This window comes from Lactuca sativa, chromosome 6, assembly GCF_002870075.4.
Source record: "Lactuca sativa cultivar Salinas chromosome 6, Lsat_Salinas_v11, whole genome shotgun sequence".
Classification (NCBI taxonomy): Eukaryota; Viridiplantae; Streptophyta; class Magnoliopsida; order Asterales; family Asteraceae; genus Lactuca; species Lactuca sativa.
Genome location: NC_056628.2, coordinates 9909723 through 9981306, shown reverse-complemented (window position 1 = coordinate 9981306; position 71584 = coordinate 9909723). Strand labels below are relative to the sequence as shown.

Here is a 71584-nt window from a genome sequence, read left to right as displayed (position 1 = left end):
ATTATATCACGTACAATTTGTATTAATTTTATTATAATGTTATTAATTTAATTTAATTAGAGTGAGAAATTTAAAATTTGAAATTTGAAATGGAGAATTAACAAATTGACAAGTGGTATGCATTAATTAAGAAGCCTAATATGGTGACACATGACAAAAAATGAATAAAATATGTAATAATTAGGATGCCTAATAGAATGACATATGTCAAAAGGAGATTAAAACTATTCTTTTATTAGAATAGGGATTACAGTTTATAGTAGACATATCACATAAGAAGTTTTAGATTTTTTTTTATGGCTAATGACTTAGGAGGGTAAGAAGGTTTTAACTTTGTTCACATTAGGTCCTTAAATTTTATTTATTTATTCATTTTTTGTGTACATATTACACCAACATGGTTGTTATAACCGTTTAAAAAAGGTAATAAAGTTTTAATTTTGTGGTCCTTAACGTCTTTTTTTGTACATATTACACAAATATGGTTTTATAACCGTTTAAAGAAAGGTAATAAGGTTTAACTGTGTCCACATTAGGTCCTTATGTTTAATATGTTTATTATTTCATCTAACTCTTTTATAATTTATATTAGTATCTAGTTAGATGACTTCATCATTTCATCTTTTCATTTTAGTCGCCCATTCACCACAACCACGATTTCAATCTAAGCCAGTGGCGGATCCAAGTCAAAGTAAAAGAGTATCCCCGAAAAGTAATGGGATATCGCCAATAAGTAATGGCTCCGCCAATTGGGTATCCCCGATAGACAATTACTTATCATGGATACCTCATTACTTGTTGGGGATACTCTTTTACTTTGATTCTAGCTCTGCCACTGACTTATAAGTTATCCGAAATTTATATAATGACATAAAATGACATTAAAAAAATATGTTTTCTTAATTAATTAAGAGGTATAGTTGAAAATTAAAAAAAAAACTTTTAAAAAACTAGTCTAAGTAGCTTTTTAAAATGCTAGTTTATAAGCTACTTTTTGGCTTGCCAAACATGATAACTTAAAAAATATCGAAAAATAAACTAGCTTATCAGCTAGCTGTGGTGCCAAACATAGCCTTAATCATTAAGACTTTCATTATTATTAATTTTTTTTTTCGTAAAAATGAAAAAAAGTTGTTATGTAACCTTTCGATTGAAATCGTGGTTGTGGTGAATGAGCGACTAAAATGAAAAGATGAAATGATGAAGTCATCTAACTAGATACTGATATAAATTGTAAAAGAGTTAGATGAAATGATAAAAATATTAAAAATAGGGACCTAATGTGGACACAATTAAACCTTATTACATTTTTTTAAATGGTTATAACAACCATGTTGGTGTAATATGTACAAAAAAAGACCTTAGGAACCTAATATGGACAAAATTAAGACCTTATTATCATTTTTAAACTGTTTATAACAACCATATTGGTGTAATATATATAAAAAAAACTTTAAGGACCTTATGTTGACAAAGTTAAAACCTTATTACCCTCCTAGGTCATTAACCTTTTTTTATTGGTGATGGTATTCTGATTTGGTAACATGACCACAATTAACTTATGTATAGCTCTTTGAACATTAATTTTTCAATTAGTATTACCAAAATAAAATAGAATTATCTTGTTAGTCCGTTTTTGTAGGGTGTGCCTTTTTAAAAATTACAGATTGAAACTTAAAGAATAACAAGTTTTAAAAGATTGAATGGTGGATTAAGAACTTCAACAACTAACAAGACGATCAACTTTTACAGAATTGAACTAGATGAAGAGTAAAAAAAACGATGGAGAAAACCTTAATATGTTGTTTCTCTCACACATACTTATCTAGGACAAGAACAAAAAATATAGTGGGTATGAGTGCGCACATAAATACGGTAATACATATCCACACCAATATGAGACTCATATTCAACAACACAATTTACTTCACCGTCGAGTTTACAATGTTGCAAAATAATTCGTTAGCATGGCATTTAGATTATCCTTGTAATGTTTATTATATGATGAGTATAACTGTATAATTATGTATCATAACACGTGTCATAATGACATTTTAGGTACATGGACTTAAGTATGTATAGTATGTTGCATATGTCATATGTCTATAACTCGAGGGACTACTTTTGTGTGTGGTTCTAGAACTTTCCCATAAGGTGTAATTGGTAAATAAAACATACACGTAAAGAGGGTGTGCCTTTCATTGGAGAGGTTAACGTTCACTCCTTTCACATTTTAAATCCTTTCTAAAACACCATAATATTGTATGTGATTCATCTATCATTATAACACCCGTTTTCCATAATGGATCAGTGTAGGGCATTAAGGAGTCAAATGCATGATTTTCGGAAAAATCGCGATGCGCCCATAAGGAGGTCACGACGTGACAAGTCAAGCTTGGGAACGTGTATCTAGAGGCTAGTCACGATGTGACATGTGTATGGTCACGAGGTGACAAGCGATGCAACCCAAGCCCATGATCTTTTAGGGTTTTCTTCGTATTTAAACCCCTAATCACGGATTTAGGGTTTCATGTCCAGCCTCCATCACCCTCTAGAGCTTTGATCAAACCCTAGTAGCCTCGTCTTTATTTGTGAGCTTATTCTTGGAGTTTTGGTGTCCATGGAATGAATAAGAATACCCTTGTGGTGTAGAAAACCTCTTGGCAAGCTTCGAGTTTGAGTTTGAGACATTTCTAGACCATTGTAAGTATTCAAGATCCAAACTTTATGATGTTAGCTTCCAAATCTATACTATTTGTTCCTTTTTCATCATATTGTGAAAGTTTGGATGGGAGGATTCCATAAAGTTGGCAACTTTATGGGTCCTTATGGTCCCTTGAAGGTTGTGTTTCACGGATCTGAGGTTTAGCTGAGTTTTGATGCCATTCATGTGAATGTGGTTCCTTTTCTTCATCATTTTGGCCTTTTATGAGATCAAGACATGTATTGGACATGTATGTATATAAAGCATTGATTTTTAGGATGTTTTGGAGTAACAAGGCCCTCTAGAAGTTGGAATGGATGGATTTAAGAATTAAGGGTTGAATGCATTAAGCGTCCCAGTTGTAGTCACGACGTGACCATATGGTGGTCATGACGTGACAATGAGCTTTATCTCGATTATTTTGGGCTGGCTTAGTCACGACGTGAGGGCATGGTCCTCACGACGTGGCGATGGTTTCAGTCATGGCTGAGTTGTCGAATCCTGATTTTTAGATCGGGGCTGAACTTGTTAGCCACAATGTGGCCATGGGCTGGTTACGAAGTGACAATCAGGTTTTGGTATTGTGGCTATAGACTTTAACTTTGACTCCTGACTTTCGGCATGGATTGACTTTTGGTTAAACTAAGGGTTTTGGAGTGTAGACTGAGAGGGTACTCTTTATTGCTGTTAGGTGTCTTGTAGGATCAGTATTTGATAGGTGAGAGCTGTAGTGTTTAACTGCTCCTTGCAAGGTGAGCCCTCTCACTATACTTGCATGTGTGGTAGTATATTCATGCTGACCAACTGGGTCTTATTTGTGATTTCCGTTGTATGTGAATTGAGTTACTAATAACTCCTGGACTGTTGTGAGTCCATGGGACTACTGTTAGTCCCCAGGGTTACAAATAACTCGTAAGGTGTGCTGTTAATCCACATGGTGTGTTGTTAGCCCACTGAGACTGCTGATCCCTAAGGTTGAGGATAACCTATAGTTGCTTATTATGATGTTTTGTATGTGATATTTTGGGGGAACTCACTAAAATTTGTGGTAACATTTGTGGATTAACTATTTTGCAGGTATTTATCGGATTGTGAAGGCGGGGCTGTACATACATCAATAGTTTTATGATTCAAAATTCCGCATTGTCTTCATTATAACTCTAAATTCTAAATAATGGTTTATGAGAAAATAGTTTGCCCTAAATGTAATTTTGTAAGAATGAATGTGTTTATTATTTTAAAAATGAAAATTTAACCCTGGTTTTTGGGATGTTACAATCATAATCGATCAGTCACTCCATTACGGAAGTGAAAGATTTGTAATATGAAATCGTCATCTTTACATCAATGGGATATCATATTCTCCGGTTAAGTGTTCTTTAATCGGTTTAGGGTTATTCATGTTTATGCATAAATTGATCTTGGATTATGCCTATTAAACCAATGCATGACTCCACACCTATACTCAATTGCATCCTTATTATACTTGTATACGTGTTCAAGACTCTTTAATCTTTACCACCTTTAGTCCTTTTGAGAAGGCTTATTGACCAAATTACCTCAAACTATCAACCATACATTTCTTTCAATACAACTAGATTAAGTTATAATATCAAGTATGGGATGTTAAGATTGTAATTTAGGAAGTAATTATGATTAGGTTGAAGATCTTGAGATTATGTTGTGTTTGTTACTATTATTTGAGAATATAGGCTTACTTAGGTTGTGACATCCCCATTTCCACTTCCATAAAAAGACCGATTTAATTATGCCTATTTAATTCATAGTACTCTTTTGAAAATATTATTTATGCGGAATTTGTTCCAAAACGTGCTAATGATATTATCGAATTATTTTCGAAAAATGTGTTTTATTAAAACCTTAGGATGTCATCGTTAATACATAAACATAGGCATAATGAAATATTATAGGCCTTATAATAATTAAATTAGTTGCCAAATACTCCTAGAATCTCTCAGCAGAATGTATATTTTATATCGCTACCTTTAATACAATAAACTGAGTGGGTCAGGTTGGGAAACATGGTGAGTACATAGGGTTTTCAACCATGAATAATATAGTTAATATGTTTAATTATTAAACAATCAACCCAATTTTTCATCCCCATTATCTTCTTTATTCTTAAAGGTCTATCCTAAGGATCATCTATGCTGGTAGTACTAGTTCATGGATTCCTCCGTGATACTTGTCAGTAGGTTTTCTTCTATATTAATTCTTAAGGATCATTTTATTTATTGACAATATTATTTTAGGGAATCCACCCACAATACATGTCAATAGGTTTTATAGTACATTTGTTGAACACATAGTTCAAAAGTATTTATAGGTTGTGAGTTTGCTAGCGTTCCACTAGACTGCCTAGAATAGTTTGTGGTTGTCATTTATACTCTGCTAGATTACTATATCGTCTAGTACCAAAGTACTAGTAAGTCAAGGCCTATTATAGTTTTCATCTTTCATCTCCTATCTCCTTCTCTATTATTTTAACCTGTTAGCCTATGTGTAGTTAGCCCACTTGTTTATGGGCCCTTTAGCCTTTAGCCCATTAGGGTTTGGTGTTTTAGCTAGTATTTATTCTCCTATTTCTTGTTCTTAGCTTTCATACTTTTCATATAGATCACTTGTAACTCTTCTCTCTCAATAATCATATGGCTCAATTATCATGGTATCAGAGCGGAGGTTTGATATGTTAGAAGGTTTTCTAGTAGTCATCTGTGGCGCGGATCGACATTCATTACCAGGCAAGCTATTCTAAAGATCATTATAATTTTCACTTGGCCGACCTAGTTTCTCCACAACAACTCTTGTGTTTTGCCTTCGATCTTGAAAACCACGAGTCAATAGTTTCTCTTTTTCAATTCCAAGAACTTTAGCTTGCACACATCATTCATAGCAATATTGGATGCCACTTTAGCATACTTATCATTCATAGCAATATCGGATGCCACTTTAGCATACACATAATTAATTAATAAACATTATTAAGAGTACATTAGAGGATGTGTGAGTTATTTTTTAGTAATAAAAAGAAGGCTTATTGGCATAAAATACCTACGAAGTTTTACACTTGTTTTTTAGTTGGTCACATAAGTTTTTTTTCACCCTTTAAGATCATTTAACTTTGATGATATAGTTTTTGTTAGAGGATTTGGTTAAATTCCAAATGTTTTTAATGTTATCCAGCTGATGTGGAGGTTTTTCCTTCTTATTCCTTCCACCTCATCAAATCCACGTGGATTTATCAACTAAATTGGAAGCTAGGTAATATGTAGAGTTTTTCTACCACATCCCCTCTTCTTTCTCTCTTCCGTTTATACACATCTCTCAAATTGTTATCTTTTTTTCAGCAATAATTCGATCTTAACTTCTTCGATTTTGAAAGTTTCCTTGTCTAATCTAGATTTGTTGTTCTGAACCTCTGGAATCAACGCTTGAGGAGATTTCGGTGAATTGGGAGGCAAAATCTTCCGCCTATTCTTGGAATAAACCTCATTAGGATACGAAAACTTGAAACTCAGTTTAGAATCACCACCAAAGAGGTTGACATTAGAAGACGCATCACAATCGTTGTCATTTCATCACCTGGATTAGTGAGCACCAAATCGAAGAACGACTCATCGTCGTTAAAATTGGAATCAAAGTCTCCGATGTTGGTTGGATCTCCGCCTCCTGTGTACCTCCAAAACTTAAGCATGCTATAAACATCCATCGTTGGAAAAGCCAAAGTATTGATTTTGTGAGAACTTTATGTGGAAAAAGTGGAGCTTGGAAGGGTTTTGTAAAATCTTCTGTTTTTTCAATGAAATGGGATTGAGTTGTGATGAAAATTAGACAATTAAACCCTTTTGGAAATCAAATGTAACAATTTCTTTCTCCATGTTCTTATTTTTTTAAATTGTAAATTGTATATGTGTGTTCTAATGTAAAATTCATGCATTTAACATTTTAATTTTGACTATTTGATGGTCAAATTAGCTCTAGGTTTCGATATGTGGGATACCCTATATGGTTAATCAATATTTGTGTAGATTCATCATCTCAAAATCCCTTGATAATTTGATTTATCTTGGTGAAGCAATCCAACCACTCAATAATTTAGGTCTTTCCATTGAAGATGAAGATGATTTTAATGGCAATGTATATAAACCAAACGCCAGGAGACAAATTTTTGCTCGACTGTAGACAGTATTTGTGTTTGAACACAATCTATCTTCAATTCTACGATTCAATATTTCGCGATATGATTCAAGGCAAAATAGGTTCAACTTACATCACATAAAATCTTTACTAATACGCGACCCCCCCCCCCCCCCCCAAGATTCTTTGAGATCCATCAGATGCACCAAAGAGAGATCCCATGGTCGTTGTTAGCTTGAAGAAAGTCTTTTTTTTTTCAAGAAAGGTCCACATCAACATTATTAGTCTAAATGAAGTCCACGTCAGCTTTATTAGTCTAAGCGGAGTCCACATCATTTTTAAAGATAAAAGCGAAACTTCGTAAGGTTTTCTTGCCAACAATCCCAAAAAGAAACATTTTATTAGTTGAAGTGATCCATGTTTTTTTGGTACAATCACTTAGTTCGGTCTACGTGTCATGTATCATAAGACATAAATCTCTCTCTCTCTCTCTCACTCTATATATATATATATATATATATATATATATATATATATATATATATATATATATATATATATTGTTTGGCTGTCAAACCAACAAATAATGGGATAAAATAATATTAATAAAGCTCAAATCACTGCTATTTCTTATACTAAAGATAGTATAGAGTAAGAATGGTCGGTCCACAGGAATACAAGACTTCTTATCTTGCCATATTTTCACACATAATACAAATAATATTAAAATGGGGGATTTTGTTTGAACTAGATTTAAACTTCATAAATAAACAAGATTGTTAATAGAATTTAGTAAAAGAAATACATTTCCGATTCTGATTCTTATACATGTATTATGTTGAAAGATGCAAAATGAATATGATTATGTTCTATCTAGGTTGGTAATTTAGATACTAATAAACTCTAATATCCAAGTTGACAAAAAAATATTTTATTCAAAACATGTTCTTCAAATAAAACTTCATTTAATTGATTTGATTCAAATAAGCTCTTTCATCAAATCATTAAATGACTTTAAGTTCTTGCAACAATTACCAACAATATTCAATATACCTCATAAGCTTGGGATTATGAACATTTAATCTTTGATTACACTCATTTTGAATTAATTACAATCAATTAAGTGCATGTTACTAACATCAAATCATAAAACATATACGAATTTTACAATTTGATTAACTAGATTGACAAAACCCTAATTCATTGATCAAGTGAAAAAGAGAATAAACCAAGCACATGATTAAGATCAAATCAAAGATTACTAGATGTTAAACACAAATCAAGTTCAAGTTACAACCTAACAACACATACTTAAGAATTCAGATTCGGAAATGATAATGAAATCAACCACACATGTCTAGGTTAATCTACAAATCAAACAAGTTTAAACTTCAAATTGACTTACAAAAAGGAAATTAAAGTGTTTCCAAGTGTTAATCTACTTCCAAAAGCTCTGAAAATCGCCTTCTCTCTGCCCAAAATCCGACTTAACTCCCAACAAAACTGATTGTCTCAATTATATGAGAGTAAAACTACTTTAAAAACTGTCGAGACGTTTACACGGCCCGTGTAAATTAAAGAGTGCCATTTACATGATCGTGTAAACAAGAAAAGTAGAATGCTCTTGTATATGCGTTTACACGGCCTGTGTAAACTATAAGCTATCATTTACACGACCGTGTAAACTCCTATGAAGCCAAATTCTTTATTTCTCCATTCTCTCTCTTCAATACTCCAAAACTTCTGAAACTTTGTCTCCAACTCTTTTTAACTTCCTCCATCAAAATCCAACCTTCAAAAGTCCCTGAAATATCATAGAAGTGTGTGAATGGAACTGCATCATGAAAAATCCCGAAAAATATGCAAAATGCATGAGTTTAAACCTAAATGCAATACACTTTTATGAACTAAAACTACAAAATGAATGCATGAAATGCACCTAACATATATATATATATATATATATATATATATATATATATATATATATATATATATGTGTGTGTGTGTGTGTGTGTGTGAGAGAGAGAGAGAGAAAAGATTTAGAAAATTAACATGTTTTCCACCAACAAGAAACGCTAAGTATAATATATTTAAAAGTGAGAAGATGATAGAATTGGAGGGAAAGGAAGTATGAGGGACAACTATGTGCTTAAATACACAAATTGGTCTTTAAGATCCCTTTTTAGGGTATAATCAAAGGTTTGTATTTGATTTGTGAAAAAATCACACCGTAGCCAAAGAATATGAATTGGTATTTTTGCTATTTCTGGGAACCTTGGGAATATGTGAATATGTGTAACGTTGATCTATACCTATTTTATATAGTTTCATATATAAAGAGAAATATAAATTATTCGCCCTTTTCTTTTTAGCTATAACAATAAGATATTGAGATGATTCGAAGAATCCAATTTAACAATTAACATGGTTTAATCTTGGAGTCTCAAGTCACTTTTATGTTCTTAAATATATGTTTTCATGATGGGCATGGATCAAGCTTTGTAGGTAGACTGATTTAGATATTTTCACGACATAGAAAAGAAGTTACTTTCTCCATCATGTGATTTTGTTATAATATTTTTGTTTTAGAATATTGTTTTTACATGTCTTTGAACATTGAATTTTCAATTTGCATTATACATACTTAGTCTTTTCTTGATGTAATCATAGACATAAAAATGTTATTAATTAGCTGGGTTGGTTTTAAAACCTGAATGTTGTTGTCTCATAATTCATTTGTCATATCTTATAGTTTTTATTCTCTAGTTATTGTTAATGTTTTCTATAGGGAAAATGACTCTTGAGGGTAATTAACTGTTGCGTTTGTTCTCATTTGGTCCATTTTTTGTATTCAATATACCATCGAACTTGTTGTTTGTGTTCATCATAACCCTTTTGACCGGCTTTTCACCAGTGATAGTCGGTCAAAGGGTTATGGTGAACACGAACAACAAGTTCGATGGTATATTGAGTACAAAAAAAAGGAAAGGGACCAAATGAGAACAAATGCAACAGTTGGTTATCCTCCTGACTCATTTTCCCTTTACTCATTTACAACAAATCCTACATCATCTCCTGCTGATATTAATGACTTTATGAGATTCATTCTTGCTTCTCTTCAAAACATAACCCACGAAAAAACATTATTCATATATGTACAACTTTGTAATGCACTTGAATATTTATTAAGGAAATCTTGACTAAGCAGGTGCATTTCGTGACTATATTTACGTTTCCAATCAAATCATTTATCGTATCATGGATTTTAGACAAGTCTACAAACGAGTGGAATCATAAATGCTGTGATTTTTGAGTTTACTTAGCTTTAAGATCGAATTCATAGGATAAGATACATCATCAATATGTACAATATCATGCATCTATTTCAGACACATCATCATAATATATTAATATACCTTAAGGTAAATGTTTATGCTGATAAATATATCTCTCATACACATTCATATCCTTTTGCAAGGAGATGTTGACAGCTAACCACAGTAAGCATAACATAGACCATGTTTTAACGAAATTATCCCTCCGAAACGCTCTTCATATACCTTATGACCAAAGAAGACCGCAGTCTTTGATAATTTTGCAACTTTAATTTCATTTAACTTTTCGGGGAAAATGACTCAGGAGGGTAACCAACTGTTGAGTTTGTTCTCATTTGGTCCCTTTTTTTGTACTAAATATACCATCGAACTTGTTGTTTTTGTTCACCATAACCTTTTGACCGGCTATCACAGGTCAAAAGCCGGTCAAAAGGGTTATGGTGAACACAAACAACAAATTCGATGGTATATTGAGTACAAAAAAGGAAAAAGACCAAATGAAAACAAATGCAACAGTTAGTTACCCTCAATAGTCATTTTCTCTTTTCTATAATATATTTGTTGTTCAAAAAACAATGACCAATTAAAAGGTGTACTTATATATTTTGAGACCAATAAAAATAGAGTTTGCCTTTATTATGAACAATATTACTAAAACCATTATATATAATTTGTATGTAGAACCGATGTTTCTAATTAAACGTTGCAATTAATTAAACTAAATGTAAGATAAAATACAATAAAATATGTTTGTTATGTCATAACTAACTTATAATATGTTTGTTATGTCATAACTAACTTATAAGCTAATTTATTTTTTTGAGTTTTTTAAGTTGTAACGTTAGATAAGACAAAAAGTAACTTATAAGTTAGCTTTTCAAGTAGCTTATAGAACTTTTTTAAAATTCTTCCATATGTATCTTTTATTAGTTATAATAAACATATTTTTTTTCTATATATCTTTATGTTCTTTTATATATTCCAGTCAGCTTATCAATTAATTTTATTAAACGTTATTTTTTTACCAGTTAGATTTTTAGCTAGTTTGCCAATCATAACCTAAATTGAATCAAATTTCAAATTTAATTATTTTTTGGTTGTGGATATGCCTATTACTTCATCAAATAATATATTTGATCAATTAAAAACATTGGTAAAATAGTTTTGGATTATCATATCAGTCAAAGAAATTGAAGTCATCAAATGATAATAAACATAAAGAATATTTTATTAAGTTCACAATTATCTTTTCTCATGACACTGTCCGGATTTAAATAATCACTGGTAAGGTGATCTAAACCTACTGATTCGCTCTGATTAGAAGGTAAAAACATCAAAATGGTTTTTGTTTGTTTTTAGGAAAATCTGAGGCCATAATAACTTCTTGGTGACTAGAAAACTAAAACTTTTTCTTGCATTTACTCTATGTTACGCTATATTAGTCATTTCACATATTTAAGCGAACAATTTACACATGGATCATTGCTGTATATAGGCCCCCAATTGATGCTCTATGAGAAAGTGGACACGTGCAGATGCAGCCACATAGAAAGTTCACTTGCCGCTTACTCCAACTAGTTAGCTTGACCATTACAAAAAAAATGTGTGTGCAGCCTTAACACTCACTAAGGTCTATGTTCATCATCCACTTCATTTTCCACCCATACCTAATCTTCATTAACTCATAGACATTATATAATTTATTAATGACAAAATTGCAAAAATGGTCCCTGTGGTATGCAAAATTTTGGGGTTTTAGTCAAAACAATAACTTTTTTGGTTTCGTAGTCCTTTTGGAGTGGTTTGTTTGTGAAAATGGTCCCTCCAAAAATTAAAATGACTATATTACCCTTGGGGTATTTATTTTTCATTTTTCTTTCATTATTCTTAAAATTTAATATTTATTTTAACAATTAAAAAAATAAAAAAGGGTCCACCTCTCTCTCTCTCTCTCTCTCTCTCTCTCTCTCATTTTTTGGGTTTGTTTGTTCGTTTCCTCATATTTTGAATCATAAGAAACGTAATCCTAAAATCTCCATGAGAGCTCCACGCAACTGTTTCCTCCTTTACCAGCCTCACCTTCATCTGTTAATCCCAGTCAAACACCCCTGCTTCGACAAGTCGCCTTAGCAACGACCTCCTCTCTTCTTCGATCTTCACCTTTCTTCCTTCCCATCAAGAAAGCATCCATCGAGAAGTCGTCCAATTTTACCCTCCACTGTTGCTGAAAAAGAAACAAGCGTGTGAGTTATTGGTTCGTTCTGAAAAAGAACAGGGGTATTGAGGACGCCCTACTGATTTGGATAATCGACATTGGAGCCCTAACTTCGATTATCTAACACAATGATTTTGTTGCGGCTTGGTTGTTTCACCGACACACCAAGCATGGCGCTTGATTATTGATCCAACATTGTCGGATTCTCATTCTGTTCTTGGATACCGAGCCAAAATCAATTTCACAAGGATGTTTATTGATTGTTTTTCCTTCTCCATCGGCAACAACTTCAGGCTTCAGGTTTCTTTCCGCCTTGTATGATTTTGAAGAGTGTAAGACTATTTACTTAGTAATATGTGTGTCTGGGTGATCTAAGTTAGAATTCTGATGTTTGTGTTTGGTTTCAAATGGTTAATTTCTTGAAATCTAGGGTTCATATCCCAAATAATTTTTGCGGTATAATTTTGACCATCGTTAATTGTTGTTTTTTTTTTCCATATTTATATTTTGGAGAATTAACCTTGCTTGTTCTTTATCTATTTCTTCTTATTTTCATTGGTTGTATCTGAGTGAAATTTTGTAACTGAAGCAGATGTGTGTTTGTACGATTGTTCTTCAAGGGTGCATCAATTTCAAACCTTGATAACAGTGGTTTCAATGTCGATTCCTGTTATTCAAGTACAAAAAAAGCTTGATTTCTTTATAGATGAATCAGTTGAGAACGGAAGGTCGAGAGAGAGAGAGAGAGAGAGAGAGAGAGAGAGAGAGAGAGAGAGAGAGAGAGAGAGAGAGAGAGAGAGAGAGAGGTGGGTCCTCTATTATTTTTTTAATTGTTAAAATAAATAAATAAATATTAAATTAAAAAAAATGAAAAATAAATACCCCAAGGGTATTATAGTCATTTCAATTTTCGGAGGGACCATTTTCACATACAAACCACTCCAAAATAACTACGAAACCAAAAAAGTTACTGTTTGGACTAAAACCCCAAAATTTTACATACCACAGAGACCATTTTTGCAATTTTGTCTTTATTAATTCGTCAAATAAAACTACTTAGTCTTAATACATCAAAATTCATTTTTAACATATGAAAGACTTGGATTTAATGTTTCTTTGACGTTTCTGTAAAAGAATTCAAGCCAATTTCTCAATGAAAAATTTCTATCGATTGAGTTTACCTAAAAGGATGTTAGATGAAATGTATTACAAGATCATATAAGTTATTGTTTGATAAAACTAATCTTTCAAACATCTTAATAGTTCATATAAAATATGGTTCCTAAATTGTTCAAAGACTATTTAAACACTTAGAGGGTGTACCAAATATGTTGAATGCTAATTGATTCAAAGGTAATATCTAATTGCATTCGAAGAATGTTTTTTACTCATTGGAGTACCTATGACACATATAAAATATATTTTTATATAAAAAAAGATATTGACCACGTTAACACAACAAAAAAAAGACGTTTCTCACATCCTAAGCATTTTTTTTAAAATATCAGAATCTGATTATGATCTTCAAAAATATGAATTTTGGAAGATGTACTAATGTTTTCAAATGCATTACAAAGGCTAATATTCTAGAGTAGCGGATTTTTGAATATGAATTAATTTTCCAAAGTGCTCTTCTCTATTTAAGGTGATGTCATCTATAGTTTCGAAAATTACCCTTTGAAAAGTAAAATACCTTATATCTTCGTAAATATGTGACGAAATTCATTCTTCGAAACCATTTTGCAAAAATAGAAGTATGTTATTATTTGCTAGTACCCTAAAAAATCTTCAACTAGTTTGAAAATCACTAGCATTGTATTTTCGAAAACTAGAACAAGTTCGAAAATCTTGAACTATTTTGAAAACTATGAGCTTTTTCAAAAAACAAAAAAAAAAAAATAAACAAAAAAAAAATTCTACCTTGTACTAATTTTTTGTTTTTCTGGCAGAAAATAAAAAATTAAAAGTATATTGTATGAGCTTTAGAGATTATAAAAACAAAATAAATGAATTTATATTTTTTTAATCGATCTATTCTACTTTTAAACTAATACCTAATATCCAATTATGTCTGCCACAAGACTTGAATACTCACAGTGAGATAAATTATAGTCCTTGATGTTGTTAACATTCTTCGCCCATTAGAATTGTATTTTGGCAACAAATCATCTCATCTAAAGGCTTGAGTATAGCAACCCAATAAAAAAGAAAGAAAAAAAAAAAGTAACCCAATAAAATTACAAAATTACCCATGTATTGTTACCGAACCGGGTTTTCTTGAAGCATGTGATTCCAAAAGAGCTTTTAAATCTCCCTCTCGGAAGAAGGATACCGCCCCCGTTCGTGTATATAAACCCTCCTCCTAATTCTCCTGAAAACACACACACACACACAACAGATACTCGCTCGCTTTCTCTCCATCTAAATCCCCAACAAAATCATGAGAGAAATCCTCCATATTCAGGGCGGACAATGCGGCAACCAGATCGGAGCCAAGTTCTGGGAAGTAGTCTGCGCTGAGCATGGCATCGACTCCACCGGACGTTACAGCGGTGATCAGGATCTTCAGCTCGAGCGGGTTAATGTCTACTACAACGAAGCCAGTTGTGGGAGGTTTGTTCCACGCGCAATCCTCATGGACCTTGAACCAGGTACCATGGACAGCGTCCGATCTGGTCCCTACGGTCAGATCTTCCGCCCTGATAACTTTGTGTTTGGACAGTCTGGTGCCGGCAATAACTGGGCGAAAGGACATTATACAGAAGGGGCAGAACTTATTGATTCTGTTCTCGATGTTGTTCGAAAAGAAGCCGAAAACTGCGATTGCCTCCAAGGTTACTTCTCTTTCTCTCTATCTCTCTCGTATTTGCAATTCATTTCAATTACTGGATGTTCTCCGATGAGATCCATGTAGTTACGGATGCATCATGCATGTTTAGTTTTTGAATTTACTTCTAGCACGATTTGATGATGGAACGGCCTTAGCATTTTGATTTTAGTGTTGCAACGATTTTACTCTCTGGAAAACTAGGGTCCAATAATAAGATCTACTGCTCTCGATACGTCTTTATAAATCAGCTATAACATTGCAATTATCGTCATTTGATTTGTGCTTTCCTTACGTCAATTATAGATTGGAATATTTTCAGTTATCTTCTATCGATTCATGCATTTTTTTCATTTTCAAATCATTAGAATTTTAGATCCCTCAAAGGGAACATGATTAGTACAATCTCAAGGTAGTACATGTATGACTAGAAATGCCACTCACTTCTTCCCATGATTCGATTACAGTTTCCCACCTCCACCCCCAAAATTAGGGAATAAACTGACGTTGATAGCATTTGATGTTTCCTGTTGTTAACAGGGTTTCAGGTATGCCATTCATTGGGAGGAGGAACAGGCTCCGGGATGGGGACTTTGCTGATATCCAAGATCAGGGAAGAATATCCCGATCGGATGATGCTCACTTTCTCAGTTTTCCCTTCCCCCAAAGTCTCCGACACAGTGGTGGAGCCCTACAATGCAACTTTATCAGTTCATCAACTGGTTGAAAACGCAGATGAATGCATGGTTCTTGACAACGAAGCTCTGTATGACATCTGTTTCCGCACACTTAAGCTCACTACACCCAGCTGTAAGTCCAATATACTCCCCAAGATTCAACATTTATTAAAAAAGAAAATCTAACCAATGTTTAATAAGTGTACGAGTTTCTTGACATTTCAAAACAACCATATTTATTATATGGTTGATTCTTGATCAGATTTGTAGTTGTAGTTAGTCAAAGCATTTCGTGTTGTAGTCGTCAAGACATGTGATTCCCACATAAGCAAAGATTCTTTCTATCTCTCTTTTTTTTTTTATCCAAACAGTTGTCAAGATTCAGCCTTTCACGTGATGGGTTGCTTCATTTTACTAAACCCTCTTTACACGAAACCCAAAAAAAAAAAAAAAAATACTTTCCCATCTAAAAGTGTTTTAAAGTAAATTACCTTTTTGGTACCTGAGTTTATCTGATTTTTGCAATTCTGGTCCTATAAAAATTTTCCTTAAATAAAAAATATATATAATAAACTGATTATGGTTTTTGTGGGTCCCTGCCACCAACAGTTGGAGATTTAAACCACCTAATCTCAGCCACCATGAGCGGTGTCACCTGCTGCCTCCGGTTCCCGGGTCAACTCAACTCCGACCTCCGTAAACTGGCGGTCAACCTAATCCCGTTCCCGCGCCTCCACTTTTTCATGGTCGGTTTCGCCCCTCTGACCTCCCGCGGGTCCCAGCAATACCGCGCCCTAACCGTCCCGGAACTCACACAACAAATGTGGGACGCGAAGAACATGATGTGCGCCGCGGACCCTCGCCACGGACGATACCTGACTGCCTCGGCAATGTTCCGAGGCAAAATGAGCACCAAAGAAGTGGATGAACAGATGATCAATGTCCAAAACAAAAACTCGTCTTATTTTGTTGAATGGATTCCTAATAACGTCAAGTCAACCGTTTGTGATATTCCTCCAACGGGTCTTAAAATGGCTTCCACTTTTATTGGGAACTCGACTTCTATTCAGGAGATGTTTAGGCGTGTGAGTGAGCAGTTTACTGCTATGTTTAGGAGGAAGGCTTTTTTGCATTGGTATACGGGTGAAGGAATGGATGAGATGGAGTTCACCGAAGCTGAGAGTAATATGAATGATTTGGTTTCTGAGTATCAGCAGTATCAGGATGCGACTGCTGATGAGGAAGGTGAGTATGAGGAGGAAGGTGTTGACTACGAGGAAGAAGGTTAGAATGAAATGTTGTGGGATTGGATTTGAATATTTAGTGTTTGTTTTGTTGAATGTTGAGTGTGTTGGGTAGGTGGTTTTTGTGATGGAGTTTTTACTTTATTTAAGGTCTTTGGTTGGTGTGCCTCATGATGAGTTAGTAACTTAAATGTACTGTTTCTAAAATACTGAAATATATAAAGTACAACGTATCAATGTAGGTTGTTGAAGAGTATATTAAATGAATCAAAATATTAGAAATTTGGCTATTGAGTTGTTAAGTATAATTTTATATTGATAAAGTTTGATTTAAAATACTTTCCCTTTCCCAAGCATATAAGATGGCCTAGCAGAGATTTCTTAGAACAAATAACAAAAACTTTATAAGTGCAAAGAGGAAAATAGGTATGAGAGAGAGGTAAGCAATTCGTTAAACATCCGTATCATTGTATAAACTTATAATGTACAAATATAAATTCATTTCACGAGCATCAAACGTGAGAATAAAATTAGAGTAGTTGTACTTGTAAAAAATTATGCAAGTTTGTAAACAATGTCGAATCAGGCCAATACTTGCCATGAAAAAGTTAACACGTGGTCCCCAACTTTCTCTTCTAAGAAAATCGAACAGATTGAGCTTCATGCTTTTTTTTTCTTTCTATTCCATCATGTTCCATTCACGAGTTTATGTCATACAAAACATTCATATCACTGATTAATAATGGAATATCATGGGTTACGTAGTCATTTGCTTATATTCTCAATAATGTTCATTATGTGTTGTTAAAAAGGACCATTTCATGATTATTTTAGTGAATAGTTTTAAAAACAATAGTTTCTTTCAAATTAAAATGAAATGGGTGATGATAGAAGCTTGAGACAGAATTTCAGGTTGTAGATACAAATATTGTTTCATCATCCACACTAAACATAACATACATATATTAGACTCAAGTGGTCCGAGTTAGAGCGTTTGATACTACTACTTAATACCTCTTACTCGATCCATTCATATCTTTATCCAAAAAATTAAGTCGAGTGGGTAAGATAGACGATATTTTCCCCTTTGTGCTTTAATCGCTTCCACACTTCTCTTCTTCCTTTGGGGCAAGTGGTGTTTTATTCTTGCAAATTTCTTGTCAGATCACAGTCATGTTGATGTTTTGTCTGCAATGTTTCACCAATTACAGCTCATGAACTGCAATATAAATTTTAAAAAGATACTATATCAATATTATCATCATTTTTTTTATAGAAATAGGATCCATAAAAAAATAAATATCAATAGCACTTCATGGTTGAGTGGCTTAAGCACAGGTGTTGGGTATTGGGCAATGGAGGAGTTGAGCCAGTCGCCAGAGGACCTTTAACTATCAACTTTAAGGGAATTTTCGAAAAATATACATTCAGAGTAACAATTTAAGAAGGATTATCAACATGATTTTGTTTATTATAAGGAGGATAAATGATCTATTATTGTTTCCAAAAGGAATATATACTCTTCAATTAAAAAAAAAAAAAAAAAAAAAAAAAAACTTTTTTGATTATAAACATAAGGCCACTTACTTGAAAACCCCCAAAGGTCATACAATTATTTCAACTCTTAAAATCCCAATTTGTTAGAATGAGAGAGAGACCATAAAAGAGGCTTAAAAACACTCTCTTGAAAATTTTAAACCTACGATAACACAAAGAATGAAGTAATTCTAAATAATTGCTTAATTTTATTTTTCAACAACAAGCATGACGGAGCAACTTTATGAACCTTCGTAAATATTTCTTTTGCAACATCAATTTGACTTTTTGACCTAAAACAAATTGCTTTAATTTAGTTGATGAATAATATATATATATATATATATATATATATATATATATATATATATATATATATATATATATATATATATATATATATATATATATATATATATATATAACACATTAAAAGAACATTTATAGATATTGAATTACCAATGAAAGATTATGGTTAAAACATTTGCATAAAATCAAACCTAATATCGTCACAACTATCATTTTTGTGCATTAATATAAATTTTTCTTAGGTGGAACCAAGAACAATCAGCTGTGGGAATAGATGAGTCCACCTCCTATTCTATTCTAAATTCTATGTTCCGTAGATGAATAATTTTAATCGAAATTCGGGAAAAGTAAAACAGAAAACACCTACATGATGTTTCACATAGGTGACGGTAGGGTGTCCTGGTGGGGCTGCGACGATGTGTGTCTGCAACAGTGAAGATATGCCAATGCAATGATGGGGTCGTGAGGCTACGATGATCTGATTGGAAACTCAGAACTCTAGAAGGTGGTGGCATAGTAAAATTTCTAGGGTTTTCGGAGAGAGTAAATTAATGGTGTATCAGAGAAGCAGAGGGCGTAGTTGGAGACGAAAACAAAGAGAATAAAGCATTGGTTGTTGATTTTAAATTTCAATCTTGATTTATTAGGTTGAAGACAATTGAGATAAATTGATTCCTGAATTTTTGGGATTTACAGAAAATATCATTTAATCAAATTGATATATAGCCTATTTTAGAGGATAGTCTGATGGGATATATTAACCAAAAGATCACACGTGGCAAAGTATATGCTTAGAAAACGACATGTGACATGTGTAAAGAGTCTTTTATTAGAAGAGAAGATCTAACATGATCTGCTCAAAATAAAGGAAGAACATAAGTGACGTTAGAAAAAAGGGCGAGAAAGTAGTGTGTGATAATCAATGAACATGCATTTCTTAGGGATCATGTGTGTATCATATTTGTATTGACATTGTTAACAAAAAAAATTAGTTAGGAATAATTTGTTAGAACACTTAACGTTTCAGACACAGAACAGTGTATGGTATCAGAGAATATATAGTTGTTTGAGATCTTGAGAAGGTTCGAATATCGAAATATGAGTATATATTCTGATTAATCCCAAATCTGGATAAGATCGACAAATATAAAATGAAAATTAAACAGTAGAAAAAATGCCCCAACTTGGTTCCATGCTGCCAATGTAGTTTAGATTGTCGAGACAATTTTGTTTGTAAATCAGTTTCAGTTGCAAGGCAGGTTGAGTTGCCTTCGAGCATACCCAAAATTTTCATATTTTGTTAACTTTCCTTCACTCTGATCATGTTTTTCCATTGCCTTTTAGATCGAAAATTCTATATATGTTTTAAGGTGACAAGGACTCTTCCTTTAGCCCTCGTTTTTCATCATGTTCACGATCAAAGTTGTCTTATATAAGTATACTCTGCACCACCTACCTTGTATAGATCATAGTTTAAATTGGCACACATGTTAATTCCAATCATATTAAAATAAAGACACTAAAATTACCAACAATAAATTCAGCTAAAACAAAACTAATATTGTTAGAATTTGAAAAAAAAATATGAGTAAGTAATAATAGTTGTTCAAGATTTAGGATTCAACCAAAAACACTAATTAAGAAGTTAACTTTATGTCCTTATCAAATCAATCAAATCATAGTCGATATTTATTTAAAGAACATTGCGACATATTAGGGAAAGGAACATGTCAACAAATTTTTTTTTTGTGTCAACTGTTTGAAGGTATCATCTCTAGTTTTAAACCATTCAAGCGGTGTTATATAATATGTACTATAATGATAGCAATTTTAGTATGATTTTTTATCTTTAATTCGATAATTAACGTTGAAAAAAACAAACGTAGATGTCTAAAAAAAAATCATCTTGTGATTGATACAATTCGAAAATTTTAATATGTAATGATGCACAAATATATATCGATAGGAGAGGGGTAAGTGGCACAACCAACGTAAGAAAACTTATTGTTTTTTTTGTTTAAAACATATGTATATACTACCTAATATATATATATATATATATATATATATATATATATATATATATATATATATATATATATATATATATATATATATATATATATATATACACTAAAGCACAAAAGTGTTATGATCGGCATATTTTCTATTATTCTAAGTTTTGCCATAAAAGTTTTAACACTTTGTTATTTTCGGTTGACTAAACTGCACAAATGGTCCATGTGGTTGCTTAAAATTGTCACTTTGGTCCAAAAAAGTTTAGACTAGCACCAGAGGTTCAAAACTTTCACTTTGTTGCGTTTTGGTCCAATCTATTATGTCTTTTTTCAAAATAACGGATTTACCCCTGCTAATATGATTTTCTTTTTTTCTTATTTGCTTTTCTGATTTTCAGATTAAAAAAATAATACTAAAAATTAAAAATAAATATACAGCTAATAACCCACCAAACACCACCCCACCCCACCCCACCTCTCTCTCTCTCTCACTCTCTCTCTCTTACTTCTCTGGAAATCATCTCCATATCGGCGCCCTTTCTCCGATCTTCGATCTCCGCTCCAGACCTCCGATCAATAGTACCGACTACTGCTCCTTCTTTGATTTGGTAAGTCCCATTTTCTTTATCGAGTTACCCCTTCTGATCGATACAGGAATTTAGATATCTGGAATTGATGAATCACATGTGTTTCTTCTTCTGTTTTGAATATAAAGATCAATTCGTTTTTGATTTTTGGTTTGGTGTTAAACCTATTTTCTTTTTCTGGTTCAGTAAGATGATGATTTTTTAATGAAATATATGAAATACATTTTGAGGGGTTTGACTAACTTCTTTTGAAGAGCAATATGTGGCTCTAATCAGAAATCCAAAGACCATGGAAAATCTCTTATATGTTTTTGTTCTCTTGTGATTCGATTTTGTTTTATGGGGCTGATTAATCGATGACCTCTTATTCCATGTATTGTTCTCTACAGTTCAACAAAAAGAAAGAAGAGACCTGTCGTGGCTTCTTGTGTGGGGGCAAGAGAGATTTATGACTAACCAAAACTTGAATTCCAGACATTTAAAGAAACTACTTCTTCTTCAACTCTTGTTGGTAGAAAGAACTATGGGATTTTCCGTTTCAAAAAGAGAAACTTGAAGAAGGAAATTATCTTCAAAGAATTGTTGTGGGCGGTGGCCTTCATCACGATCATCTCTGATTCCTTCATCTCCAATGAAGATCTGGTGAAAAATAGGGGTATGGTGTCTAGTTAGTGGTGACGGGCAATGGAGATTAGGGTGTAATGGTATGAAGCCAGATTTTATTTATTTTTTTCTTTATAAAAAAATTATTAAAGTAAAATGGCAAAAACAATTTTTTTTATTCTTCTTTTAAACATAAAAGTATTTAAATAAATAAAAAACTAAAAAAGAAAAAGTAAGGGCAAAATCGTCATTATGAAAAAGTTCAAAGCAAATTGGACCAAACTCGCAACAAAATGAAAACTTTGGACCTGTGATGCTAGTGCAAACTTTTTTGGACCAAAGTGTCAATTTTGAGCAAACCACAGGGACCATTTGTGCAGTTTAGTCTCTTTGGTTCCTCCTTAACTTTTCAAAGTTTTGCCATAAAATTTTGACAAAACAGCAAAAATGGTCCCTGTGGTATGCATTTTTTGGGGGTTTTAGTCCAAACCACGACTTTTTTGGATTGATGGTCCTTTTGAGCTAGTTCTGTTGCGTTTTTGGTCCTTCGGTAAACTGAAATGACTTTAATACCCTTGGGTATTTATTTTCTATTTTTAAATTCATTTTCTTTAAAATTTAATTATTATTTATTCATTTTAATTATTAAAAAAATTAGAGTGCCTCTCTCTCTATCTCTCTCTTAACCTCTGGCCAAAGAAGAAGAAAAACCAGTGACCTTCACCAACGATGGCAACCCTCCTCCCATTCCCTTTAATTTCATCAACTCCGGCTACCAAACACCTCCTGTCCGGCACAACTACTGCTGCTCTGCTTCCCTGCGTTTGTGATTACCGGAGAAGAGAAAAAGGGCGCACAAGGGTTGTCGAAAAAGGGAAATAATCTTCTACCGGCTAAGCCCTCCTCACAACTGATTAAACACCACCACAATCACCCCGTATGACAGTTGCACCATCGAAGGTTGGAATACCGAGAGAAGGAGCTCACCGGAAGAACCGACTACTCTTCCTTCTTCCACCGATTGCAGTCACCCTCTCACTATTTGTTGTCGTTTTGTTCTGCTTCCCCTTAATTGGACCCTCGATGACGAACAAATAGACCAAGGAGGAGCTTGTCGGTGCTCCTTATCCTTTTTCTCCTGTATTTGCTTACTATTTACTGCCGTTTCACTTTCTGAAAACCTAATTTTGACAACTACGATGCACAGGGCTTGATATAAACATATCTGAGACTTGCTGAATCCATCGATCGTGAGTCTCACAAAGTTGATTTCTTCACCTAGGGCTTGATATGAACATATCTGAGAAGGGTTTCAGATGACGACAAAGATGGATATGTTTAATCAGATTCTTCGAAGACTTGATTTCATCATTGAAGAATGGCAAAAAAAAAAAAAAGACATTGAGAATCAAAGTGGGTTTTGGGGGTGAAGACACCATTGAAGCATTATCTGTCAGTGAGGTGAATTGTGGGGGATGGTGAGATGAAGGTGATGATTAAGAGAGAGAGAGAGAGAGAGAGAGAGAGAGAGAGAGAGAGGGAGGGAGAGAGAGATCCTTTTTATTTTTTAATTATTAAAATAAATAAATTAGTATTAGATTTAAAATAAATGAAAGAAAAATGGAAAATAAATATTTCAAGGGTATTAAAGTCATTTCACTATTCAGAGGGACCAAAAACGCAACAGAATTAGCTAAAAATGACCACCAATCCAAAAAAAATCGTTGTTTGGACTAAAACCCCCAAAAAATGCATACCACAGGGACCATTTTTGCAATTTTTACTAGTTTTATAAAAGAAAACATATAAACCGTATTATCTTCGTGGCACATTCTGAATTTGTCACGAGGACGCTTAATCATTTTATAGCTCATTAAACATTCGTTTTCGAGTTTGAAACAGGCAAGTTTTATTAATTTGTAGTGTAGACTATAGAATGACTCATCTCCTCAAAAAGAAATAAAATTGTATTATTAAAATTCAATAAACGTTTTGTTTAAATGTCGGATTTAGTAATAAAGCCAACAGCCCAATAATGTAGGTTTACTTGTTAGACTTGGTCTCTTTTCTGGGCTTATTCATTGCGTTTGCTCCCCAATCTGATTTCTAAGGCTTTTGCTTATTGGGTTGAATTCCTCTTTTAACACGTCAAAATATTATACAAGTACTACAAACTTTGAATTTTCTAACCTTTTTATTAAGTCTTTTTTATATAGTTCATCAATAACAATAAAATTACTTCTTCTAACGAGATACATCTAATTATATTTTTACTATTTAATTTTATTATTGAACACAATCGTCTAGTCTAGTTAATATATAAAGGGAAAAGTCACCACAAAGTATAAAAATATAGACACGACGATGAGTTTTATCTAGTTTTTTGAATAAGTTAAAAAAAATAGTTTATAAACTAGTTTTTTAAAAACCTATTTAGAAAAGTTTTTCATGGTCTTAATTATTTATAAAAAAAAAAATTCTTCGTCCTAAATATTTTTTATGTCATTTTATATATTTAGCTAGTTTATTAGCCGACTTTTAACAAATATTATTTTTTATCAATTAATTTACAATTTAGCACCTAGCTTTTGCAACTAATTTTCAACTAATACAATAAATATAGCTTAAGTTTGAAAATATATTAATTTATAAACAGCAAATTCAAGTTTCGTTGAGGAACTCATTGCTAGCCTAATAAGATTTTGAACTTTATTTTGTATTGGGTTTTATTTTGTATTGAGATTTTGGACTTTATTTTGCATTGGGTTTTGTAAGAAGAAGAATCATTAGAAGGTAAATTGTCCGTTGCTATAAACAAGGGAAACCAACAACAATACCAAAGCAAGATCACCTGCACAGTCTTAGCCTCCACAACATAACAGGTCTTTTGGACAGTCTCATTCACGTCCTTAATTTCCGTCTTTTAAGCCACCACAGTACGCTGCTGCTTATGGTTTATGTTTATATCTCAAGTACTTCCAGTTCCAAAGAGAATAGCTCGGCGTGATTGCATCTCATCCACCGGTGTTTCATATTTGATGACTTTTGTACTCTGATAACTATTTGATATTTTTCTATAGTTTGATGAGCTTTTGGAATAAATGAACGGTTGTTTTGTTTGACTTTAAAAAATTTACTTAGTAATTTTGGGACGTTACACGTTTACAGTTTTTGGTTTCCACTAGTGTGTTAGGTTCTTTGAAAAATAATTATATTTCTGATTGTTGTGGGTGTAGACTGGGATTTTTTTTTTTGCCTTACCGTTTGATAAACATGTCACTCGTTATGTTGCTCCATTTGATACTGTGCATTCTGATGTGTGGGGTCCATCTCCGATTACCTCTAAATCGGGTGCCAACTATTATGATTCATTCATTAAAGATTACACTCGTTATACGTGGGTTTATTTTATGAAGCGCATGTCTGGCTTTTTTACCATATATAGCGACTTCAAAGCTCTTGTCAAGACTCAACACTCTGCTATTATGAAATGTCTTCGGTGTGATTTGGGAGGGTGTTTTACCTCTAATGATTTTAAACAGTTATTGGCATCTAATGGCACTGTGCATCAGTCATCTTGTATAGACACCTCTCAACGTAATGGTGTTGCAGAAAGAAAATATTGACATCTCCTAGAAACTGCAAGATCCTTGCTACTTTCAGCTCAAGTTCCCAATATGTTTTGGGGAGAAGTTGTTCATGTTGGGTTTTTATTCAAAAATAGTTTCAAAAACATAAACCATGCAACAGAAGACTTAAGATTTGAACAAAAATAAAACTAGTTTTATTCCCACCAATGATCATTTTTGCACGAGTTAGAAAGATTAAAACAACCATAGAAGAGAAAGCATAACAACCTTTGAAGACTTTGATCCTCATGGGAGGTTGGAAGTTGATGAAGATGACATGAAACTCTAAAACAAGAGCTCTCTAAAAGTATCCACCAAAGCAAGAGTAGAACCATCAAGATATGTTAGTATACATTTGTGTTTGTTGTTCATAAGCCATTGAAATATATACCAAATATATGCTCAAATGTGAAGCAACAAAGGGACTTAATCTGACATCAAAATGCAAGATAATGGAGGAGAAAAGAGGAACTTTAACTTCAAAATTTAGCAGCCCCATAGAGAGCACGATGCTCTTGAATTTTTCCCCTATCATGTCTTAATCCCTTAGCCTTTTATTAAGAGAAAATCTAGTAAAGGACCTTACATAAAGCAAGTTTAAGCATGGGTTATGAGGACAAGCATGCATGTAGAATAAAATAATCAAAAGGTCGTGCATGCCTTATCTCTTCCTAAAATTTCGGACCTATGTACAAAGAATGGAACAAATGGATTCTCTATAGACTTATGACTAGATGATACATGTTTATATATATATATATATATATATATATATATATATATATATATATATATAGGATATAAATCCGGTAAGAAATTTTTTTTAGTAGGAAGGTAAGAAGTTTTTTTTCTACATATTTTTTTGACGAACAAAAAAAAATGAATCACTAGATGATTCATTTGTAAGATGATTCATAAGAAAAAATTCTCAAAAAAACATCTATATGATTCTATTTTAAGTAAATTAAGAAAAAATTCACTTTTATGACAATTTTAGTGAATAACAACAAAATCATTATATAAATGAATCATCGAGATGTTTTTTTGAGAATTTTTTCTTGTGAATCATCTTACAAATGAATCATCTAATGATTCATTTTGTTTGTTCGCGAAAAAAATATGTAGAAAAAAACTTCTTACCTTCCTACCAAAAATTTTCTTCTTATTTGATCTTGACTCTCTCTCTCTCTCTCTCTCTCTCTATATATATATATATATATATATATATATATATATATATATATATATATATATATATATATAACAACTTTATATAAAAACCTATCATTTATATAAAGTGTTTCCAAGATATATATGACATATAACTAGTCACATATACATATAAAAATCTCTTTTATATATAACTACATTTTACATAAATAAACTCTAACTAGTTTATTAAGATATAAATATAACTTATAAATAATCATTTTTTGTGATATATTTCATAAGTTATTATTTCTACAATAAATATTATTTCCATAAATAATAAATTCCCAATTAGTATAATATTATTTCCATGAAATAATAATTTTCCAATTAAATACAAGTGTTGATATATTTATAAATAATTAAATTATACGAATAAATAATCAATTGATGGTAACTTGTTATAAGTTGTGACCCTATAGGATCATATATTATTAGCAATATTATTCTATAATGACTTATGGGCATACAAGATCTTTCAGTTCATACCGCCACTTATGTGATTAACTACATTCCTACTGCGCACACTTCAGAGAAGTCTCCTTATGAAATGTTGTTTGGGCAACTTCCAGATTATTCATCATTATGAGTGTTTGGGTGTACCTGTTTTGTCTTGAAGCCTCATGTAGAGAGAAATACATTTTCTTCAACATTAGCCCTTTTTGTATTTCTGGGATACGATATTGGTCAGAGAGGTTATTGGTGTTATGATCCATCAAATCAGAAATTATATTTCTCTCGTAATGTCACATTTTTGGAGCACATTCCGTTCTATAGTATTCCTGTTTAGTCACATGATGCAACATGGGAGGAGCCCCCACCATCGAGGCCTTATTATAATAAGAAGCCCACAAAGCTTCTTGACTTTTTCTTTTCCTCTTACTCACCAATGGTTGCCTCTTTTATTGCTAATGTATATTGTCTCTCTGGTCCAACATCCTACAAAGAGGTTGTTTCTGATCCCCTTTGGCAGACCGTTATGACTTAGGAACTTGTAGCTCTTTATCAGACTCATACATGGCATCTGGTTCCGCTTCCACTGGGAAAGCACACGATGGGTTATTGTTGGGTAAATAAAATCAAAACAAAGTCTGATGGATCCATTGAGCGTTATAAATCCTGACTTGTTGCGAAAAGGGTATACGCAAAAGTATGGTATGGATTACGAGGAGACTTTTGCTCATGTTGCAAAAATGACAACTGTTTGCACCTTGATTGCAGTTTCTTCCATCCGCCAATGGATGATTTATCAGATGGATATCAATAATGCGCTCTTGAATGGTGATCTTCATGAGGAAGTATACATGTCTCCTCCCCCTTGTATTTCTCACCAACCAGGTGAAGTTTATTGACATCGAAAAACACTATATGTCCTCAAATAAGCCCTCGTTCTTGGTTTGAGAAATTTTCTATGGTGATTACTTCGCTTGATTTTCAACCAAGTAACCATGACTCGGCTCTATTTGTTTGATGTATGTGCATTGGTCGGATTATTCTTTCCTTATATGTTGATGACATGATTATTAATGGTGATGATTATGATGGTATAGAGTCTTTAAAGTGTGATTTGGCTCACCGTTTTGCTATGAAAGACTTGGGTTTGCTATGCTATTTCTTGGGGATTGAAGTTGCTCCGTCTCCAAAGGGTTATCTTTTATCTCAAATGAGGTATATTTCAGATTTGTTTGAACGCGCATGACTGAGGGATAATCGGACAGTTGATACGCCTATAGAGAGTAATGCAAAGTATTCTCCATCTGATGGTGTCCCCTTATCAAATCCAAGTCTTTATCGTACCATTGTAAGGAGTTTCGTTTACCTAACTGTCTCTAGACCAGATATTGCTCATGCAGTTCATATGGTTAGCTAGTTTGTCGCTGCCCCTTCTACTTTTCATTGGGGAGTTGTTCTTCGTATTTGAGAAATCTTAGTGGTACTTAGTTCCACACCCTTGTGTTTCTATCTACACCCTCTCTTGAGCTGCATACCTATAGCGATGCTAATTAGGTTGATGATATTTATGATCGTAAGTCCTCTACTCGGTATTGTGTTTTTCTTGGAGATTCATTGATATCATGGAATATTAAGAAACAAGATGTTGTCTCTCGAACTTCTACAAAATTTGAGTATCGAGCCATGACTATTGCTACTTGTGAGATTGTTTGGTTAAGATGACTTCTTGCAGATATTGTCGTTCACATCTCTCAACCAACCCCTTTGTATTGTGACAACGAGAGTGCGATAATGATTGCCAAGAATTTAGTGTTTCATGAGTGCACAAAACACATTGAGATTGATTGTAATTTCACATGACATCATATCTAGAAGGACATTATCTCCATTCCTTATATTCCTTCCACTTTGCAGATTGTTGATATCCTTATGAAGCCATTGACTGCTCCTCGATTTCATTTTCTGTCTGACAAACTGTCAATGATTATTGATGTTGTATTGCGAATTTGAAGGGGGTGTTAGCCTAATACGATTTTGGATTTTATTTTATATTAAGTTTTATGTTGGCCACTTAGCTATATTATGCCTTTTCCTTTCATTGTATCTTGTACGTATTTCTCATTTAATAATAATATGAAACCCTAACTATTTTGTATCTTGTTAGTTTACACTCATTTCCCTCTTGAAACTTGTTTTTATCAATATTTAACCCTTTTAATCTATAAAAACATTTTAAAAAATTTGGTAATATTAACATTCAAACAATACCAAAAAAGTTATGTTTAATAAAAAAGTAACTAAGTTATTCATAAAGTCTCATAGTTTTTATTATGTCATTCGCTTTAATTTTTTTTTATATATAAGAGTCTTTTGGACAACATTTGATAAAAATATTTTATGACATATGCCTAGTTTGTAAATTTAATATATATATATATATATATATATATATATATATATATATATATATATATATATATATATATATATATATATGTATGTATAACATGTTTATTTGTTTATAATCTAAGCAAAGGATGTCATCAGTTACCAGGTCAAGGTTGGTTGGTTGATGGGGTATATTTTTTATTAAAAGAATCAGGGATTTAATTCCATTATATAAATAATATCATTATAAGCGGACCAAACTTTGTTATTCATTGCATAATAAACGTTTTCTGGTGATTTGCAGGATTAAAAATGATATAATAGAAACATGTTTCTATAGTTTTATGGACACAAATACCCTTTTTAGGATTACATAAACTGAACATGTATAATATCGGAATAAATTATTATATACATAAATATTAAATGCCTTTTTCTTTTATGGACTAAATAACTTCCCTCGATTTGAGTAATAACTGTTTTGCCATTTTGTTTAAAGAGATTGGTAAATAAAAAATTATTGTTACTGTGGACAGAGTTATGCTTTTTAAAATTGATGTCAAAAAAGAATAATAAAATATGAATATAATAATTCAGGCTTGCCTTAATCAGTTAATCCTAGTAGTTTTTGCTATCAAAACGTATTTGTGTTCAAATTTGATTTGGCACAAGTGCTAAAAAGTCTAGGTGCACTCAACTAAATCAACTATCTTACATACCAAGGGTGATGTAGTCTTTCCATTTTTCTATTATAGATAATTGGAAGTGAATGTTTTGTATCTCTAGTATTACTACTAATAAAATATTATATTACTTTTCACATGAAGGGTACTTGGCAATCTTTTCTTCCAAGTGAAGCTACAAGGCGCTCTCTCCATCAAAGACATCAACAATTTAGTTGACAATTGTGTTTAATCATATTTTTTCTGTGCATTATTGGCATTATAACGTTATTTATTTATTTATTTATTTAAAGTTCAGTTAAAAATCTGTTGGTATACTATCTAACAAGTAATATTCTCGTTATTAATGTTATACTCAGGGTCGGGCCTAAGAGTGTGAGACCGCACATGACCTATGTCGAAAGAAGGCTCGCTAATATGTTATTATCCGTCGCAAAGATTTTCCGTTCCATTGCTAATGCAAACATTTAAGGGCTTATTTTTAATTTTCATACAAAAATCAACAGATCAACTTGACCATGTTACAAATAAATACGCACACATATTACCTAATTTAGATTGTGCTTGATGTGCTACGGCTAGTTAATATAATAGTTTATTTTTTGAGTTTTGTTAAGTTGTCATATATAACAAACAAAAAAGTAACTTATAAGTTAATTATTTTATTTTATTTATATATTTATTTTTTTCTAAACTACTTACACTAGTTTTTTAAAATTTCTAAAATATACCCTTAATTAATTATAAAACATTATTCTAAATGTCATTTTATATATTACTGCTAGCTTATCAACTAGTTTTTATCAAAACATAATTTTTTATCAACTAGTTTTTTCATCTATCAATTAACTTTTCAACTAATATACAAAATATAACATTAATGGTTTAATGGTTCTGTCTTATTAATGATAAAAATATTAGTCATCAAACAATATATTTACACAATGCAGCATGAAATTCGAACATGGAGTAAATTAAGTTGCAACGATATGTTCTGATACAACAAATTTATGGGCTTTTGACATAGAAACTCTTAAGTTTGACAAATTTTGTTGATTTTGTCTCTTGTGATAATTTTTTATTCGTTAATGTCCATAATTTGCCAAATTTTTGTTTTTGTTTTTTTTTCCACCATTGTTATCTGTTATAACAGGTTTTCACGGATAAAAACATCAAAATTTAATGAATTTAAGTATTTTAATTTCAAATTTGAAAAACATATTTAGTGTAAAAAAATATAAATAGATAAAATTTAACAAATTTAAGGACTTGAACGTCAGGGATAAACCTAAAGTTTTTTTTTTATTGCAAATTTGAAAAATATATTAAGAATAAGAACATATAATATTTGTAACAAAGACAAAAATAATTTTTTTTGGAAACTTTAAGTATTAACGAACAAGATATCATTATATGGACAAAATATATAAAATTTGCCACATAATTTAAAAGTTATATGGCCAATGGCCGATCTAGTTGTACAAAACTACAACGCTAGCCGAATGCGCTCCTCAACAATTTCAAGAGTTTAAAGACATAATATACCTAAGGCTACCCGGTATATAGCAAATAGTGCAAGTCCTTCTCCCTCCCTTGTATTTATTGACAATACATGGTTCAACTTCAACAAATAACAAAACACAAATTTTGTTCAAATGTTTATCTCCCTCCTCAATGGTATTGGTATACACCCTTCACAACATCTAACAATATCAACCCCATCAATCAATATTACATCATACAATCAATCATACATTAACAAAAAAAAAAACATTTCCATCTTTACACATCCCAAATAAAACTTTCGGGCCCAAATCATTTCTTTTTTCACGTGTGTTTTGGGCGTCATAGATTCCGGAAGGTTTTCACTCTCACTTCTTACCTTATACTTCACCGGAAATTTTACCTATAGCCACCACCATATGGTGGTGGTTGCCCATAACCACCACCACGACCCAAACCCATCATTGGGTTGTAAGTTCCAGATGCATAAATGTATACGTGTAGATCTGGGATCAAATTTGCAAAATAGCAAAGAAGCAAACTAACCGTGAAGATCAACTTTCAAAATTAGGGTTTTTTCTTGTTCTCTATTACAATCTTCATCTCCTTTTTTGCATATTCCTCATGAACGACAACGAATAGAGCGGCAACGAACGAAACTGAATTTTTTGTTCGCGGGAGTAAGAAAAGTCGTGAGATATGGAAGGCACGAGAAGAGGGGTTACAGGGGGTGGATAGGGTAAAAGCACTACGAGTGGGCCCCGCATACAAAAAATTAAAGTAAAAATGTCGTTAAAAATGAAAGAAACAATTTAAAAATATAACCTTTTTATTTATTTTCTTAAACTATTTAAATAAATAATTAAAGTAATCAAAAGTCAACATACCCTTGACTTGCTGCGCACATCTGTTCCTGAACCTCCAATCCTGTTTCAAAACATCAAAAAAAAAAAAATGGAATATGTCATGTTTTTGGTTACAAAAAAATGAAATAAAGAAGTCATTTTGGGTTTTATATAATTGTGTTTTACAAAGGGAATAGGAAAGTACCAAATGTATTCAGCAATGATCTTATCAGTGTAAGGAGTAACATCCAAGTTTAGTAAATCCTCAACCCTGTTAATAGTTCCACTTGATGAAGCACAAATTCTAAATTTTGTGGAGCTTTTAAATGCTCCTTTCTTGCTTTGCTTAAATGACACAGAGTTCCACATTTTTGAGGTCATTGAGCTTGTTTCCATTGCATTCTTTGTTAACCTTGTTTGCCATTGCACTGAAGGAGCCAAATACTGAGCCATTTTCACCTAATCATTTCATGGCTGGTTTCACAGATTTAGCCGGTATCTCGTCTTTTTTCGTTAATTAATCTAAATTTTGGGGCTTTTTCATTAATTAATCAAAATTTTAGGGCTTTTTCATTATTTATTACCAATAAACCAAAATATTTGGACTTTTCTGAAGATTACCTTTAAACTAATATATATATATATATATATATATATATATATTATATGATCTAATTTAATATGTACTATTCCATGTCTTCTTTCTTATGCTCTTCTAGGCTTACCGTGTGTTTTTGTGGGTGTCGTCAAACCCATCAACAAAAAATCTCACTCACAAGCCTTGTTAACTCCATTCGATTTTCCAAAATTATCCATTCATAACTCTATGATCATCTTTCAATCTCTAAATAAAGAACGGAGAAAATCCTTGTTGATTATGTGGATGTCCCTATTAACTAACCATGACTTAAACCGTGGTTCCAACACTTGGATGTTCTTATTACCTAACCATGACTTGAACCCATACACTAATGGCGTTGTCCATAATGTTGTTAACAATAGAAGACGAATCTCACATGTTCAACCACTGATACATTGGCTCAAGTCTTACTTGACGCTTGTTTCCTTACAACACTATAGAAGCCCCAATGTAAGACGAATCCCACATGGTTCATCATTTATTGGGTTTTTTTTGGTCAAAAAGTAAAGCTTTTTGGAAGCCCCAAATAGACTAAAACGTAATAATGACAATTGTTGTGATGTTACGTTTAAGTCATAATGACAATTAGTGTGATAGTACAATAATTGTCATTATTACTTAAACGTAACATCACAACAATTGTCATTATTACATTTTAGTCTATTTGGGGCTTCCAGAATGCATTAGTTTTTGGCAAGACAAAAACTAATAAATGATGATCTTTTTGATAAAGATCGGAACACAATCTTATTGATGGATCCAAGATTTTCTTCTCGTCCCAAGCCCTTTTCTCCTCAATCTTCTTCCAAAAAATGCACTACAATATGCAATATTAGCCCCCCTTTCTCTCCTACAAGCATATAGCTCAATTAGGGCTTCTCTCAGAGTGTTAAGATGATAAGGGAGGCGGAAATGAAGGCTTAAGGTCCTTTAAATAGGACACAAACCCTAAAAATTAGGGTTTTCACACTCAGCTGATACTCGCCGAGTTGGGGTCCTCTAACTCGTCGAGTAGACTCTAGAAATTACGCGACCATTAACACTCTCTACTCGGCGAGTTGGGGCCTCCAACTCGTCAAGTTAATCAGACAACAAGAACATAAATTAATTAAATATTATACTTGGGAGTCGGGATGTTACACCTATTGTAAGGAAACAAGGGTCAAGTAAGACTTGAGCCAAGGTATCAGTGGTTAAACCATGTGGGATTCGTATTTTGTTGTTAACAAAACTATGGACAATGCCATTAGTGTATGGGTTCGAAATAAGATTCGAGTCATTGTTAGGTAATATGAACATCCGAGTGTTGGAACCGTAGCTCGTAGGTATACCAAATTAATATTTTAATAGTTTATGATGGATAGCTTGTTGACATTTTTTTTTACAATTAGAGTTAACATTCTTCATGGTTTTCACTACATAATATCGAGTTGATTTTTTTACCTATTTTGAGTTTTTTAAGCTTAATGGTTCATTCTTCATGGTTTTCAAGCCCTATTGTAAGGAAACAAGGGTCATGTAAGACTTGAGCCAATGTATCAGTGGTTAAACCATGTGGGATTCGTATTTTGTTGTGAACAACACTATGGACAATGCAAATAGTGTATGGGTTCGAAATAGGATTCAAGTTATGGTTAGGTAACAGGAACATCCAAGTGTTGGAACAACGGTTTAAATCATGGTTAGGTAATAGGGACATCCACGTAATCAACAAGGATTTTCTTCGTTCTTTATTTGGAGATTGAAAGATGATTATAGAGTTATGAATGGATAATTTTGGAAAATCGAATGGAGTTAACAAGGCTTGTGAGTGAGATTTTTTGTTGATGGGTTTGACGACACCCACAAAAACACACGGTAAGCCTAGAAGAGCATAAGAAAGAAGACATGGAATAATACATATTAAATTAGATCATAATATATATATATATATATATATATATATATATATATATATATATATATATATATATATATATATATATTAGTTTAAAGGTAATCTTCAGAAAAGTCCAAATATTTTGGTTTATTGGTAATAAATAATGAAAAAGCCCTAAAATTTTGATTAATTAATGAAAAAGCCCCAAAATTTGGATTAATTAACGAAAAAAGACGAGATACCGGCTAAATCTGTGAAACCAACCACGAAGGGTTAATCCGAAGTTTTAGCCGGTAATCTATCATTTTTTGTAAACAAAATTTAATTTGAGACTAAGCCGTAAAGTGACCTAAAATATTAAGAATTTTTAACAGATTTCCCATTTAAATTTTTAAATGGTTTGGAAAAAGCTAATATATAACTTTATGGTTTATTCATAAAAGCAAATATAAATACGTAGCTGAAAAGATAAAGTCAAATTCATATGAAACCCGCGCAAAAAGAGTGCGCATATGGGGCCACGTAGTTGGCGTTAGCATGCCACATAGATCATCGATTACGCAATCACCGTTTACATTTTCATTTCTTCAGACTTATATATTCATTTGCTTTTACACAAAAGGAATGATGGTTGTTGGTGAAGAAATTTTCGAATTTTGAGTAGAGATTAAGCTTAAAATGGCGACCAAGTTTTTATCACTGGCGTGTATACGTGGCACCGGTGCCGGTGATGGCTATTCCCGAGGATTGTCACCGCGGCCGCACTATCCGTCTATGCCAAAGTACCCAAAGGGGATGTCGGCAGATATGGAGAGTAGTATGGATAGATCGGAGCGTAGGGCTTTGTTTTCTGTCACCGGAATGACCTGTTCTGCTTGTGCCGGATCGGTGGAGAAGGCCGTTAAGCGGTTGCCGGGAATCAAGGAGGCTGTTATTGATGTGTTGAATAATCGAGCTCAAGTCATGTTTTACCCTAGCTTCGTCAATGTAAGTTTCATCGTTCCTAATAATTAGATACAGTCAATCAGTTGTACCCTAGCTAGCCTTTTTCTCAGACTTCAATTACTAAATTCTGATGATGATCGTTGCTTTTTCTACTAATTTGCAATTTTACTCTAGATCTATGGAATTAGAGTATATTAGTCTCATGAAGAATATCAATATTTTTGATTTCGAGTGGTTGATTCATCATTTTACCAAAAGTTTATGGTTGTTTCTCCTTTTGCTATTCATAGGAGGAGACTATTCGTGAAACCATTGAAGATGTAGGGTTCGAATCTGCACTGATCATGGAGGAAACAAATGAAAAATCGACTCAAGTATGTCGAATCCTCATCAAAGGAATGACTTGCACAACTTGTTCAAGTACAGTCGAGTCTGCTCTGGGATCTGTACATGGAGTACAGAGAGCCCAAGTTGCATTAGCAACAGAAGAAGCCGAAATCCACTATGATCCCATGACTGTAAGCCATGACCATCTCTTAAACACCATAGAAGACACTGGATTCGAAGCCATATTGATTAGCACAGGAGAAGACGTGAGCAAAATACATTTACAAATCGATGGACCATGGAATGATGGTTCCATGCGAATCATCCAAGAATCTCTTCAAGCACTTCCTGGAGTTGAAAAGATTGAATTTGACACCAATCTCAAAAAGTGTTCCCTCTCTTACAAACCAGATTTAACAGGACCTAGAAACTTCATTCAGGTAATCGAATCAACAGGATCCGGATTCAAGGCGAAGATATTTCCTAAAGGAAACGGAAGGGATTCTCATAGACAAGAAGAAATCAATCAATACTACAAATCTTTCAAATGGAGTTTGGTTTTCACAATTCCAGTGTTCCTAACCTCCATGGTGTTCATGTACATCCCTGGACTCAAACACGGACTTGACACCAAGATTGTCAACATGATGACTGTAGGCCATCTTTTAAGATGGATATTATCCACCCCTGTTCAGTTTTTCATTGGTAGAAGATTCTACACAGGTTCCTACAAATCATTGCGCCATGGTTCTGCGAATATGGATGTTCTGATTGCATTGGGAACAAACGCAGCCTACTTCTATTCAGTCTACTCTGTATTAAGAGCTGCAGCTTCACCACATTTTGAAGCAACCGACTTCTTTGAAACAAGTGCAATGTTAATCTCATTCATTCTACTTGGAAAATATCTGGAAGTTAAAGCAAAGGGAAAGACATCTGAAGCAATTGCAAAGCTCATGGACCTGACTCCTGATACAGCAACACTGTTGACTTTTGACACTGAAGGGAATGTTGTAAATGAAGAAGAGATAGACAGCAGATTGATTCAAAGACACGATGTGATCAAAATCATCCCTGGTGCAAAAGTAGCTTCAGATGGATTTGTTACATGGGGACAAAGCCATGTGAATGAGAGCATGATCACAGGTGAAGCAAGACCTGTTGGAAAAAGGAAAGGAGATACAGTTATTGGAGGGACAGTGAATGAAAACGGGGTTTTGTATATTAAAGCGACACGTGTCGGATCAGAAAGTGCACTTTCACAAATAGTTCAACTTGTTGAGTCAGCACAGATGGCAAAAGCTCCAGTTCAAAAGTTAGCTGATAGAATTTCCAAATTCTTTGTTCCTCTCGTAATTCTTCTTTCTTTTTCCACTTTTCTTGCATGGTTTGTTGCTGGAAAGTTTGATGGGTATCCGGAATCTTGGATTCCATCCTCCATGGATAGTTTTCAGCTTGCTTTACAGTTTGGAATCTCTGTTATGGTTATAGCTTGCCCATGTGCTTTAGGGTTGGCAACTCCAACAGCTGTGATGGTTGGGACTGGAGTTGGGGCTTCTCAAGGTGTTCTTATAAAAGGAGGGCAAGCGTTAGAAAGTGCACATAAGGTCAGTTATTATGATTTTTTTTAACACTTACATTTTAAAAAAAATCAAACTTTTTTCTGATTGTTTTGGAGTAAATTATGCACAGGTGAATTGTATTGTGTTTGATAAGACTGGGACTCTTACAATTGGGAAGCCACTGGTTGTTAACACAAGACTCTTGAAGAACATGGTGCTTAGAGAGTTCTATGAATTGATTGCTGCAGCTGAGGTACCTTTTCTATATAATGTTGATAATATTTTTTCCTTTTTTGGAAAATTATATATTTTTGTTAATTGTTGCAGGTGAACAGTGAACACCCTTTAGCCAAGGCAATTGTAGAATATGCCAAAAAATTTAGAGACGATGAAGAGAATCCAATTTGGGCAGAAGCACACAACTTTGAATCCATAACTGGACATGGTGTGAAAGCCATTGTCCACAACAAACAAATAATAGTTGGAAACAAGAGCTTAATCTTAAACAACGGAATCCCTATTTCCATTGACGCACAAGAAATACTAACAGAAATCGAAGGGTTAGCCCAGACCGGAATCCTCGTTTCCATAGACAACCACCTCACTGGAATTCTAGCCATTTCCGATCCGTTAAAACCCGGTGCTCGTGAAGTCATCTCCATCCTCAAATCCATGAAAATCAAAAGTCTATTGGTCACTGGAGACAACTGGGGAACCGCCAATTCCATTGCAAAGGAAGTCGGAATCAGCGATGTAACCGCCGAAGCCAAACCGGAGGACAAAGCAGAGAAAGTGAAAGAGCTACAAGGTTCGGGACTTGTGGTGGCGATGGTGGGAGACGGAATCAACGATTCCCCCGCTCTAGTTGCTGCGGATGTCGGAATGGCGATAGGTGCTGGAACGGATATAGCGATTGAAGCGGCTGATATTGTTCTTATGAAAAGTAATCTAGAAGATGTGATCACTGCGATTGATCTTTCGAGAAAAACGTTTACTAGAATCCGGTTGAATTACATTTGGGCTTTGGGGTATAACCTTCTTGGGATTCCGATTGCGGCCGGAGTTGTGTTTCCGTTCACAGGATTCCGATTGCCACCGTGGATTGCCGGAGCTGCTATGGCTGCGTCTTCTGTGAGTGTTGTTTGTTGCTCTTTGTTGTTGAGGAATTATAGAAGGCCTAGGATTCTTGAGACTTTGGAGATTCAAGGAATAACAACTGTTTGAACTTTGAATGTAAATATCTTCGTGTTTTTGTTTACATGTATATATGTAGGATAAAAATAGTTTTATCTGTTTAAGGGTGGTATATTGTTTGATTCAAGTACTACAAGTTGAAATATGTTACATGAAATAGCAACAAACTTTACTCTAGGGACGCCATAAGATTGTGACTAAAAGCATTTTTATATGGTTATCACAAGTTGCATAATTTCCTCAACAAAGTTAATAATGTGGAATTATGAAAAAGACATCATCTGTTTGTAATTAAACCTCCACCACTTTGGAGTCGACCAAATGCGACATCCTTGTCTTTAGTCTATTACTTACTTTTTTTTTCTTATTTTTTCCAATTCTTATTTTTTTTTTTGTATAACTGGGAAATAAATTAAAATTAAAACGAAAATTAGATGGGTCTGGTCATGGAACCCACCTGCACTCTACTTAAACTCGTCCATGCATTTATTATCATTCAAAGAACATCCAAAAAAAACTATAAAAAAAGAATTTCGACAAGTACTCTATTTTTAGTTTCTTACTTATATTATTGTGTATTTAACTTTTAGAGATAATGACTTGATAGGGTAAGATGCTTTTTGAAATGTATATATTTAGTCCTTATTCTTTTTTTTCTTGTAAAATAAACCCTTATACTTTATTAATATGTACACATTAGGTCATTTTCACCAGATTCTACAGGTTTTGCTGACGTGGAAAAGTTTATTTTACAAAATAAAAAGAATAAGGATTAAATGTGTACATTTCAAAAAGTATCTTACCTTATCAAGTCATTTTCCATTTATTTCATTTTGTTGAAATGAAATACCCAGGTGGCATCCACATATCCACAACGAGATTTTTCCAACTTTTATTCATCATGAAAAAGAGGGAGAACCCCGGTCTCCGATGACTCATTTGTGTGTTCCTACACATCACTGGTAGCAAGGAGGAATGATGGCAAAAACAAGAAGGTCGAAGGGGGAGGCAAGAGGAAGTAGAGATGGTAGTTGGCGGCGAGGAGCTGCTCTGGTAGCCCCCTCGTCGATTCTTTCTTCTTTTTCAGGAAACATATCTCAAAAATGGAGGCAAAGAGAGACAAATCAGAGAAACACAATAGGTAAAGGGTGTTTGGCTGTTGTTGTTCGACCGGAAGGAAGAGACACGAGAAAGAGAAGGGTCGCTGCCCTTTTCTTGTTGCTGGAGGATCACCTACCTGCGGTGACTAAGCTAATTAATTGCTATTTGGTGCCACTTGTGCTTCCACATCAGCAAAACCTGTAGAATCCGATGAAAAAGACCTAATGTGTACATATTAATATAATATAAGGGTTTATTTTACAAAAAATAAGAATAATGACTAAATGTGTACAAATCAAAAAGTATATTACCCTATCAACTCATTTTCCCTAAAAGAAAATTCGTATATAACCGGTAAACCGGGTATAGCCGGTCACAAGGATTGCATTGTTACAAAAAATAAAATATAAGGGTTTATTTTACAAGAAAAAATGAATAAGGACTAAATGTATACATTTCAAAAAGTATCTTAGCCTATCAAGTCATTTTCCCTAACTTTTAAACTTAAATTATTATAGTTTATAAAAATTCAATCTACCTATATAAATGATAAATATATTAAAATAACAAGGTTACACGATACAAAGCAAAGTTAATGTTTATTTGTCATGTTATCATTTTATTGTTGTGATTGCGTTATCATTTTTAATAATAATTAATACACACCCCCACCACTCACACACTCACACACAATTTGCCATAAAGTTTGACAAATGCTCATATGAAACACGGTATTCCCCCAAATCCGCCATTGACAAACATCAATACCTGGTTCCAACATTGCTGCAATTGACCAACTCCGATCTCTACAGGAATCTGTCAGCAAAATTCAGTTCACAGTCTCCAATTAACAGGTTAGCTACACTATTCCTTGATTTTTCGGAATTCCAATTCCATGGCTTACATCTGGAGTCTGGACTGGAATAGATCTGAATTTCATGTCACTGTAAATTCAACGTCTTTGATTTTTTACTCTCCACTTTCGATTTATGCTTGAAGTAGTATCATCTGCTGAATTTCGGTCTTCCGGTGGAAAATTAACTGATTCTCAACAACTTTGTCTTGATTATCCTTTTCTTACTTGTTTGAAGCACTACAATGGCGTCTGATGGTGAAAACGAGCCATTTCTAACACTCGAACACGAACCTAAACCTCAGCCGGATTGTTTTGCTTCAACCAAAAGCAGAAAGTTAAAACGCTGCAGAAGCGCCCCCATGGTCGAACTTCCACAAGGATCCAAAATCGAACGCCTTTTAGAAAACCCAAAATCCATCTTCGATCAACTCAACCCACATCTCACAAGGGTAGCCATCTACTTATTCATATACCTAAGCATAAGCACACTCTGCTTTTACCTCATGAGAAACCAGATTTCCGGAGATAAAACAAACGGCATTCTTGATTCGATCTACTTCTGCATCGTAACAATGACCACCGTCGGATACGGTGATCTTCTTCCAAACAGTGCCACCACAAAACTACTCGCCTGTGCTTTTGTATTCACCGGAATGGCACTCGTCGGAATCATTCTCAGTAAAGCCGCTGACAGTTTGGTTGAAAATCAAGAAATCTTGCTAGTGAAAGCATTTCATCTGCGTAAAAAAGCTGGAGCATTGGAGACCCTAAGAGAAATGGAAACCAACAGAGTGAGATACAGATGTCTAATCTTGTCCATCTTGCTTATCGTCCTCATAGCTTCCGGGACAATCTTTTTAACCACAGTTGAGAAAATGGAGTTTGTCGATGCGCTTTACTGTGTTTGTTCCACCATTACAACTTTAGGATATGGAGATAAGAGCTTTTCAACAATATATGGACGTGTTTTTGCTATATTTTGGATCTTGATGAGTACCATATGTTTAGCTCAATTGTTGTTTGCTTTTGCTGAGTTGTATACTGAAACTAGACAGAGGTCATTGGTGAAATGGGTTCTTACAAGAAGAACAACAGCTGCTGATCTTGAAGCAGCTGATCTTGATGATGATGGTGTTGTAGGGTATGTTCTAATTTCATCTAATGATTCTGTTTTTTTTTTTTTTATAACTTGTTCATTGAGTTTATTTTGGAAAAAAGTGTAGGGCTGCTGAATTTGCGATTTTTAAGTTGAAAGAAATGGGAAAAATTACTCAAGAAGACGTTTTGGTTATTTTGGAAGAGTTCAAGAGTCTTGATGTGGATGACTCTGGGACTTTGTCCGCTTCTGATATTTATCTTGCCCAATCATAAAGATGAACAAGTTTAAAAAGGAATCATGAAACTCCTACTCACCTTGTTTCAATTTCATGTATTTTTGGAGCCAAAAATTGTAAACATATTTGTTTCTTCTATAAATGTTGTAAAAAGCAAGTAAGATCTTGCATTTTCTTTGGAAATTTGTAAAAAGGAATATACAAGGTTGTTTGGACATGTTTTGATTCTATGTAAATCTTAAATGTTTGATCTTTTACACAAAGCAGTTTGAATTTTTATGGTTAACTAAAGTCATCTGTTTTGGCTTTTATTTTCACTCGTTTTTATCCCAATAGATCATCAATTCATATGTTACATGTTGGACACAATTAATGCACATTTGTCTTGGAATAGATTTCATCATTGTAATCTCATTCGAATCACCAATAGATTATCAATTAATCATAATGGGTATATCAGTGAGATTCATATGAGGCAAAAGAACATTAAAAGACAATGTAGTTCTAGTCCTTATTGGTAGATGATTTATGGTTTTATGCGCTGCTACATGCATGATAGCTTCATTTTGATATATAAATATAATACTCCAAAATGGGAGTTAGTGTGAATGAGAGATATTGTTCTTCAAAATTTATATAGCAAGGTATAAATCGATTAAAATTGTATCTTTTTAGTTGTTGGAGTATAATCCGAATTCCATTATTGGAATCTTTTTCGGGAGTTGATTACTTGATTTCCAAGTTTATTAATTCTCTGTGATATGTGATTATTTATTTTAGGATTTTTAAGATATTAATTAAAATCCTCTTTAAAAGGCTATAAATAAAACCTTTCTAGTCATAGTTTTTTTAGTCATTCATTTATCTACCAAGTAGCTAAAGAATCTAAGATGTGTGTGTTTGCGCTTAATAATAATTAATCTAGCTAATTAAATTTTAATGATGGTTACATAATCTTGAAATTTTTTATTGAAGGAATAAAGGTTAAGTGATGTCACATCTTGGCCCTCACTTTATTTTTCCCTGATTGTGTTGCCATTTGCTCTCGAATTCTTTTTTGGTATTCAAAGAGATACTCATGAATTTCATCAAAATAAGGTGTAGTCGCATTCCTTACGTCTTCAATCCACTTTTTCACTTTCTTGTAAGGGCTTAATATACGATGGTAATCCTCCTCACTCAAAAGCTAAACACAAAAACTATTTAGTGACTTACACAGTTAACATAACATAATTAATAAAGCTTTTTGTAACATTAACTTATAATAATAAGATTAATTATATACCTCAAGTTGCATGACTTCACATGATAAACTGAGATCCGCAATTGATGGTTGAGAGCTTCCACCCAAAAAGCTTCCATCTCCTAATTTTAACCAAACATTTTCTAATTCAGACAAAGATCTCAGGAGTATCTCTTCAGCTTGAATCACTATCTGAAGGAACGAACGGAGCTCATTTAAAGGTGCCAGGATGGTGGTGTATACAAGTCCAGCTGGCGAACCAAATTATGATTAAAAATCTTGTCTTCTTAATTAATTTCCTACAATTATTATTATTAATTATAAAAATATATAGTACGTATCACCTGCACCACGACGTAAATGGGAATGATGCCAATCTAAAATGGAATGGATCTTAGCTCTTTTTTGTGGATCACCAGGATACCTATTCATGCATGAAATTAAATTAAATAAGCTTATATATATATATATTTATTCGTAGTTTAATTAAGAAGAAAACATTAAAAACATACTCACCAGTGGCTAGCCACTCCAGGAAATGAACAACATAAGTGGATAAGAATCGCATGACTACAAAATCACAAAACTTAAAACAAACGAATCCATAGATAGATATTGAGGAGTTGAATATATATATATATATATATATATATATATATATATATATATATATATATATATATATATATATATATATATATATATATATATATATATATATATATATATATATATATATATATATATATATATATCATGAGATGCAAAGAGAACCTTTCAATCAACTTCAAATGTCCATCAACTATTGCTGGAATTTGGCGCATGGGAGTTATTGCTACATACAAAACAAGATAGTTTTGTCAGGTTTTTAAATAATCACTTATGTTGTTACAAAGACAAACCTCCATATTCTTTGGAGAATTGCTGGCCTTTCAAGACCTCTACTTGAATTTCCTCAAAATCTATCCTGTTTATCCTTCAAATAAAGCCCAAAAATGATTATTATATAAATGATATTTGCAGATATACAAGTAAAGTTATAAGAAATGACTGAAACTAACGAAGCAAAGTCTTATACGACCAATAATTTTCAAAAAGCCGAGTTAAAAAGGTAACTGAAATTGCGCAAATTGATACAAAAAAGGTTTTTTTTTTTCTAGTATAAATGTCAGTGAAACTATAGCGGCAATTTCAGAAATATAACCCAACAGCAACATGGTTGATTCATCTTAAAAGGAATGGTTGCCTCAATCTATTAAGTGCTTCAGAAAGGGAATTTCATGGAAATAGTACGTAATTAGCAGAAATTAAGAGGAAAGAAAATAAATTACTTACTTGCAGAAGATGATAACAGCACGAGATGGTTCAGAAATTCGATGACCATATACTTTCAACGCCATGTTAGTTTCTCTCTTTCTCAGAATCAATGGCGCATGCACAGATCAAATCAAATGTTTGGAGCTTCATTTATCGAAGTCGAAGCCGATTTAATAATTAATATGCATGGATCCAGTTGCAATTAAAATGTTCAACAGTAGTGGCAGATCTTTGATGTCTTATGTGGCACGACACCAATGAGTCAGCTTTGGAACGTGGGACTCATTCTTCAAGAAATGGATACAGAGACTCTTATTACTTATTAATGAAAAAAATATTATTTTTAGTAAGATTTGCCTCAGTTTGTGAGTAAACATTTTAATCGACAAGAAATGAAAAATAAAACTTGCAGATTTGGTGCTGTACTGATTCCTATTGCGGATAGCAATTAAAACTAGGGAACATGGTTGTTAATTAATTAATACGCATAGGTTTATGTGCTTCAATACTGGCAGAGTTTTTTTTATGGTTTGTGATTTAGGGACTCTTTGGTAATTAATTAACAAGGACCTTTTTATCTGGTTCGTCCCGGATATTTGAGAATATTTAAATCCTCAAAATCGGCTTTGATTGTAGGGTTATATATATATATATATATATATATATATATATATATATATATATATATATATATATATATATATATATATATATATGTATATATATATATATATATATATATATATATATATATATATATATATATATATATATATATATTATTTTGTTTTCACTATCTATTGTGTACATGTATGATTGATTATGGACCAATCATTTTGGTTATTTTAAGAAAGTAATTAATGTATATTACATATTAAATATATAATAGGTATTAATTACATCTTTATCATTTAATATATATTAATTACTTTTTTAAAATAATTAAAATGATTGGTCAAAAATCAATCATACATGTAGGGATCATTTTAGACCAAATAATTCAAAAATAATTCATTAAATAAATAAGATGTTATTCCTAATCAAATCCCATGTAGGGATGTCAACGGGGGCAAACGGGACGGGGAGTACATCCCCCGCCCCCGCCCCCGAAATTTTTAGCATTGTCATCCCCGCCCCCGCCCCCGAATTCCTTGTTTACCCCCGTCCCCACCCTCGTTTCCCCGCCCCCGAAAAAAAAACACTATAAATTCAAAGTTACAGCTTACAAACCAAAAAAAATCAAAGAAACAAGAATGATTACGATAAAGTTCCAAAAACCACAATATATCCAAATCTATCGACTCGACAGATTAAAGTTCCAAAAGAAGCTCAATAAATCCAAAGTTACAAACCAAAAACTAATGTACGATTACGATAAATTCAAAGAAACATCAATGATTACTATAACACCAAATCATTCTACTTTCCATCTTTCTCTTCATCTTCATCAACATTTAAGTCATCGCCACCATCCACAAGACTACCTATAAAATGTTATAGTAAGCAACAATTAATATGGAAATGATATAACAAACAACAAATAACAACAAAATGCATACCTTTTTTCCCGCCAGATAACCAATTTTGGGTGCATATGATAGCTTCAATTGTTTTTGGAAGAAGTTTACTACGATGTGGGCCAACAATTCTACCACTAGTAGAAAAGGAAGACTCTGAAGCAACGGTAGAGATGAGAATAGCCAATATGTCTCTTGCAATCACACTCAAAGTAGGATATTTAATAGCATTTAGCTTCGACCAACCTAAAATATCAAAATCATGACTCTTCGGTAAAGTTTTTTCTTCTAAATACAATTCTAGCTCTGTTTTTCCACAAAAAACACTACTAGAAGAATTCCATGAAAAAAAGCATCTAACGATTCTGTCTCAACACTGGAAGTTGCATTTTGAGTACTAGAAGTGGGGACACTATCATCACTGCTTGTTTGGCTTACACATCTTGAATCATATTGTTGATATATACCCTCACAAATTGTTTTCACATTCAATAGATGAACTTTTGCTTTATCATCTCCATAGATAAGAGGGAAAAAGTACTCTAGGATTTTCATCTTAAACCTAGGATCCAAGATAGTAGCCATAGACATCACCCCATAACTGTCTTCCAAATACTTATCAAATTTTGTAACCATACTTGATGCCATTGTACTAACTTCAATGAACTTGGAGTCATCCCATTTCTTTAAAGCTAACTTTATTTCGCAAATTTTAGGGAAAAAAATGTTAGTGGTAGGATATTTTGTTCCCGAAAACAATTCTGTAACACTATAAAAGATCTTCAGTCTGTCGCAAAGTTCATTAGCCAAATCCCAATCACTTTCATTAGGTAAGCTCTTATATTGGGGCTCACGATTTTTTAACCTGGAGAAGACTTTTTTGTATTTCACGGCAGTAGCAAGCATCAAGTATGTAGAATTCCAACGTGTTTTGCAGTCAAGGGCGATTTTTTTCCACAAATAACACCTGATTGTTTTGCATTCTGTTCAAATGTCTCCATTCTTTTTGGTGTTGCTGTCCAAAAAGAAACACTCTCACGAACTTTCTCAATCCCCTTAAAGGAATCCAACCCACTTCTCACAATTAAGTTTAAAATATGCGCCGCACATTGCATATGGAACAACTCTCGACCTAAAATCAACCCATCAGAATGCATTTTTTCTATCATCAGTTCAATCATGCAATCATTTGTTGAACAATTATCAACAGTTAAAGTTGATAATTTTCTATCTAAATTCCATTCCATCAAACAATCTAACAACACCTCTGATAGCTTCTCTGCAGTGTGAGGACACGACACATATATAAACCTACCAATCAGCAAAATAAATTCAATTTAATAATGAAAACATATTATATTAAGCATATATAGCTATAAATTAGTAATTACATCAAAAGCCGACTTTGCAACTTCCATGAATCATCAATGAAATGGGACGTCACGGTCATGTATCCTTTTCTTTGGTTGTTGCAAGTCCACATATCGGTAGTTATTGCAATACGACCTTGAATACTCCCTAAGAATTGCATTAGCTTTTCCTTTTCTTCATCGTACAATTTCAAGACGTCACTCCTAGCCGTGTTTCTACAAATAGACTTAAATAATGGTTGAAGCCCTTGACAAAAAACTCTAAAGCCTTCATGTTCAACAATACGGAGTGGGTAGTCATGCTGTGCTATCATCCTAGCAAGATCCATTCGTCAATCCTCATAATTAAAACAATGGGTTGCTAATACCGATCCCTCACTTTCGTCTATCTTAGACTTTTTTCCAACTAAACGGCTTTGAAAATCGTCAATTCTTTTTTGATATTTCCCTGCTTTACATGTGTTTTGGTGACCCAACAAACCTTTTGTTCCGGTGTTGCTATTGTAAGTTAACGCCTTTTTGCAATAAATGCAAACTGCCTTTTCGATTTCTTTAATTTTTTTCAATTCGTAATGAGCCCATACTGGGGATCTTAGTTTTCTTTTTTTATCATTTTCCGCAGCCTGATTAGTAGCGTTAGCAGTACCATGAAACGTATTTGAATCATGTGGTTGAGTTTGATCAGCTGAAGACATGATATTTGAATCCTGGAATTGATTTCACAACATCAGAAAACATTCAACAAATTAAACACAACTAACACTAAAACTAACAAACTTCAAGAACATATTATAGGAACACAATAACACTAATAAATTAATTGTATTTGAATGAGAAAAATGAACAGATTACTGGAACATACTAACACATAATTAAACATTAACAAATTAACCACTACTTACACTAACAGTAACAAAGTTCAAGAACAAATTACAGGAACACACTAATACTAACAAATTAACTGCATTTAAATTAAAAAGATGATCAGGACCATACTAACACCAACAAATTTCAAGAATTTAAAAGAAAGTAATGTTTATATTCAATGAAATAGATGATCTGGTGAACATATGAATCACATATCGAGCAACTAATTTTAAAATAATAAATTTTCAGAAGATGTTGTGTTCAATCACAAAGAACCGATGTTTCATGTCTACTGAAGTAAATAACAATTGATGAGATGAACTGATAAGACAAGATCAGAAGATGATATACGATGTTATACGAACCTGACTTGAGTGAGACGAGAAATAAATTGCACGCTAAGGACGCGCTGATGAAGGGATCGATGGCTAAGGAGTCGATGGCTAAAGAGTCGGCGGCGACTGGTGGGCTTACGACGACCGACGAAGACGTGAAGGTGAAGCACTGAAGTGATGATGAACGATTGAAGGTCCACGGTCGCTTGGAGTCTCGAGAGAACGGGAGGCAGAGTGACGAAGTCTGAACTCAGAAGCGGGAACTGGCCACTCTGAAGGATCGATCAACAAAGAAAAGAAATTGAAGCGTCATTACATGATTTACCCTAAATGGATTGACAACTACAAAACAGTAAATACAGTAAGTCAAATAGTCAATATATATATATATATATATATATATATATATATATATATATATATATATATATATATATATATATATATATATATATATATATATATAACATATTAACGGGGACCCCACGGGGTATTCGGGACGGGACTACCCACCCCCGCCCCCGCCCCCGAAATCAAAACGGGGTTAACTTTACCCCCGTCCCCGAATTTTTTAAGCAACTAACCCTCATACGGGTTCGGGGCCCCACGGGATCGGGGTCCCACGGGACTTTTTGGCATCCCTAATCCCATGTTTCTAGGCTAACTAAATAAACAAGATATAATTTTAAATTGATTTCATTTGTACATCATTCTCCTTGGTTTTTTTTCTTTTTTTTTGGGTTTTGTTTTGTTTTGTTTTTGTGTGAGATTGAAATGCATCATCCTCACAATAATCAAGATCAGGTACACATGAATTGCAGTTTTTATTTATATAATTAACAAATTCGATACAAAAGGTATTAGTTTCAACAACAATCAAACAACTATTTCAAGGTACAAATGGAGCCTCCTCCCAATAATCAAGAGCAGGTACATATGATGAATATATAAATTTGTTTTTTTGTTTAAACAATATGAATGTGTTATTATCAATTTCCTTTCAACAGGAACAATCCAACACCGAACACCATGGTGAAGAATCGGATGTTTCCTTAATATGTTAAGTCATTTGAGTTCCAAAGGAATCAATTGACATAAAAATGTTTGAAGCACTACAATGGTGTCTGATGGTGAAGCAAAACAATCGTAACAATGAAATCTTGCTAGTGCTTTTGCTTGTGCTTTTGTATTCACTGAAATGGCACTTGTCGGAATCATTCTCAGTAAAGCCGCTGACAGTTTGGTTGAAAATCAAGAAATCTTGCTAGTGAAAGTATTTCATTTGCGTAAAAAAGCTGGAGCATTGGAAACCCTAAAAGAAATGGTACCTCGCCCACACTCATCTCCCTACCAGGCACATACAAGTATCAGACAGACAATAAATATACTCTATCATACAAACATTCCTTGGGCACCCTCCCGACCTCGGATCTTGGTCCGGAATATCATACTTGCATACAGTGCCAAGGGCTAACCCCCGGGTCTTCCTACTCATAACTTCATGGTCCGACATTGTGGCCGTAGACCCATCCACACAAAGGGAAACTAAGTTATACCATAAAGGTCCAATCTTTGGACCTAGAAAGATCCCAAAACTTCCTACATCTAGATCTAAGCTTCTATAAGGATAGTTAGAAGCATTATACCTTCCGGGGCTTGCAAATGGGCTAAAGAACTTGGATCCAAAAGCTCTTCCTCGATCTATGGGACTTCAAGACGATCCCTCCACTCCAAGAACACTAAGATGCACTCAAAATGACCTTACAAGCTTCAAGAACACTCAAGAGGATTAGGGTTTTTGTGGGAGTTGTCCAGGGGTGAAATGGAGGCTGAGGCTTGGGGCATAATGTTCCTTATATAGTGGCAAACCCTAAAAATAGGGTCTTTGGACACTGGACATATGTTGGGCGTACATCCTGTACGCTAGGCGTACGCCCCCGCGCACCCGCGACTAAGCAACCCACTACGCTGGGCATACCCACGCGTCTCATTTTGCATGCATGGCTCTTCTTGCCAGCTTTTCCCATTAAGGGACCATTTATGTCAATATTTTCAAAGTGCCCTAACTCCTTCATTCTAAGTCCGTTTTCGACGAACTTTATATCCACGAAAAGGTGGCAAGAAGCCCTACGCTTCTAGCAACATATGTCAGCCCCAAAACTTTCTCTAAATAACTCCAATCCCATAAATGACCAAAACGCCCCTAGCTTTGGTTTCTGAAATCGACGAACGAATACTTTAGGAACAGGGTGTTACAGTCCCACCCTTCTTCTTGCTCTACAGTGGCAATGTTTCCTTCATCGACTTGTTTCATCGGGCAGTTCTTGGCCATGTGACCCTTACGTCCACATCTGTGACATTTATAAGGAAAGTACTTTCCATTAGTATGTAGTTTTCGGTCACCATATACTTCCTCGTGTCCCTGGTTACTTGGCTTCTTGTCACCACGATCATGATGCTTGTTTTTGTCGTCGTTCTTATTCCAACCTTTCTGCTTATTATCTGACTTATGTTTTCCTTTGCTTCTTTCTACATAGAGTGCTTCATCTTCTGTCTTAGATGTCGCACCCATGAACATGCTTCCAAACTGTTTGGCCTGGGCCTCTTGACTGGTCAAAAGATTCTCAAATTCACTCAAGGATGGTTGTGTAGGCCACCCTTGTACCGCAGCCACAAAGCTCCTGTATTCCGGCTTGAAACCATGGATGATGATGCGTTTCATCCTAGGTTCTCCAATCTTTCCCTGTGGAGCAAGTTCACCAATTTCCCTTCACAACGTTTTGACTTTGTAGAATTACTAAGAGATTGTTAGATCTCGTTGTGATACCGAAAGCAATTCATTTTTAAGAAATTGCAATTTCGTGTCGTTCTTCTTTGAAAACAAAGTCTTCAACGCATCCCATGCCTTTTTTGGTGTAGTAAGGTCCCGTATATGTTCGAGCAACTCCTCTTCGATCGTTGTTTTAATGATAAACAACGCCTTCTCGGACTTGACTCTCCATTATTGCTCCATTGGTGTCAATCCTTGGTTCTGTGGTGTTGGCTCCGTCAACTACTTCCCATGGCCAAGAAGATACGAACTCATGCACGTAGACCACATGTTGTAATTTGAACTACCCAACCTCTTAACACCACCGATTGCTTGGAACTCCGACATATTTCAGCTGCAACAATTAACCAATCTCTGATATCGGTTGTAAAAACAAGATGACCAGAATTCAAGAGCAGACTAATGAAACTACACACAGACAATTTGTGGCAAGTGTCGTTTTCTGATATTCAAGGGAAAACAAAGAAAACCAAAGTGCTTACAACTTGACTGCATACTAAAATAAAGGGAAAGCTAGTGACTAAATAACCCAAAGAAAACATAACTAACAGACCACTACTTTACCGCTACTAAATAAGGAGACCACTACTCACTAAAATGACCAAGTAAATAAACATGTGGAATAAACAACAAAATAAGAAAATGGATTTGCACACTCACGTGACATGATGGACTTTAATATTGTAGGGTATGTTCTAATTTCATCTAATGATTCTGTTTTTTATAATTGTTCATTGAGTTGATTTTTGAAAAAATTGTAGGGCTGCTGAATTTGCGATTTTTAAGTTGAAAGAAATGGGAAAGATTACTCAAGAAGACGTTTTGCTTATTTTGGAAGAGTTCAAGAGTCTTGATGTGGATGACTCTGGGACTTTGTCCGCTTCTGATCTTTATCTTGCCAATCATAAAGATGAACAAGTTTAAAAGGAATCATGAAACTCTTACTCACCTTGTTTCAATTTCATGTATTTTTGGAGCCAAAAGTTGTAAACATGTTTGTTTGTGTATCTTCTTCTATAAATGTTGTAAAAAGCAAGTAAGATCTTGCATTTTCTTCGGAAATTTGTAAAAAGGAATATACAAGGTTGTTTGGACATGTTTTGTTTCTATGTAAATCTTAAATGTTTGATGTTTTACACAAAGCAGTTTGAATTTTATGGTTAATTAAAGTCATCTGTTCTGCCTTTTATTTTCACTCCATGAGGAACATGTTTTTATCCCAATAGATCAATTCATATGTTACATGTTGGACACAATGCACATTTTAATACAATTTGAGGTCAATCCATTTTATCGACAATGAACTATACCAATTATGCATGGAAGATATATATATATAGATATATATATATATATATATATATATATATATATATATATATATATATATATATATATATATATATATATATATATTTAAAAAAAAAAAACAAAAAAAAACGAAGTGAAAGTCCACACGATGTAAAATACTGCTCTACCATGTAGCTGAAGCATCTAAGATGATGTGTTTGTGTTTAATCTAGGTAATTAAATTTTAATGATGGTTACATAATCTTGAAAAGTTTTATTGAATGAATAAGGTTAAAAGTGATCTCAGATCTTGGCCCTTACTTTCTTTTTCCCCGATTGTGTTGCCATTAGCTCTCGAATTCCATTTTGGGATTCAAAAAGATACTCATGAATTTCATCAAAATAAGGTTTAGTCGTACTCCTAACGTCTTCAATCCACTTTTTCACTTTCTTGTAAGGGCTTAATATACGATGGTAATCCTCCTCACTCAAAAGCTAAACACAAAAAATATTTAGTTACAATTAACATAACATAATTGAAGCTTTTTGTAACATTAACTTATAATAAGATTATATACCTCAAGTTGCATGACTTGACATGCTAAACTGAGATCAGCAATTGATGGTTGAGTGCTTCCACCCATAAACCTTTCATCTTTTAACCAAACATTTTCTAACTTAGACAAAGATCTCAAGAGTATCTCTTCAGCTTGAATTACTATATTAGGGTTTGAAGGGATGCCATTTAGTGGTAACAGGATACTGTTGGATACAAGTCCAGCTGACAACCAAATTATGAATTAATTTTTTTTTTCTTACTATTTGCAAAAAATATTACTATAAAGAAAACTGCTTATCACCTGCACCACGTCGAAGATATGAATGATGCCAATCTAAAATGGAATGAATCTTAGCTCTTTTGGATGGATCAACAGGATACCTATTTGTCTAATTAGTTTATATATATATATATATATATATATATATATATATATATATATATATATATATATATATATATATATATATATATATATATATATATGCATGGAGTTAATTGAAGATTAAGATTTTTTTTTTTTGACTCACCAGTGACTAGCCACTCCAGGAAACGAAGAAGATAAATGGATAAGAATGGCGTGACTACAAAACACAACATAAAACAAATAAATCGAGATAGATAGATAATAAGAATTACTTGAATATATATATGAGATGAGATGCAAAGGAAAAAACCTTTCAAACAGCTTCAAATGTCCATCAACTATTGCCGGAATTTGGCGCATGGGACTGAATATATATACATATATTCAGGGGAGAAATGCTGGCCTTTCAAGACATCCACTTGAATTTCCTCAAAATCTATCCCGTTTATCCTTCAAATAACATCAAAAAGATTATTATATTATAAATTGTTATAGAAATAAATTTATATAACCCAACCCGAATTAAACTTAACATGTTTGGCTCATCTCAAGATAATCTATTAATTAATTGCTTCAATACTTGTAGTCAGTCACAAATCACAAGTCAAGAAGGAAAAGGTTGGTATTTACTATATATATTGAGGAAGATGACAGAAAGGGAATTTCATGTAAATAGTAATTAGCAGAAAGTTAAGAGGAAAGAGGAAAGAAGATAGATTGATTACTTGCAGAAGATGAGAACTGCACGAGATGGTTCAGAAATTCTATGAACATATACTTTCAGCGCCATGTTAATTAGTTTCTCTCTTTCTCAGGAATCAATGGCGCATGCGCAGATCAAATCAGATGTTTGGAGCTTGATGTATCCAAGTTGAAGCTGATTTTGATAATTAATATGGATCCAGGAATTAATTTTTTTTAACACTGACATGATCTTTGATTATTTTATGTGCCACGAGACCCATGAGGCTAAAACTGTGAACGTTCTCACAAGTGTATAGAAAGTATAATGGGATTTATTCTTCAGCAAGTGGATACGACACTTGCAATTATTAATTCCAAGATTTGCCTCAGCTTTGTGATTAAATATTTGAACTGACACGATGGAGACGATCTCGTCGCTGGAAACGTTGAATTTGTTTCTTCTCCGTTCTTTGAATCCAAACCGTACATGGAGACACTGCCGGAAAAGGAGAAGAGGAGAGTCCAAATCAATTCCATTGCAGAGGATGATAGTTCGATCTGGGTTTAAGTTTTCGATTTTGGTTCGATTTAAATCTGCTTCAATTCTTCTCCGATCTGAATCTACTCTCTAGTAACCTCTACTGCGGTAGTCTATGGGTGCGAGTTTCAGTTGTAAATACAAATCTGAATGGGGTTTTGATTAGTGCTAACGTAATACCTTCATGATCAAATTTCTCGGATGGGTTTTTGATTTCTTTGAAGATTTTTATGGGCTTGATTCGATTTTTGTTGTTTTCAAATATGGAATTTAGTATTGAAAATGAACTTTTTTATATACCGTGAATAAGAGATGTACATGTATTTTTACAAGAGAAACAGAGACCGCCTAATATATATCCACACAATAAGGAAACAATATATACACATGAATATATCAGCTAAAGATTAGGACTACGACTCCAAGACTCATTCTCTTTGACCGAGTATATTGTTGGTTATTACCCCCGGCAAGCTCAAGTGGAGGGGAAACTTGAAGCTTGGATCTGATTGTAGCAATGCATTCTTTTGCCAAAGGTTTAGTGAATATGTTTGCTAGCTGGTCAACAAAAGAGACTCAGACTTGAAGATTGCCACTATCAACCTGTTCTCGAACAAAGGGAAAGTCCAAAGCTATGTGTTTGGATCTAGAGTTGATTACACGATTTTTGCACATGAAGGAAGCACCTACATTATCACAGAGAATGATAGGGGGCTTAGGGAGAGTGGCATGAAGATCACAGAGAAGATGTTGGATCCATAATAATTCTGCTGCAGTATATGCCAAAACCCTGTATTCTGCCTCTGTACTTGATCTAGCTACAACTCGTTGCTTGCAAGAGGTCCAACTAATTAAGTTCGAGCCATGAAAAACGGCAAACCCATATGTGATCTACTATCATCTTTGTCAGACATCCGTCCATAATCAGAATAAGCTAATAATGAGGGTGCCTTGTCAGGGTGAAAGTGTAGACCATGGTGTAGAGTTCCATTGAGATACCTTAAGATACACTTGACAGCTTGCTAGTGAAGAATAGTGGGTGCGTGCATGAACTGGCAAACCCGGTTAACAGCAAAGGTAATGTCGGGACGAGTTATGGTTGCATATTGGAGTGACCCGACAGTTTGTCTGTATAGTTTAGGTTCAAGAAAAGGATCACCATGAAGTTGAAATGGGGTAGAAGGATCAACTGGTGTGGTATTGGGCTTGGAGTCTAGCATCTTGGTACAGGTTAGGATATCCTTAATATATTGGTGTTGAGAAAGGTGTAGACCAGAAGCTAATTTTGTAATGTGGACGCCAATGAAATATGTGAGAATACCAAGATCTTTTAATGCAAATGTTTAATTAAGGTCATGGATAACTTATGGGTTATTTCCTGTGATAATAAAGTCATCAACATATACCAATATGTGGATGACAGCAGCATCAGAAGTATAAGTATGAACAAAAAGGGAGGTATCCGAATGACAAGCTCGAAAACCATGGGTGACAAGGTGATGCTTGAGGCAATTAAACCAGGCTCTAGGAGCCTGTTTTAGTCCATATAACACTTTGTGGAGTTTGAATACTGCAGTGGGATGAGATGGGTGTTGGAAACCACTGGGTTGCTCCATGTAAACACCTGCTGTTAAGACCCCGTTTAATAAGGCATTATTGATATCCAACTGTCGAATGGTCCAACTTTTAGATAAAGCAATAGATATAACCAACCGAATGGTAGTAGGTTTGATGATTGGACTAAATGTTTCAAAGTAATCGACACCCTCTTTTTGGCCGACTCCCTTAGCTATGAGTCTCACTTTGTACCTTGCAATCGAGCCATCTGAATGTCTCTTGATTCTGAAAAGCCATTTACAACCAAGAATGTTAGCATTAGTTGGACGAGAAACTAGGGTCCATGTCTTATTGTGAATTAAGGCATCATGTTCATTTTTCATTGCATTTAACCAATAAGTATTTTGAAGGGCTTGAGAAAGATTATGAGGTTCAGTAGTGGGTGGATTTGAGACGGTTGAGAGAAAGGCTTTTGGTTTTAGGGAATTTGTATGAGCACATGTAACCATTTGATGTTGGGTATTAGTGGCAGGTCGAAAGATGGTTGGAGGAGTGTGTTTAGCTTGAGAGCTGATTGCGGGACGCTGATGAGAGGGAGTATTGGGAATAGAGGGTGATGGTGAAGGGGTGGAGAATGATGTTGAAGTCGAGGAATCGGAAGGATTTTGAGTTAGCTCAGAAGGTGGGTATTGAAGCAATTGTGCTTGTTCAAGAAGCGAATTAAACGAGGTTTCTGTTGTCGAGGTGGGAGAGTTGGGTGGGTCACGAATTATGGAAGGAGTAGCAAATGGAAAAATATCCTCGTTAAATACAACATGTCATGAGATATAGATCGTGAACTAGGGCAATGAAGACATATGTATCCTTTATGTGATGTGCTGTAGCCTAATAAAACACAGGGTAGAGAACGAAAGTCCATTTTATGAGAGTTGTAGGGTCTTAGATAGGGAAAATATAGACAACCAAAGGTTCATAGGAAGGCACAGTCAGTTGTTTTAATTTTTATGATAGAGTTTGAAGTAAGGAGAGTTGTAGTGAAGGGTGGGGGTGATGGTGCGATTATGGACATATGTGGTAGTTTTGTAAAGCATGTTCCCAATATTCTTGAGGAAGGCTTGAGTGTGCAAGTAAGGATAGCCCTTTTTCAACAATAACACGATTTCGACGTTCGACAACGCCGTTTTGGGCTGAAGTTTGAGGACAAGTGATACGATGATTAATGCCACAGTTTTGAAGATAGGTAGAGGCATTTCTAAATTCACCTCCCTAGTCAGATTGTAAGTTTTTGATTTCAGAATCAAATTGGGTTTTGATCATTTTGTGGAATTGGAGAAATGTTGATAGAACTTGAGATTTAGAGGGAAGAAATTAGATCCAAACAAACTTTATGAAGTCATCAACAAATAAAAGAAAATATTTATTGCCATTTATTGATAAAGATGGAGATGGACCCATACATCAGAGTACATTAATTCAAATGGTTTGGAGCATGAAGCGTTAGTACTAGACAAATGGAATCTATGACATTTGCCTAATTGGCATGGTTCACAAACAGAAGACAAAGAAGTGGTGGAAACAGGAAGTTGAAAACTAGAAACTAAACGCCTTAAAATGGCTTCATGAGGGTGAGCAGGCCGATTATGCCAGCCGGTCATTGACATGCGCACACAGGAGAGAGCCATGTTAGAGTGAGATTTATTTGATGGAAGCTCCAATCGATAGAGACCATTGTCAACATGGCCTCTGAGGAGGGATTTGCCCTGCAAATTCTTAACACGACAATGATTAGCCCAAAATTCCATAGAGACATTGTTCTCTTTAGTGAGTTGGGAAACACTTAGAAGATTTTTGGTTAACTTGCAGCCGCCACCTTATGCCATCAGATCGTCCAAGCTGCCAACTGCTCTCCAATATTCTCCGATGCCACCACCATATCACCCCTCCAACTGTTAGCTGTCATCGCCACCTCTAAATTGACGTCGTGAGCTTCCATTTGAGTCGTGCATTACCGCCGCTGCCCGTTGTCATCGAAGCTGTGAACCATAGGGACCGACGAACCCGTGGTAGAGCCACCGTTCTTCTCTCCAGTGAAACGCCTCACCCCCTTCGCCATTTCTTCTTCGTCTGTGGCAGTGTGATGCCGCTGTGCCACATCCGCCAAAGGATTGGGTGTTGTCGTCATCTCCGGTCGTGGTTTCCGCCCTGAAGGGTGGTCGCGGACATCACTATCATCATCCCGGTCGGAGACCGAGAACCTTTATCTTCTCCGTCCCCTTTTGTTGATGCTCCATGGTCACCGCCGCTCAGTGCAGTTGTGGAGTTTTGTTGTTGTCGATAGCCGCTGCTGCTGCCCGCCACTCCGAGTCACCACCATTGCCATACGCCACCAGTTGGGTGGCTGGGTTCCGTTTATGAGCAGAAGACGTGTGGGTGTGTGTTCTACTGTTAGTGTGTGCCATGTGTGTGGTTATCTTGGTCGGATTTCACAAGAGGGCCACCACCACCACCGTGAGGTGGTGGCTGCCACCATCTACTACTGCCGGCCACCACAAGGGTGGCTTTGTGTGTGTATTTTATTTATATGTGTGTGTGTGTGTTTTTTATTAGTGTGCGTATGTGTGTTATTTGGATTGTGTTGTAAATTGTAATTGGTGCTAGTATAATCAAAAGAAGCTCATATCCACCACTATGAGGTGGTGGCTTCCACCACTAACCACCGTGTTGGGTGGCGGTATATCTTGTTTGCGTTTTGACTCGTTTGGGATGCTTGGACATAAAGATATGTTCTACCATGTTTGTTTATCATTGCTATCAAGTTATGAGATATGTATGCATGCTTTCCAAGAAAATCCAATATTTTCTACCATGTTTGTTTATCATTGCATAAAGATATGTTCGTTTGAAAACCCTGGCTACCACCAATATGTAATGTATGTTCTGTTTGGAAACCCTGGCTACCACCAGTAATTAATGTATGTTCTGTTTGAAAACCCTGGCTACCACCAGTAAGTAATGTATGTTCTGTTTGAAAACCCTGGCTACCCCCAGTACGTAATGTATGTTCTGTTTGAAAACCCTGGCTACCACCAGTATGTACTCTAAGATCTGTTTGAAAACCCTGGATACCACCAGTATGTATAGTAGTTTTATTACAAATAAAACTAAAGATTGTATCCCTGGAATACCCTCTAGTAAGTAGATAGGTAATTTTATTAATTAAAATAAAACTATGGAAGAAAGAAATCCCGTAAACAAAGGTTAGTTTATACTATTGTGGGTTCGTATAACCATACTAATGTGACTGATGACCTCTTTGACGTTTCTTCAGGCGTCGTACGGTTACAAAATTTGTCACCCCAGGCGTGCCCGCCTAACTGTAGTTAACAGTTCAGGTGTGGGATTGTCGGTCCCGAATAGATCTATTCACAAATTCCACGCTCTCCCTCCAGCTTACTCTGGTTATACTAACGGAGAGGATTTAGTGGTACCCCGAAGGGCATAACAAAGATAAGTCTCAAAATCCTGTATCAACTAGTTTACGTGTTGTTCGGTTGTTCTCAAGTTCGAAATCGTTGTATACGTTGTAGAGTATAAATAATTATACACAAAGTAATTATTTAGTAAGATACTCTTGTTATCTGTATGAATAAACTAAATCTGTCATAGTTTATATGTTTGACTTTGCATGGAGTTTGATTATGTAAAACCGGTAATGAAATCCCCAAACTATACCTATTATAGTTTGACTGGTAAGTTGTGTTCATGTACTGTTCTGAAAACTATGCAATTATGTTTAGAAAATGTCCCTTATGCTCCGCATTTTACAAAAGGGATAAAGAACCTAAATGTTTAACGTAAAACCATTGTAATTGCATCAGTTTTTAAGTTGTGAAAACTTTTATGCTTGGCTTGTATTCCCCCCCTTAAAACGTTATAAAAACTTATAAAAGCGTAGGGTATGAACTCACTTTGGAGGATGTTTCGAAGGTAGATTCGCGTAAGGACGAGAAGTTCCATGAATGAATTACCGGAACACAACGAGTCCTAAATGACATATAAAGACATATATAGCCTTACATATAGTGTTTATAAGCCATTATATGCAAGTAACTCCCTTAGGGACTAGGAAACACTTGAATCAAGTGTTGGAATCACATGTGATTCATCTAAGGGAAGTGTGTGGCTCATATGAAGTGTGTGCGGCCAGGTGATGTGTGCGGCTGCATACTCCCTAAGAATGTGCTTTCCAATGCCAGGGAATGATCTAGGGTGATGTTTTGGCCGGTACAACGCTAGAATGGGTGTTTAAGATCATTTTATGCCCAAAAGAAGTGTGTGTGGCCACACATAGCGTGTGCGGCCGTACACTCTTGAAGGTCATCCGAAATGGATGTTTTTATGGATCACACTCAAAGATAAGTCTTGCTAATAAGTTGTATCAAGGATCTAGGGATGAATGCTTACTTGTTTTGATGATTTAAGGGGATATCTTGGCGGTTCTTAAGAGAAAATGGGTTCCAAGCTTGAAAGAGTGAGAAAAGGGGTGTGAGGTCAGCCAAAGGTCCTATATATAGGTTTGAGTGTGAGGCTGGAGGGTGTACGGTTGGGTGTGTGTGGCTGGGGGTGTACGGTTGGGTGTGCGACCGTACACACCTCTCATGAGGGTGTATGGCCTGGTTTTGCTTCTATATGACGTGTTGACTCATTCCTGATCTCATTTCCGGTTGTACTCAAGCTTAGAACACTTAAACGAACCCTTAAACGACGTTAAAAGGTAACATAATCGAGTTTAATATTGATAGAATTTACCAATCTTTACAGACTAAAAGTTTCGGGTTGTCACAATATATACCACCGATCTTATACATTGTGTTCCACATTCCAACCGAATTAATGGTTATAATGCAGAGAGGGTTTTTACTAAGATATAGAGTCTTAGTGTAGTGATAAACATAGCCCATATAGCTTAGGAAATGAACCTAGCTCCTATGGCTTTTATAAGCGAACATAGCTCATACAAGAAACTTGTGTGTGTTGGATCCTAACAATATGTCTAGACATCCTAATCTTACACTTTCCATTAGAATTTCTTTGAGCACCTATAATTCTTTGATGTTCATAAATGATTTTGATTGAAATCTTTTAGTATTTGAGATTCGTAAAACTTAACGTATTTCTAAATTGTATTGTCTGTTGTGACAAAATCTGGGCAGCATAACGACTGCTTTTATAACATTTTTTTAGGTTTCAACCAACGTGAAACCAAAAATTTATATAATAAGTTACATAATTGATACAATACATAATTTCATAGATAACGATTCTTAAAATCCGGAAATCAATTATGTTATGATATTTGACAAGTTTCATAATTTAGTAAAAATGATTTATATTTTTATAATATTTATAAAATATAATAAAAACGTTTTAAACTCATTTTTACATAACTTCATAATTAATTGTTGATTTTTGGTATTCTATAGCTAATTATCATGTAAGTGTTCAAACTTTGTTTTTCAATCAATTTAGGAAATGTATTTTCTTTTTGTACATAATTATGTTGAATAACAACTTTGGTTTATAAGTTTAATGTCTTTTCACACTTTCTTAACATATTTGTGCATGCATACAACAAAGATTAAAATTTTATGATGCATTTTAACGTATGAAATTTGAAAATCATTAAAAGATCAATAAATACCCATGTATTTCCCCCAAATATGAAAACCATAATAAAAATTATGATAGGATTATACCTGAATGATGCATTTTAAAGTTTAGCCCCCTGGACTATGGAAGAACTAACGTGTTAATGTTACATCACATTCTAATACTACCGACAACTAATAAATTATTTTACCCATACTTTTAAATAATTACATTCATAAAATTTACATTCCGTGGGGGTGTTTTTTGGTGTGGTGATCAAGAGTAGAAAGGGGAAGGTGGAGGGTTGTTGTCCTCATAGTGATGAAAACATCACCTCTAGTGGGAGGTGTCTTACCGAAATTAAGAAGAAAAAAGAGAGAGAGAGAGAGAGAGAGAGAGAGAGAGAGAGATGAGAGAGAGAGAGAGAGAGAGAGAGAGAGAGAGAGAGAGAGAGAGAGAGAGAGAGAGAGAGAGAGAGAGAGAGAGAGAGAGAGAGAGAGAGAGAGAGAGAGAGAGAGAGAGAGAGAGAGAGAGAGAGAGAGAGAGAGAGAGAGAGAGAGAGAGAGAGAGAGAGAGAGTACATGTCTCCTTCTCAAATCTCAATGAAGTATGGCTGGAAAATCAAAAAGTAATCATTGACTTTTTGGTAAGTATTTTGGGTTATAAACATGTGCAATGTACTTTTGCTTTGTAATCCCGTTTTTCGATTCTCGTGTTAATGAATTTTGACATGTAATTTTTTTTCTAAAATTTTCTGCTTATTTTCCTGGTCGTGTTGGGTTCCAAAAATGCAAACGGAATTCAATTCCGATATTCGAAACTTTGGGAAATAACATTTAAAGTATCGCGATTTTTTGATTCCGATTCGATAGATTTTACAAATTCGGTTTTTTCTCGAGATTAAAAATGCCATAAAAATGAAATCAAATAATAGACCACAATATTAGTTCAAAAACCTGATCAAAACAATTTACAAAGGTTCGTAGTTATTTCAAACGAAGCAATGCAAAGTTCGTATAAAAATCAGATAAATACTAATTTAATAATTTGAAAGATGTATAACTTCTTCATACGATCTCCCTTTTGGATGTTTTTTATAACTACAGAATCAGGTGAGCATAAGCTATTCAAATAACTTATCAATAGCTCTCAAATATGATTAATACAAAATTTTTGTATTTAGGGCGTTCATTAATACTCATTTTGTGAATTGTTTTCCAATAGTTAATGACTGGCAAACTTAAGAAATTTCAAGGTATTTGTTATGCAATTTTAAGTATATAATGACTTCAATGCACTAAAAAAAACAAGAAATACTACACAATAGGTCCATTTTACAGAGGTGTTTACGATGGTTTGACCGACGGACTTTGACCTGTTGTTACCAACTATTACATCAATCCATTTGATAAAGAACGATCTACCGAATTATGTGTGTGGGAAAAAAAGTGAGTATACTCGATGTAAAACACAACTCTACCATGTAGCTAAAGCATTTGTGTGTGTTTGTGTATAACCTAGCTAATTAACATCTAATGATGGTTACATAATTTTGAGAAATTTCATTAAATGAACAAGGTTAAGTGGTGTCACATTTTCGGCCTCACTTTCTTTTTCCCTGATTGTGTTGCCATTTGATCACGAATTCCTTTTTGGGATTCAAAAAGATACTCATGAATTTCATCAAAATAAGGTGCAGTCGCACTTCTTACGTCTTTAATCCACTTTTTTACTTTCTTGTAAGGGCTTAATATCTGATGGTAATCCTCCTCATTCAAAAGCTATGCACAAAAACTATTTAGTTACAATTAACAGAACACAACTGAAGCTTTTTGTAACATGCTGTAGAGTTTAAATTATAATATTACCTCAAGTTGCATGACTTCACACGCTAAACTGAGATCTGCAATTGATGGTTGGGAGATTCCACCCAAAAACGTTCCATCTTTTAACCAAACATTTTCTAATTCGGACAAAGATTTCAGGAGTATCTCTTCAGCTTGAATGACTATCTGAAGGAATGAACGAAGGCCATTTAGTGGTGCCAAGATAGTGGTGTATACAAGTCCAGCTGAAAACCAAATTATGATTTAAAATCTTATCTTTTGCCAACAATTTGCAATAATATTATGAAAAGACTATGTATCACCTGCACCACGACGTAAATGAGAATGATGCCAATCTAAAATGGAATGGATCTTAGCTCTTTTTTGTGGATCACCAGGATACCTGTTCATGAAATAAGCTTATATATTTATTCATGGAGCTAAGTGAAGTTTAAGAAGAAAACATACTCACCAGTGGCTAGCCACTCCAGGAAATGAACAACTTAAGTAGATAAGGATCGCATGACTACAAATCAAAACATAAAACAAACGAATCAATAGATAGATAGATAGATAGATAGATAGATATTGAGGAGTTGAATATATATATCATGAGGAGATGCAAAAAGAACCTTTCAATCAACTTCAAATGTCCATCAACTATTGCTGGAATTTGGCGGATGGGAGTTATTGCTACATAAAACAAGATCGATTTGTCAGGTTCTTAAATCACTTATCTTGATACAAACTACTTATGTTAATGAATGCAAAAGTTGTCAAATTAACAAACCTCCATATTCTTGGGAGAATTGCTGGCCTTTCAAGACCTCCACGTGAATTTCCTCAAAATCTATCATGTTTATCCTTCAAATAACATCAAAAAGGTCAACAAGAAGATTATTGGATAAAGAATCTATTCAACAGTTAATAAACCCCACGCAAACCAACATATATTTATTTACAGATACACAAGTAAACATAAAACAAATTACTGAAATTAACTAACGATGCAAATCAAAAGTATTATAGAACGTATAGCTTTCAAACAGAAGTTAAAGAAAAAAAAACTAATTCAATTTGCGCAAATAAATACCAAAAAAAGGGTTTTTAGTCTAGTAGAATGTCAGTCAAACTAATGAAATAAGAAACTAGTCTAGAAATACAACCCAACATGTTTGACTCATCTTAAAATGGGTCACTTCAATACTTGTGGTCAATCACAATTCAAGAACGAAATGGCTGGTATTTACTAAACTATCGAGGAATTGAAGATGATAGAAAGAGCATTTACAAACAGTAATTAGCAGAAAAGATGAGGATAGAAGATAAATTGATTACTTGCAGAAGATGAGAACTGCACGAGATGGTTCAGAAATTCTATGACCATATACTTTCAGCACCATGTTAATTAGATTCTCTCTTTCTCAGGAATATTCAATTAATGGCGCATGCACAGATCAAATCTTTGGAGTTTGAAGTATTGAAGTTGAGGAAGCTGATTAAATAGTGAATATGCATAACTTTGACAAGATCTTTGATATCTTATGTGCTAGAGACACGACACCCATGAGTCCATGTTCTCACAACTCACAAGAGTGTAGAGGAAGTATAATATATGCATTGGAACTTGGGATTCATTCTTCAAGAAATGGATACTCTTATTACTTATTAAGGAAAAATATTATCATTACTAAGATTTCCCTCAGTTTGTGATTTAATATTTGAGTCGACAATTAGGAATGAAAAGTAAAACTTGCAATTTTGGTGCTATACTATTGTGGATAGCAATTAACTAAAACTAAGGAACATGGTTGCTGTTAATTGATTAATACGTATAGGTTTGTTTGCTTCAATTCCGAAATTTCCGATAGAATTTATGGTTCGTGAGTTAAAGGGATTTTTGGTAAACCTCTTAATGGTATCTGAATCGTTTCATATAAAGGCAGCCTCTGAATCCTTAAGCATTCAGGACGTGTTTAAGCCTCTATAAACTATTCATTTGTCTTCCTACATAGCAATTTAACAAAAAAAAAATGTGAATTAAATTATAGTTCCAAAGTTGTTTTTGTTGGAAGGCTAAAATGGTAATTTTGCTCATTCAACATATCCGGGCAGAAACTTTACCAAACATCACTTAATCATTCATACATCTTAGTGGTTCAACACTGAATCATTCCGTTTGTAGACACTTAGTTATTGTTTGTTATTTCTTTTTAATATGGTCATGGGTTTTTAATTTTTTATTATAGGTAAATCATTTATTGGTTTTATAACTTCTTGATACTTGATGTTTATAAAATTACATTGATGGGAATTTTGATATCCGAATCCATATTTGAAAATTCATTCTGTCAGTTATCTGAAAAACCCTTATTATGCGTCATCTCACATCTTTGACCTCACATTGTTTTTTCCAGATTGTGTCACCATTTTCTCTCGAATTCCTTTTTGGGATTCAAAGAGATGCTCATGAACTTCATCAAAATAAGGTGCAGTTGCACTCCTTATGTCTTCTATCCATTTTTTCACTTTCTTGTAAGGGCTTAATATCCTATTGTAATCCTTCTCACTCAAAAGCTAAACACACATATAAAAAAAAAATAGTTATAATTAACCCAACATAAGTGAAGCTTTTGTAACATATTATATGATTACCTGAAGTTGCATGACTTCACATGCTAAACTGAGATCTGCGATTGATGGTTGAGTGCTTCCACCCAAAAATCTTCCATCTTTTAACCAAACATTTTCTAATTTAGACAAAGATCTCAACAGAATCTCCTCAGCTTGAATGATTATCTGAGGGTATGAACGCATGCCATTTACTGGTGCCAAGATACTGTTGAATACAAGTCCAGCTGAAAGTATATATATATTTTAAAAAAAAAAAAAAAAAAAAAAAAAAAAAAAAAGCATTCGCGATATCTGAAATATAATTTTAAAAACAAGTAGTAATTAAATTAATTACTTATCACCTGCACCACGTCGAAGATATGAATGATGCCAATCTAAAATGGAATGAATCTTAGCTCTTTTGGATGGATCAACAGGATACCTATGCATGTAACCAACTAATAAATTTATGCAATTAAAATTAAAATAAATAAATAAACGACTCACCAGTGACTAGCTACTCCTGGAAACGCACAAGCTAAGTAGATAAGAATCGCATGACTGAAAATCCCAACATAAAACAAATGAATCGATATTGGACAGATAGTGAGGAATTGAATATCACGTAAAAGATGCAAAAAGAACCTTTCAAACAGCTTCAATTTTCCATCAACTATTGCAGGAATTTGGCGCATGGGATTTATTGCTGCATAAAACAAGAGTGGTGAGATGAAACCCTTTGCTTCAGTTAATGAATGCAGAAGGTATCATCAAACAAACCTTTATATTCAGGGGAGAAATGGTGGCCTTTCAAGACGTCTACCTGGATTTCCTCAAAATCTATCCCGTTTTTTCTTCAAATAACATCCAAAAAGGGCATGAGAGAGAGAGAGAGAGAGAGAGAGTAAAGAATCAATTTAACAATAAACAAGTCAAATTAAAAATAAAATAAAATAAAATAGTCAAATTACTGAAACTAACGAAGCAAAGGCATAGAACATAGTATTTACAACCATTCATTGACAAACCTAATTCAATTTGCACAAATTGATACAAAAGGGGTATTTTTTTTGGTTGAAATGAAAGTCAAACTAGAGAAAGAAACTAGAGTGAAAAATTCAGCAATAGTTCTAGAAATCTAAACCAAACCCAACATGAAAAGGTTACCACAATAACCTAATTGCTTCAATTCGTGTACTCACTCACAGAACAAGAACAAAATGGTGCGTATTTAACTATTCGATCCGAAAATTACAGATGGAAGATGAAAGAAAGGGCATTTGTAAATACAAGTTAATTTACTAAATTAGCGAAAAGGGGAAAGAAAAGAAGTTACTTGCAGAAGATGAGAACTGCACGAGTTGGTTCGGACATTCGATTACCATATACTTTCAGCGCCATGTTTATCTATCAGGAAACGAAGCTCGGGTCAGATCTTCGGAGTATTAAACGTCAAAGTTGAAGCTTTTTATCAAGGAAAACTACAACACAAGAACAAAATCTTTTGACTATTTTCTGTGATTATAAGACAAATATCTTTGACTATTTTCTGAGAGTATGCTTTTGATGTTTTTAGGTAAGTAGTATTTATCTACCATAATAAATAAGAATGATTTTGCCATATGTTCTTCTCTCATTCAATTTGCCACATGTCATTTTGTCATAATTTAGAGATATATATTTATTTTCCACTTGTCATTTATTTCATTTTCCATTTCTAATATATTATTAATTAGTTTCCATAAATTAAACCAACCATAATGACAATAATTTCAAATTTTAAATTTTAAATTTCAATTTCAATTTCAAATAAATTTATAATTTAAACCTTTGTGTTTAACATTTTGTTATAATTAACCTGTTTAGTATACGGGTCTGATAACTAAAGAATAATTTTAATTTATTTATTTTTTGCATGTTTTTTTCTCATAATTTTTATTTATTTCAAATTTCAAATTCAAATAAACTTCTCATTTAATCGTTTCTATTTAACATTTTGTTTTAACCAACCCGTATAATATACGGGTTTCACAACTAGTTTTAAAATAAAAAGAGAAATTTGCTAATTTAGTAAAAACGTTAATAATTTAGTAAAAAAATAGCAAAAAAAGAAAATTACACAAAGTAACCACAAAAATCATAGACGGCTAACGTCTATCTACGATGTTGTGTTAGAATGAGTTCTTAGTTCCCTTTTGTTTAGCCATCTCCTATTTGGGGGAGTCTATCTGCAATTTAATTTGGTGAGTCCTCTGTTATTTCCTAATCATCCATATTTTATTTGCTCTAGATCCAGAATATAAAATATATATATAATTTTCACCAAATCACAGATGGATGTTCCCTATATGCTTCACATCCCATATGCGATTTGTCGGTGTAATTTTTTTTAAATAATTAGAGTTGACTACAAATTTGTTAAAATTAACTATGAATTCGTAACATTTGTTTATTTCAAAATATTCAAAACTTACTTAAATATAGTTTTACCGAATAATTTTTCATTCATTTTTGATTAAATAAAAGGGCCCTAAATAAAATGATAATTAGATATGTCTATTATATATACTAGATGTGTGTCCGTGCAAAACGGTGATAATAAATAGATTTCTTAACGAATAGTTTCATACGGTGAAATATTTATTAGATTTAATTATTAATTATTGCATAATAAATATTTACCACTTTTAAATAATATATATATATATATATATATATATATATATATATATATATATATATATATATATATATATATATATATATATACCTTATATTTATATTGTATGTTTATAATATTGATGTAAATTAATTAATATTGATGTTTAGTTTAAGAAACATAAATTAATTTATATACATATGAATTTAGTATTTTAAAATTTTATTTTGCTTCAAATTAAATTTCTTAATTACTTTCCTAATTCAAGTCTTCAAATTTTTGACAAGTATTAATGAATTATTTATGCATGATTAATTTGTACAAAATGTTTTGTAATTTTCACATTTTAAAATTTAAGATATGATCAATATGCTTTATAATATAGCATAAGATATATTTTTTTTTATCAATTACCCAATTAGCAACAACCTTTACTAAGAGCTAATCCATTTGTTTCTTTTATTTTTATTTTTTCAAATTATCAAAACAAAAAGAAAGTTACTCAAACATTAGATCAATTTGTAAAAAATGCATCTTTACCCGTTGGTTAAGCCTTTTGCTTAAAATCTGTGCAAATAGAACCTTTTGCAAGATAGATACAAACACAAATATGATCAAAAACCTTTTACTCAACAATTGGTAACTTTATACATAAACAATATATAATGTTTTTACCAAATTAAATCGTTAAAACAGTATAAACTATCTAGTGAAATTTACTCAGTGTATGATGTTATGCAAATGCCAAATATAGTCTATTCATAGCTTCGTCCATAGTTGATCGTTGAGAATACAAGAGAGTTTTCCCAATTTTGTAACAAGAAAAATGAGGGCTTAAAAAAAAGGGCATTTATACTTCAACATGCAAATCACAAATGGGATAGGACAAAATCATAGATGAACTTTTATATGTGAATGTACAAGTCTCAATGCACAAAACACACATTAATGTATTGTACATTCATGGATGGACTAACAAAGCCGCAGATTGTGCTAATTATTTGCGATTTTGACGGTTATATTGTGTAACTTATTAATTTTTTGCTATTTTTTACAAAGTAATTAGCATTTTTGGTTAAGTTTATAAATTTCTTTTTTAAAAATTAAACTGTCAATTTTAATATTGTTTTATTATAATTTATTATTGGATAAGAGTTTTCAAAATAATATAAAGAGTAAATTATATGAATGGTCCTTATGGTTTGGGGTAATTTGCATATTTGGTCCCTAACTTATTTTTTTAACTCAAAAGGTCCCAACTGTTTGTTTTTGTTGCGCGCTTGGTCCCTGTTTTACCTAAAATGACTATTTTGCCCTTGATTTTTTAATTTATTTAAATAAACACAACCACAACCCCACTTCCATCTCACCTTACCTTATCTTACCTACCCCATCTTATTTAAATAAATTAAAAAACCAAAGGCAAAATAGTCTTTTTAGAGACCTTCCAAGTTAAAAAAAAAATTACGGACCAAACGTACAAATTACTCTAAAGCATGGGGACCATTCATGTAATTACTTTAATATAAATGTAAATGTATTATGAAACGTATTTTAACGAAAGTACCATAAAATGGTGATGTATGTTGTACAAGGGGT

General features: G+C 33.6%; 7 protein-coding genes across 14 annotated transcripts; 3 read left to right on the top strand and 4 right to left on the bottom strand.

The window, feature by feature from the left end:
- Window positions 1-14748: 14748 nt before the first annotated feature.
- LOC111900393 (tubulin beta-8 chain) lies at window positions 14749-17453 on the top strand. Its single transcript, XM_023896278.3, has 3 exons — window positions 14749-15249; window positions 15783-16052; window positions 16529-17453. Exons 1-3 carry the CDS (start codon window positions 14856-14858, stop codon window positions 17206-17208), a joined length of 1344 nt encoding a protein of 447 aa, XP_023752046.1. The 5' UTR covers window positions 14749-14855; the 3' UTR covers window positions 17209-17453.
- A 15451-nt stretch (window positions 17454-32904) lies between these two features.
- Window positions 32905-33391, bottom strand: LOC111900403 (glutamine synthetase, chloroplastic). Its single transcript, XM_023896293.3, has 2 exons — window positions 33132-33391; window positions 32905-33008 (listed from the first exon to the last, which is right to left on the bottom strand). The coding sequence occupies exons 1-2, from the start codon at window positions 33377-33379 to the stop codon at window positions 32960-32962; spliced, it is 297 nt and encodes a 98-aa protein (XP_023752061.1). The 5' UTR covers window positions 33380-33391; the 3' UTR covers window positions 32905-32959.
- Window positions 33392-36032: 2641 nt separating this feature from the next.
- Window positions 36033-39630, top strand: LOC111900389 (probable copper-transporting ATPase HMA5). Its single transcript, XM_023896275.3, has 4 exons — window positions 36033-36432; window positions 36681-38324; window positions 38410-38532; window positions 38607-39630. Exons 1-4 carry the CDS (start codon window positions 36124-36126, stop codon window positions 39501-39503), a joined length of 2973 nt encoding a protein of 990 aa, XP_023752043.1. The 5' UTR covers window positions 36033-36123; the 3' UTR covers window positions 39504-39630.
- A 1603-nt stretch (window positions 39631-41233) lies between these two features.
- LOC111900394 (two-pore potassium channel 1) lies at window positions 41234-43027 on the top strand. Of its 3 annotated transcripts, none has more exons than XM_023896280.2 (3): window positions 41234-41428; window positions 41666-42571; window positions 42654-43027. In XM_023896280.2, exons 2-3 carry the CDS (start codon window positions 41673-41675, stop codon window positions 42799-42801), a joined length of 1047 nt encoding a protein of 348 aa, XP_023752048.1. In that variant the 5' UTR covers window positions 41234-41428; window positions 41666-41672; the 3' UTR covers window positions 42802-43027. The 3 variants fall into 3 exon arrangements, with proteins under 3 accessions (XP_023752048.1, XP_023752050.1, XP_023752049.1); XM_023896282.2 differs by having other exon boundaries at window positions 42649-43027; XM_023896281.3 differs by having other exon boundaries at window positions 41246-41428; window positions 41577-42571.
- Window positions 43028-43588: 561 nt separating this feature from the next.
- LOC111900404 (glutathione S-transferase T1) lies at window positions 43589-45536 on the bottom strand. Of its 3 annotated transcripts, none has more exons than XM_052764550.1 (7): window positions 45343-45536; window positions 44910-44983; window positions 44782-44842; window positions 44524-44577; window positions 44352-44431; window positions 44050-44129; window positions 43589-43950 (listed from the first exon to the last, which is right to left on the bottom strand). In XM_052764550.1, exons 1-7 carry the CDS (start codon window positions 45405-45407, stop codon window positions 43759-43761), a joined length of 606 nt encoding a protein of 201 aa, XP_052620510.1. In that variant the 5' UTR covers window positions 45408-45536; the 3' UTR covers window positions 43589-43758. The 3 variants fall into 3 exon arrangements, with proteins under 3 accessions (XP_052620510.1, XP_052620509.1, XP_023752062.2); XM_052764549.1 differs by having other exon boundaries at window positions 44050-44258; window positions 44910-44974; window positions 45343-45532; XM_023896294.3 differs by having other exon boundaries at window positions 44050-44258; window positions 45343-45528.
- An 8157-nt stretch (window positions 45537-53693) lies between these two features.
- On the bottom strand, window positions 53694-55792 carry LOC111900400 (glutathione S-transferase T1). The gene is given in 7 exon segments (XM_023896289.3): window positions 53694-54028; window positions 54112-54314; window positions 54394-54473; window positions 54623-54676; window positions 54770-54828; window positions 54831-54909; window positions 55185-55792. Coding segments are annotated over 7 exon segments (732 nt in total). The 5' UTR covers window positions 55250-55792; the 3' UTR covers window positions 53694-53836.
- An 8402-nt stretch (window positions 55793-64194) lies between these two features.
- On the bottom strand, window positions 64195-68852 carry LOC111900396 (glutathione S-transferase T1). 4 transcript variants are annotated; one of them, XM_052764547.1, is made up of 7 exons: window positions 67369-67507; window positions 65504-65577; window positions 65346-65406; window positions 65186-65239; window positions 65037-65116; window positions 64756-64958; window positions 64195-64668 (listed from the first exon to the last, which is right to left on the bottom strand). In XM_052764547.1, the coding sequence occupies exons 2-7, from the start codon at window positions 65568-65570 to the stop codon at window positions 64477-64479; spliced, it is 657 nt and encodes a 218-aa protein (XP_052620507.1). In that variant the 5' UTR covers window positions 65571-65577; window positions 67369-67507; the 3' UTR covers window positions 64195-64476. The 4 variants fall into 4 exon arrangements, with proteins under 4 accessions (XP_052620507.1, XP_023752054.1, XP_052620508.1 ...); XM_023896286.3 differs by lacking the exon at window positions 67369-67507 and adding an exon at window positions 66052-67100; XM_052764548.1 differs by lacking the exons at window positions 64195-64668; window positions 64756-64958; window positions 65037-65116; window positions 65186-65239; window positions 65346-65406 and adding exons at window positions 67689-67768; window positions 67834-67887; window positions 67972-68032; window positions 68107-68180; window positions 68663-68852 and having other exon boundaries at window positions 67369-67571.
- Window positions 68853-71584: the final 2732 nt, after the last annotated feature.

Excerpts from the sequence above, each read along its gene's own strand:
- LOC111900394 (XM_023896280.2), top strand. The coding sequence starts at position 41,673 with ATGGCGTCTGATGGTGAAAACGAGCCATTTCTAACACTCGAACACGAA. Across the intron at positions 42,572-42,653 it reads GATGATGATGGTGTTGTAGG|GGCTGCTGAATTTGCGATTT; the intron begins GTATGTTCTAAT and ends AAAAAAGTGTAG.
- LOC111900404 (XM_023896294.3), bottom strand. The coding sequence starts at position 45,407 with ATGGCGTTGAAAGTATATGGTCATCGAATTTCTGAACCATCTCGTGCT. Across the intron at positions 44,578-44,781 it reads CATTTGAAGTTGATTGAAAG|TCATGCGATTCTTATCCACT; the intron begins GTTCTCTTTGCA and ends GTGATTTTGTAG. Across the intron at positions 44,259-44,351 it reads CCATTTACGTCGTGGTGCAG|CTGGACTTGTATACACCACC; the intron begins GTGATACGTACT and ends TTGGTTCGCCAG.
- LOC111900393 (XM_023896278.3), top strand. The coding sequence starts at position 14,856 with ATGAGAGAAATCCTCCATATTCAGGGCGGACAATGCGGCAACCAGATC. Across the intron at positions 15,250-15,782 it reads AAACTGCGATTGCCTCCAAG|GGTTTCAGGTATGCCATTCA; the intron begins GTTACTTCTCTT and ends TGTTGTTAACAG. Across the intron at positions 16,053-16,528 it reads TAAGCTCACTACACCCAGCT|TTGGAGATTTAAACCACCTA; the intron begins GTAAGTCCAATA and ends TGCCACCAACAG.
- LOC111900396 (XM_023896285.3), bottom strand. The coding sequence starts at position 68,727 with ATGGCGCTGAAAGTATATGGTAATCGAATGTCCGAACCAACTCGTGCA. Across the intron at positions 68,033-68,106 it reads TTTCTCCCCTGAATATAAAG|CAATAAATCCCATGCGCCAA; the intron begins GTTTGTTTGATG and ends TGTTTTATGCAG. Across the intron at positions 67,291-67,368 it reads GTGAAGTCATGCAACTTCAG|CTTTTGAGTGAGAAGGATTA; the intron begins GTAATCATATAA and ends ATGTGTGTTTAG.
- LOC111900403 (XM_023896293.3), bottom strand. The coding sequence starts at position 33,379 with ATGGCTCAGTATTTGGCTCCTTCAGTGCAATGGCAAACAAGGTTAACA. Across the intron at positions 33,009-33,131 it reads ATCATTGCTGAATACATTTG|GATTGGAGGTTCAGGAACAG; the intron begins GTACTTTCCTAT and ends GTTTTGAAACAG.
- LOC111900389 (XM_023896275.3), top strand. The coding sequence starts at position 36,124 with ATGGCGACCAAGTTTTTATCACTGGCGTGTATACGTGGCACCGGTGCC. Across the intron at positions 36,433-36,680 it reads TTTACCCTAGCTTCGTCAAT|GAGGAGACTATTCGTGAAAC; the intron begins GTAAGTTTCATC and ends TGCTATTCATAG. Across the intron at positions 38,533-38,606 it reads AATTGATTGCTGCAGCTGAG|GTGAACAGTGAACACCCTTT; the intron begins GTACCTTTTCTA and ends TAATTGTTGCAG.